This window comes from Salvelinus namaycush, chromosome 29, assembly GCF_016432855.1.
Source record: "Salvelinus namaycush isolate Seneca chromosome 29, SaNama_1.0, whole genome shotgun sequence".
NCBI classification, from domain to species: Eukaryota; Metazoa; Chordata; class Actinopteri; order Salmoniformes; family Salmonidae; genus Salvelinus; species Salvelinus namaycush.
Window position 1 is genome coordinate 22,168,030 of NC_052335.1, and position 72,089 is coordinate 22,240,118.

The following is a 72,089-nucleotide window of genomic DNA, read 5'->3' on the forward strand; positions in this document are numbered from 1 at the left end:
TGTCTATCAGGTTAAGTGTCCAATAGGTTAACTGTCTAATAGGTTAGTCCTCCATGTTGATCTGTAGACTCCAGACATTCTGTAGTTTAGTCAGGTCACTCTCACCCTCACTCTCCTCTGAGGATTGCCTCACTAACACACTGGGTAGGATCTCCAACTGCTCTGACTCCCTGTCCTTTCTCGCTACCTCCACTTCTGGAATAGGCTTGGAGAGCAAAGGCATCTGGAGGATCCCTGTTGTAGGGCTCCAGTCAACACAGTTACCACCACCTAATCCATCCTCTTCCTCAGACTCCTGTGGAAACAGAGCTTGCCTCTGGCTTCTGTACAGGTTGACCTGGGCTAGCAGCAGGGGCTGATTATCCCTTCTGTTAGACCGCGTCTGGTACTTTGTTGTCACCATCTGCTGCTTTGGGGCTGCTCCCACGAAGCCGTAGTCTGAGGGGTAACTTTTGGGCTCTTCAGTTTTGTCTCCCCACAGGTCCACCTCAGTGGTCTCTCTGACAGAGAAGTGCTGTAGTGCGTAGGGACCCACCTGATCAGGCTCTTTGTAACTTGTGCTCTCCACCCCCAGCTTTATATCAGACAGCAGTGGCATTCTAAAGAGCCCTGTCTTGGGGTCCATGTCTAAACAGATCCCAGTCAAAACATTCTCCACAGGCTCCTGTGAACCTGGTGCACATCTCTGTGCTATGTATGGGTTGACCTGGCTGAGACGCAGGGGCAGGGTTTTCTCACTGTCAGATGCCTCACTTTCCCTTACTTCCGGCATCTCTGGGGCCGCTCCAACGAAGCCGTAGTCTAGAGGCTCTGGTTGGGCCTCACCGAACTCATCTTTGCATGATCCCTCCTTTGGAGGCTCTATGCCAGGGGCTTGCTGGGCAGAGGAGGGTAGTACGAGCTCCTGCTCTGTTTGGTGGATCAGGGCAGGGATGTTGTTAGGCTTTATGGCCATCAACTCCATGGGCTTGGCAATGTTGACCAGTACCACATTCACTGTCACAGTATGCTCAGGACAGAAAGTCTGCGGTGGGTTCTGAATGTCCAATATTTCCTGAAAGAGCAAAAAGGGTGACATCTTAGTAAATTGCACTTCGTAGCCATTGTTGAAGGCTTCTATTAGTCACATATTATTCTTACCAGGAAAGGGGGACTTTTCTGTTTATTACCACAAACAGAGTGGTAGACAAGGCATCCGGCCAGGATCAGCATGAAAAGGCAGATAACTGATGGTACAACGGCTCCCATCAGCATCAGTAGCAGCTGGTCGTAGAAAGGATCTGTAAAGACAGAGTGGTAGGGTAGAGATCAAACAAGAGATCTATACAGTGTACAGCCATCATAGGAAGAGAAAGGTCTATAGGTTACAGCTGAGAACACACACACCTTCAAATTCAACATAACTCCTTCTCTACCAGGAAGAGAAAATACACTCTGGAAAAACACCTAAAGTCTCCTGTCACATTTACCGGTAGAGAGAACAATTCTTGGAATGCTTTTGCGATTTACCAAAACCTGTTGGGCAGGTTTATCCTGACAGACATCCATGCATGTAATAAAACCTTTCAAAAACACTGCACACTAGGTCATTGGATTAACTCAAGTCTTATTTTACCCTTTGGGGTTGTTAGGCACTGCCATTCAGATGCATGCCAAGGTATAGGAAGTGATAGGACCTGGGAATTAGCAGAGAAACAATACTGGGTTTCATAGGCAAGCAACCCATATTCAAAGGATCTGTTTCCCACAGTGAAGTGATGCTAAAAGACAAAATGAATACAGAAAGTTAAAATACACAAAATAGAACTAACACTCATAAAAATCTGCATTATAAAATAATTACGAGGATATAAAAATATAGAATTGTCTATTATAATATATTAATGCAGCAATTTGCACTGATTAAAGTCCCTATAGGTAGTCCTACATATTATGTAATTTAATTATTTACACAGTGTTACAGTAACCAACATAACACCAACCGTTTTGCTGCTTCTGTTGTCGTACACAGAGAGGTTGTATGTCATCTGAGGGTATATTTTCAACATGGAGTACTCTTTTGTCATGTTTCCAGTCTTCCATCTCATTGGACCCTTCAGCTTGACAGTAACACTATTCTCCTTCATCACAAGTTTTACAAGTGGAGGTCCAAAGGTTGCTGTTGGGGATGATAAACATTTCATATCCTTCTCTGATTTTATTTTGAAGTGGTTCGCTATCGCTCCTAATTCATAGATAAGGAAAATTATATTTGAAGAGGATCTCAACTTACTGTCAGCTTTGGGGTCAAACCTCTTTTCCGTGAATGCCCATTTGGAGGATAGGTTTGTGCCCACAGCCTTGACTCTGGCAAAGTAGCCTTCATCCAGGTCAGTGGTCTCATTGGATAGATCACACCAGGTCTGAGGGATGTCTCTGCATTGCTTCTTCACCCTCCAGCGCACATGTGTCGCCCCACTATCCATTCTGTCACCATAACTAGGAGACAACAAATAAACACATTATGAGATGTGTCCTTAAATCCATGGATCATGGGTATTTATTTACAATTATAAACTGGGTGGTTCGAGCCCTGAATGCTGATTGTCTGAAAGCTGTGGCATATCAGACCGTATACCACTTGTATGGCAAAACATTTATTTGTACTGCTCTAATTACATTGGTAACCAGTTTATAATAGCAATAAGGCACCTCCGTGTTTGTTGTTTATTGCCAATATACCACAGCTAAGGGTTGTATACAGGCACTCCGCGTTGTGTCATACATAAGAACAGCCCGTAGCCGTGGTATATTGGCTATATACCACACCCCCTCGGCCCTTATTGCTTAACTAGTTAATGGAAATAGTCTCTCGTGACAAAATTGAGGAGCTGATTTGGTTCTGGTTACCAAGATTATGGAAATGAATAAAAGTGTCCTTACATTGCATACTCCACTGTGTAATGTGTGTCATTTGGTGTGTCTTTCCCAGGATGCCACTTTGCAATGTTCCTCAGGTTCACAGAGTTAAAATGAACTCCTTCAGGACGTCCTATACTGGACCCATGTGAGACAACTAGGAAAGGAGAAACAGCAGAAAGTAGGTGATCAACTGCCAAGGGCATTACGAATTGTCAACTTGAGAGAGCATCACTCCCTGTAAACAATTCTAAAATTAAATAAGATTATTAAGAGAATGAAATTACATCCTTTTTCCTTAACATAATGTAGAATATCTTAAAGTTCTAGTTGAAGAGAAACATTGTATAGAACAACAACAGGATGTTGATGTGATTAAGGTTGAGAGATAAGATATTTCATAAGCCCTCACAAAGAAACACTTATTTTCCCGACAGCACGAGACCACATTTGTTTCCTGTGTGTTTCAGAATACCACATGTGCTCAGTTAAACAGGTCTTTCAAGGACCTCTCATGATTATATTAACCATATTAACCCTATTCATTGCATCATAAATGCTTGTTTGTTTTACTTTAAGCTTTGCCAACATACTTTTTGTTGTGATCAATGCCTCAACATAGCATTAAGTGTTACATATGTCACTACTCAACTCTGTAACTATATATTTTTTCGATATAGCACATACTATATAAGGTTGGTGGAAAATACAGTAGAGGGAGTGAAAACAAAAGTAAACCAAAGTAAATGCCACCCACATACGTGTTGCAGTTGGCTACAGCTGAAGGTGTGTTTGGGCGAGTTTTAAAATGACACAAAATGATTACATTGGTTAAGCATGCTTAAAATGCATTTTTATCCATCTACTGCACATCGTTGCCCTAAGGCAACAGAACACCTTTTTGCCCCTCACATTTGGGGCAGAGTGAAGTGAAAGCATTGTGTGAATAGAGACATGTACTTGTGTAGGAATTTCTAAAGAAGCATATTTGATTGGTTTTGAACATATTTTGTTTTTATATATATTCAAAAAAGTTTTATTTTGTTGCCTCAGGGCAACGTTGTGTAGTTAGGGTACTTTTCAGGGTAATGAAAGACATGTTACATGATGTTAAAAGATGGCCTTGGTCAATGTTTTTGCCAACATATCCACTGACATTGACAAGCAATTGAGCAGTTAGGATCATACCCTCTGATAGTGAGGACAGTGAGCTTAAGGACAGTGACAGCAAAGAAGAATAGACTCCAGAATCAGGTTTGAGAGGCAGTGAAAATTACTAGTTTATGTCCAACTTGTATTTTTTTATGAATATTTGTTTCTACTATATTTCACTTAATGAATGTTCTGAAAATATTTTAGTATCCTTATGGCACAGCATTATGCCATAAATGTCTGGGTGTGGGGGGTAAAAGTTTTTTCTTTTATTATTATTGATGGGAAAATGGGAATCTTAAATTATATACAACATGTTTCTTACAAATTGATCTACAACAGCTGAACAATGACAGCTGAACTATTCCTATAGCTTGACGGAAAATAATACTTTGTATTAGCAAAATATTGAGATTAACACATAATTAAACTTGCCAGTTCAATATGTGATAAGATGTAAACTGCACTACATACCACAATAGTAAACATTTTCCTTGTAATTACTGATTATGAGACGCAGCCAATGAAAACGAAGCCTACCTGCCGTCCATAGATAAATAATCAAGAGATATTTGACCATTCTTTCCCGTAGCATTGGTAAAACAAATATATAATATTAAGCTCATGGACATTTCAACCAATCGGCTACAGTAAATTATTCAGTTCGAGGATCTCCTTCAGTGTCTTTTATGTTGCTATTTGCTTTACTTTACCTTGGTCAGGTAGCCTAGTAGTCAATACTCACGTGAAATGGGCGGAGTTATTTACAGTAAGCATGGAGGAATTTAGTGAACACGCATCTGTTAATGTCGGAACAAATTTGGCCGGGTATGGTGAGATAGCGCTCCGTAAGCCACGCCCCAGTGGGCAGAGCTAAGCATGGTGGACTGGTTTGATTGTGGGGAAGGCACTAGTAATGTCTGCAGTTTTCGGTTTGGCTATTTGTTTCAAGTGTATTAGTTTACAAATAAATCTCTTTGCCAAAAGTCATCTCTCCCATGTCTTATTCGACTAGTAGTTGTTCTGAAATGTTTAATGCTTGCCTACATTTTACTCCCTCCTCTATAACACACATACATGAATTATTTATTTCGGTTGCCTATCCTGACATGAAGTTTGTTCTATAGAAAGTATGGGTCCGCCGTGGTTCTGTGTAGCCTAGTTATGATAATATAGGCTATTTGAGACCAATGCACTGCAGTTAATTTCGTCTTTGACCTAATAAGTCAAATATCTTTGAGTGTATTTGAGTAGTAAACAGGTAAACAACAACGAGTCCTAGACAGTTTGCAATAGAACATACCAGAGGAGGGCATTGTTTACTAGGCTACTTCAATTATTGGGAACATTTGGTTACCAGCAGTGTTCGGGAATACATTGAGTTTATGACAAAACAGATCAGAGGACACCTTTTCACACAGAGATGTATTTATAGCAGTGAATGTCATGTATTTCTAAGTAGCAGCCATATCAGGCAGGGAAACTAATTGTTCACACTTTGATAGAACATTCAGATTTTACAACTTGACGGTGGCGCTCTTTAGCCTACCTGAATTGTTAGGATGTTCATGTGATCACAACAAAACTACTTATTGGGCTCAAATAGAGATATAATTTTTCTTTGAAAAAATTGGCCTGGCTGAGAAAAGAAGATTCAGTTTTCTGCCTGAGTGTGGCGCCGTTTACAGCAATTTTCTGGATTATCTCGTGACCAGAACAAAACTACCTATTTTACTAGAATTGAAATAAACAGTGTTTCTTTGACAACATGGGCCTGGCTGACATTAACTGTTTTCTCACCTTATTCTCCTTGAGGTGATCCATGGTTGTTGGTTATTTACCAGGTAACAAGAAGTGAAAATGAAACAAGGACTGAAACAATAGACACCTTATTTTACATAACTAGAGATTTAAATAAATGTTGTTTCTTTGAAAAGATGGGCCTGGCTGACATGAAAAATGCATTAAAGGGAAAGGATCCACAGACACACAGGCTGATTATCTTCCTGCACATCTCTTTATTTACCATGCTGGCTGCCATGGTTAACATAAACGCAGGACATTGAATGCTACCTGAATTGACTCAGAAAAGTAACATAAGTAGGCCTACAGTATCACAGCGAGGTCGAACAGGTGTGTGCTAGTTAGATTATCCAGGGTCCACAGCAACACTATTGATTATTCTCTACCTCCAGTGCATGCTCTCTCTAACATTCATCTTTTCTCTGTCTCCCCTTCCGGAGGGCCTGAGGCTCTGGGACCGTGACTGAGGACTCCCTGGCCTGACACCTCGACATGCCTGGCCCAATCCAAGCTGGCCACACTCTACCTGCCTGTTACCATGACGACTTTAGGGTCTTGAATGTGTGCTTTTATACGGCCTATATCTTTGTATTACAGCAGTCAAATAAAGAGTATTGAAAACTGGAAGTGTTTCCCTAATGATTTCCTATGACTGAGGTATTTTGTTAGATATCAGGTATTCCATACCAAGGCTAGATGGGCCTGAATGGCAACAACACCAGACACAAATGCAATGCAACTAATTAATCTCATTGGTACATGACTGTTCAGTCTGTTGAATACTCCATCAATGAAAATATGGATTTGTTGGCTGAATAAAGGTTTTATTAAAACTTCAAAAAGGTTACACACACAATAGGGTACGTTTATAAAATAAAGTAATTGACAGGAAAAGTAATTTACAACATACATTATTGTCACCGCCTCTCCCTTTATTTTGCTTAACTGGGGGAATGGGATGGACAAATGGTTTACAGTAGGCAGGGTGGTGCTCAACAGGCAGAAAGCATCCCAAAGGACGCCCTGTTACTTTTTCCTGTATAATGCATTACTTTTGACCAGAGCCCTATGAGCCCTGGTCAAAATTAGTGCACTGTGTATTGGGAAAATGGTGCCATTTGGGAGACATTCCATCTGTTGATGAAGCCACCTAAAAATCAATGGCTGCATACCAATTATCCATCCCTCGCCTAATGGGTTTCCAAGCATTGGCTTGAGCTACTTTTCGCCATTGTTAAATGGATATGCAGCCAAAGTTAATGGTCACTCACCTTTGAATCATTAGTAAAAAAAAAAGTGTGTTATATAAACAAGCAAATAATTGACACAAGTTGTTACAGTAGTGGGTAAGACATTGGATCCAGAGCTCTATAAGTTAATTATGGACTTTAAAGTAACAAGCAGGAAGCATGTAGAGGGGAGCCAGGTGGGATTTGGCCAAGCACGTCCAGGTGTCAGGCCAGGGTGTCCTCAGTCACGGTCCAAGTGCCCCTCCGGAACGAGAGTCAGAGAAAAATAAAAGTTAAGAGTTAGTGAGAGAATGGCTAAGACTATAGTACACACCACATGCACTGGGGTAGAGAACAATCAAGTGTTGCTGTGGACACTGGATAATCTGACTAACACACACACACCCGTTTCACCTCTATGTGTCACTGTAGGCCTGTTTATGTTACCCTGTCTGATTCAATTCCGTTAGCATTCATTGTCCTGCGTTAACCATGGCAGCCAGCATTGTAAATAAAGAGACATGCAGACAGATAATCAGTCTCTGTCTCTGTGGGTCCCATCCCCTTAATGTATTTTTTATTTCAGCCAGGCCTATGTTTTCAAAGAAATACCATTTAATTCAATCTTGAGTTGAGTAAAATAAGTTGTTTTGTTCTGTTAACCAAATAATACAGAAAATTGCGGTAAACAGCCCCACACATAGACAGAAAGAGGAATGTACTTTTCTCAGCCAGGCCCATCTTTCCAAAGAAAACAATTGAATTCTATCTTTATTGAGCAAAATAAGTAGTTGTGATCACAAGAAAATCCTAACAGTTCAGGTAAAGAGTGCCACAGTCAAGCAGAAAATGTGCACATAAATATGTGTAAAATAATAACCAAGTTTTTGAAGTGTCTGTATATATATACATATATATTTGATGAGTTAAAAACACAGACACTTCAAAAACTTGTTTCTTGAGATTCATTTCTTTATTCGATTGTCCTTTTTGCCATTTATGAATGTATTATTCAATGCATACACTGGTCTCAAATATATTAGCATAACTAGGCTACACAGAACCAAGGCGGACGCATTGTAAAATTAGATACTTATCATATTGAAACGTGTCCCAGTCCAACATGCCTACCTCTGCCCACTGGGGCGTGACTTACAGAGCGCTCTTTGAAATAAGCGCTCTGTATCGTCGTATTCCACCGGATCGAGTTCTCATCACACCGGTTGTAAAGCACCCTACAATTATTGCCTAATTAAAGCACTGGTCTATTCTGACTGGGTAACACAGGTTATTTGATAACTTCTGTGAATTGTTATATGATAATTAAATGTTTTACAGAATAATCTACAAGATCTGTGTAAACGTTTGTAATAACTTTAGTTTTGTAGGGCACCATAACATTAACCGTTTGTCAGGCCCAGAACATTATTGAGACGGCAGTGCATTCATTAATGTACTTGATTGCCTGATTGAAGACTGGTTTGACTGATGTGAATAATTTATCAGATTGTCAAAAGAGCACCAATGGCACCACTCGATTTGAAGCTCTTGATGTTGAGGTTTTACATTATTATGAATAAGTACGTTTAATTCATTTTAACTGGACGAGACATATTACATGTAGCGGTCTCATTCATATTTCCATGTCAGATATGTCACTGATCTCATTGAACCGTAGATCGTATTTTTTATATTAGATGAAATTACTCTACAGATGTGGAACAATTTACTTTTGATTGTGCCACATCGGTTTGTTTTTAAGGCTGTACAAACGTCCGGTTAACTGTATAATTAACTACAGATGATGGCAGTTATAGAGTTGTTATACAAATCTTTGCCTTAGCAAAGACAGTGCAGTTTAGAAACTCCGTGGCCGTTGCATCCAAAGGCAATCCATGCTCAGTGAATGGAGCAAAGTGCTTTTGCGATTTCTGAATTGATTTCGTAATGTTACTTTTCATCGTTGAAACATGGCGATTTCATGGAAACCCAGCTCCAGAGCATATTTAAGCAATAAAGCACGCGGGGATGTGGTATATGGCCAATATACCACGGTTAAGGGCTGTTCTTAGGCACGACGCATCGTAGAGTATATTTTTGCCATTACATTTACTTTTGATAATTAAGTATTAAAACCAAATGATTTAAACTTTTACTAAAGTAGTATTTTTCTGAGTGACTCACTTTTACTTGAGTCATTTTCTATGAAGGTATCTTAACTTTTACCCAAGGATGACAATTGGGTAGTTTTTCCACCACTGTTCCATAGTCTGAGTTACTCCTTGGCTAATGAAAAACACGCCATAGATTTGTCAACTAATCTGGGGTGTATTGATTACGCCGATTCGTTTTGCAACAAACCGTTAACTCCAAATGCTCTTCAAGGTGATGTAGGGCGGCAGGTAGCCTAGCCGTTAGACCAGTAACCGAAACATCTCTGGTTCGAATACCCGAGCCGACACCGTGAAAAATCTGTTGATTTGCCCTTGAGCAAGGCACTTAACCCTAATTTGCTCCACGGATACAGCACAGTAATACTATGACTGACCCAGTAAAACATCACATTTCACTGCACCCATCTGGTATATGTGACAATACAACGTTTGTATTTAGTTTTTATTTGATCAAACTTGTGTTCTTAAACGGAAGTTGTAGTTCATTTCATTCACAAATTGTATGGTTTCAACAGTTGCCATTCTAATCTGAATAGTCTGCAAATTGCCTACACATCAGACAGGTTTAGACATTTTTGCAAATGTATTAAAAATATAAGTACATGCATATTAATTACTTTGGCAATTATTTGATCGCAAAAGTGACCAATCTGATGATATAGTCCAGCTTCTTTCGGATCAGGGCTTTCTTTGGCAGTGGTGTAGTTTTCATGTCATGCTCTGTTTTTTGTGTGTGTGTTCTGTTGTAACCAACTTTTCTGAGACTCCCATTTGGGCCAAGTGACTTTAGTGATGTTGGTGTGAGACAGTGTTTGGGGTGAGAGGGAAGGGAACTAGAATGAAGCAGTCAATGAGGCCAGTCAAGTGCCACCTTTTTTTAAATGAACTATATTTCTGAATCCACTATTGGCTGATCTCACTTGTTTTGGTGAAGTGCAGGTCAGTGTTGGAACCCCCCCATCCAAAGTCAAGCCAATTCCCTGTATTGACATTTACTGAATTTTACACCCCCCTCTGACATCGCTCTATCTTAGCCCTCCCCCCTCACATCCGGTAATCGAGGACCAGCTGGTGTACCTGGTGGTGTACGCCATGGAGCGCTCTGAGACGTAGGAGCAGTTCTACGACGGCAGCACCAGCCAGCTCCTGTGGCAGCACCTCTCCAGCCAGCTCCTGTGGCAGCACCTCTCCAGCCAGCTTATTTTCTTTGTGCTCTTCCAGTTCGCAGCTTCCCACACATGGTGCTCTCGTTTCACCAGAAGGTGGGATGGTGTTGATTGGAACAGAAACACACTTATAGATGTGGACACAGTCAATTGTCCTATTATCTTTAACACTTGTTCTTACTTCATTTTTACCATTAGCGGATGAATAAGCACTTCTGTTCCACACAGTTAGTGTGTGAGACAGAGACCGTAAGACAGACCGTGTCTAAAATGTCTGTCTTGTGTGTGTTGCTCCTCAGCTGGCCGGCCGAGGCCTGATCAAAGGCAGAGACCACCTGATATGATTCCTCCTCCAGTTAATCTCTGGCAGCACCCAGAAGAACGCCCAGGCAGACTTCCTCCCTGTCATGAAGCTGTTCGACCTGCTCTACCCAGAGAAAGAGGTGTGTGTGTGTCAATGACTGTATATATGAATGGACAAAGCCATGGGTCACGTGACTACATCCATTCCTATGTGACTCAATAGCGCACTGAAGCCAAATAAAGTTGGTTAAGATTTAGATGGCAGCCTCCTGAGTGGTGCAGCGGTCTAAGGCATCACTACAGACCCTGGTTCGATCCCAGGCTGTGTCACAGCCGGCCGTGACCGGGAGACCCATGAGGCGGCGCACAATTGTCCCAGCGTCGTCTGGGTTAGGGGAGGGTTTGGCCGGCCGGGATGTCCTTGTCCTCTAGCAACTCCTTGTGGCGGGCCGGGCACCTGCAAGCTGACTTCTGTCGCCAGCTGGATGGTGTTTCCTCCAACACATTGGTGCGACTGACTTCTGCGTTAAGCATGCAGTATGTCAAGAAGCAGTGTGACATGGCAGGGTTGTGTTTTGGGGGACGCAAGGCTCTCGACCTTCGCCTCTCCGAGTCCGTAGGGGAGTTGCAGCGATGGCAACTACCAATTGGGGAGAAAAAGTACCAAAAAAATAAGCAAAATATTATTAAGATGGTGTGTCATGGAGACATAACATAGCAGTTTGAGCTACTCCAGGAAGTGACGTTGCAGGCTAGCTCGGTGCTGCCCCCTCTCATTGAGTAACTCAAGCTGAAGGCCGACCGGGGTACTGCAGGCTGCCATGAACAACTAAATTGTCCTGCCATGAACAACTATACAGTTCTGTGTGCGATTTATACAATTATCGGTTCAAGGTCATACATCTAGAATCAATAATTTTCTTGAAAAAAATATTTTTGTGACACAAAGATTGCAATTTTTCCATTCCTAATAATGGGGGATCCTGTTTTCTGCAAACCAGGCCTGCAGTACCACGGTCGGCCTTGAACTTCCGTGGCTTCAATGAGAAGGGCCAGTCATTCTCCCCTGGTATGTGTATGTCTACCGGTGTAAAGGTTAGCATGCTCACTGTATCTAGAGGGGAGATCATGGAGTAGGTCTATACAGTAGCATTGCCCCCTGTGTATCTGTGTGGTAGCTCAAGTAAGAAGTGACTGTGCTGCCATCAGAGCTCAGAGGGCCTGTTATTTCAGTTTCCTCCATCTGTCTGAGCAGCCCTGCAGGAACCAGGATCCTCCACTTTGAGCCTAACTACATCTGGAGCTGCCGTATCCAAGGGGACGCAATTAAGGCATCTGCAGCCCCATCTCCATCAATTAACTCCCAGCCAAATCTTGCATTAGCATGCAAATACTGAATCTGTGTACTAACGCTGCACTAACACACACACTCATGGTTGACTCGTACAGCTTATCCCGGAGCTAAGTGGTTATTTATTAGCTTTTGACCAATGATGATACAGCAAATTGTGAATGAATGAGTAACGTGTTTCAATGAGATAATAATGCATTATACTAGTCCGGTTCTAAAGCTATTTACTTGGTGTCTACTTTGTTTACAAGACATTGTTATGAATTTAGGATTTATTGAAGACGATTTATTTAAGGTTTTATTGGGATTGCTAAAGACATTGTGATGTGTGTATTTCTACAGTGCATCCCGGTGCCGGACATCAGCAAGCCCCAGTCGACCCATGCCAGATCCGCATTTCCCACTCCCTCAAGCTGCACCATGAGTAAGAGGCTGTCTCCTCCACCTTATAGAACAATAGGCCCTTAATACCAGCTCTTATCTGTCATGCTGTCTACTAGGAAGCTCAGATGAATACACTTACATATAAGGTGTCCACATGCTTCCCATCCGAAACAGTTCGGAATAGTTCATGCATAGATTATGATGACATTTTGTGACATTTTGGTCTTCGGCAAGGGTTTTTCCGGGTGTTAGTGCACACCAAAAAAATTCTCAAGACAACCCGAAGTCGGTAGTCTGTAGCCGAAGTCTACGCCCCTTCGCTGGTGATTGGTCAACAGAATGGATTCTTCAATTAAGTGTTTGTTGTCATTCAGCGAGAGATGAATCGTTTTCATGCACAATTTTTCACTTGAGAATACTGCAACAAACATCTTAATGTAAAATTGTGCGATTAAGATCGACAAAACGTCAAAATGAATGACAGATTTCTTGATTAATTCTGACTATTTTGAGGAAGTATGCTGGCTATGGCGTCTCACGATGGACAAACAGTACTATTGCCACATTTTGTTATTGTTTTTCAAGCTAAAGTTTTTTAAAGGGAGTATGCGAGCACAGTCGTTTGGTAGGCGCCAGCTGAACCGAAGCATGCAGAAGGCTTTAGGCAGTCAGTCTAAAAGTATTACAGTGGTCAGTGGTCACCAACGTGCAGTGTAACTCACAGATGCATGATTTTTGATCCCTTGAGTTTGAGATAAAAGCAACATCTCAAATCTGTGATTCAATTGCATTTAAACGACTTGCCTCATATTGAACTCTACCTGTCCTTGTGGGTTTAGGTTTCTCCAGCAGAGCCTGAGGAACAAGTCCCTGGGGATGACGGTTTATAAGATCGCCTTGCTGTGTGATGCCTACTCCACTAACTCAGAGTGCTTCACTCTGCCCATGGACATGCTGGTGGAGACTATCTATGGCAACGGCAGCATGCGCATAACCTTACCTGGCACCAACTGTACCGCATCAGGCTCCGTCACACCACTACCCATGAATCCCCTGGACTCTCTCACTGTCCACGCCAGGATGAGGTGAGCTATACCTACCATAGAGATAGATACAGATACCATATATGTCCATTATCCCTACAACCACTACTACTGTTCTGCTCACAGGATAATACAGCAACATAAACAGTAATGATTAATTTACACTGAACAAAAATAAACGTGTAACGGATGTGAAATGGCTAGTTAGTTAGCGGTGCTGCGCGCTAATAGCATTTCAATCGGTGACGCCACTCGCTTTGAGGCCCTGAAGTAGTGGTTCCCCTTGCTCTGCAAGGGCCGCGGCTTTTGTGGAGCGATGGGTAACGATGCTTCGTGGGTGACTGTTGTTGATGTGTGCAGAGGGTCCTTGGTTCGCGCCCGTGTCGGGGTGAGGGGACGGACTAAAGTTAAACTGTTACAAACGCAACATGTAAAGTGTTGGTCCCATGTTTCATGAGCTGAAATATAAGATCCCACAGATATTCCATATGCACAAAAAGGATATTTCTCAAAAATGTTGTGCACACATTTGTTTACATCTTTGTTAGTGAGATTTTCTCCTTTGCTAAGATAATCCATCCACCTGACAGGTGTGGCATATCAAGAACCTGATTAAACAGCATGATCATTACACAGGTGCGCCTTGTGCTGGGGACAATAAAAGGACACTAAAATGTGCAGTTTTGTCACACAATACAATGCCACAGATGTCTCAAGTTTTGAGGGAGTGTGCAATTGGCATGCTGACTGCAGGAATGTCCACTAGAGCTGTTTCCATAAGCCGCCTCCGACGTTGTTTTAGAGAATTTGACAGTAGGTTCAACTGCAGACCATGTGTAACCAGGCCAGTCCAGTACCTCCACATCGGGCTTCTTCACCTGCGGGATTGTCTGAGACAAGCCACCCGGACAGCTGAGGAAACTGTTTGCACAACCAAAGAATTTCTGCATAAACTGTCAGAAACCGTCTCAGGGAAGCGCATCTGCGTGACCATTGTCCTCACCAGGGTATTGACCTGACTGCAGTTTGGCGTCGTAACATCATACTTCATTTACAAAAATATAAATGCAACATGTAAAGTGTCGGTCCCATGTTTCTTGAGCTGAAATAAAATATCCCAGAAATGTTCCATACGCACAAAAAGCGTGTTCCTCTCAAATTTTGTGCACAAATTTGTTTACATCCCCGTTAGTGAGCATTTCTCCTTTGAGATGAATATCTGTATTCCCAGTCATGTGAAATCCATAGATTAGGGCCTAATGAATTTATTTCAATTCACTGATTTCCTTACATGAACTGTAACTCAGTGAAATTGTTGAAATTGTTGCGTTTATTTGTGGTCAGTGTAGTTAGAGCTCTTAATAGGGGTTATTGAAGTAAAAATGGAATATCCTCAGCCTACGAGAGGCTTACAGGAAGACTTGAGGATGCATCCTATGATGTTTTAAATTAAGTAAAAAAATACCCTGCTTGAAATGCTGTGGTAAAAAATAATCTCCTTAAAAATAGTCATTTGGATCCTTGTCGTGTTTTTTTTAATGACATGCCATGTCAATTTATTCACATTAATACTGCCCTATTTAAAACGGAATGAGGTTTAAATAATGAGTTTATATTTAAACATAACATTTACACGTTGTCGTCATTTCACCTCAATCAGTTCAGTGTAGCCCAGTGTGTATGAAATGACATTTCTCTGTGCTACATCACAAAAAACAGATGAGCATGTTGAAGCATGACGTCTTCCTCCCTCTCTTGTTGATCACGGTTGTATTTTCCCTGCTGTTAGTTGCCATTTAGAACTGAGGATAGAAGGTGGTTGTGGTGATGAGTTTAAACAACATATATCCATTTCAACCTAAAAGCTATTTTTACAGAGATGAGTGGGCTCTTCTTTAAGTCATGAAAAATATGCTCTGTCGGCTTTGCAGAGGATTCAGTGCTTATTGATTTTACAATAAAAAGCCATCTGCAATTTCTAAGCTAATAATGCCTCGAACATTCAGCTGTTTTCTGCAAATACCAACACTTGCATATGCAGTATTCTGACAGTTTAGTGATCAAAGCCTATTAAAAAAGGTAAGTAAATACTCAATAAATAAATAAAACCGGACTAAATGTCCCGTCTAATTTCACTCCAGCCTCATCAACAGCATCGCCACGCGGGTGATCAAGTTTGCCCACGCCAAGTCCAGCATTGCCCTGGCCCCAGTCCTGGTGGAGAACTACAGCAGACTGCTGGTCTACATGGAGATAGAGTCCCTGGGCATCAAGGCATTCATCAGTAAGTCCTGGGCTGTGTTCAGCAGGGCACAACGTTGTGGAACGTTCAAATAAAACATTATGTAGAACAAACATGCCTTTCACTGTAGAAAAATAAGTCGCGTCAGATCTAGCGCGGACATTTGGGTCTGCTATGTTGCAAATCAAATTAAGCTTCATTTATACAGCACATTTCAGACATGGAATGCAATGCAATTTGCTTTACAGGAAAAAAATAACAAAACAATGAAAATAAAAGCTGAAATATTTACCTCACCACAAACCTAAGATACAAAACAAAAGAATGACAAACTGAATAACTCATCTTTGACTCATCTGTCCATAGAACATTCTTCGAAGAGTCTTCCAGGTGCTTTTTGGCAAACTTGCGTCAACTATTTATTTTTTATTTATTTTTTAATCTTTTTTTTTCTTTTAGGGGTGGATGAGCTTAATATTGCGGAAAGAATGTTGCTTCCAATGTAATTGTCTGCATCATTTCCAATCCCCCATATTTTTTGGGGTAAATATATATATCCATACACGTATGCATACATATACACATATATACATACACATACCTATATAGACATACATACTTTTTTAAAGAATATACCTTTATTATTATTCCCCGCAAACCCTACCACCGATCCCCCAATTGGAGTAAACTGATAAACATTTCTGTTTTTACCTTCAATTTATACATCTTATACACATTTTACAGACACAGTCTACTTTATAATAGTTCTCTCTTGTTTGTTCTTAGTCCTTCCTCTATTTCTGTTGTCCATCCAGTTTGATTTCCACTTGTAACTGTGCTATTTCACAAAAGCTCCACACCTATACACATTTCACAGATCCCGTATGCCCTACATTGTTTATCTTGTTATTAGTCCCACCCTTCAGCTCCACTCAACCCTTCCCATCTATCTTCCAACATCATCCATTTCGGATTTTTATTTGCCATATATTTTTCAACTGTGCTGTGATGCTTCACAAAAGATTTGAATCTTCCTATTCTCATAGCTTCCACGGATTGTAAATTAAAAATAAACATTTTTGCTAAAATAATTATTATATTATTGATTGATTGACTATGGCTTTTCAAATCCCCCAGTATTGCTATCTGTAGCGTTAGTTCTACGCAAATGTTGCAATTCTTCAGCCATTCCTGGACCTGTGACCAAAAACGAGCTAAATACGGCCAATACCAAAATAAATGATCTAATGACTCTGCCTCCTCACAGCAGAATCTGCAGAGCTGGGAAGAGTCAACTTTTTAGACAAGATTGGTTTTCACCAGACATAAAGGGACCTAACACTGCATTCCACAGTAAGAACCTCATACCAACGGTCAAGCGTGGTGGTGGTAGTATGATGGTTTGGGGACGCTTTGGTGCCTCAGGACCTGGAATACTTGTCTTAATAGAAGGAACCATGAATTTTGCTCTGAATCAGAGAATTCTACAGAAGAATGGCAGGCCATCCATTTATGAGCTGAAGCTGAAGCACAGCTAGGTCATGCAGCAAGACAATGATCCAAAACACACAATCAAATCTACATGAAAATTGTTAAAAAGCAACAGATTTGAGGTTTTGGAATGGCCTAGTCAAAGTCCAGACCTAACCCCAATTGAGATGTTGTGGCAAGACTTGAAAGAGCAGTTCATGCTTGAAAACCCACAAATGTTGCTGAGCTAAAGCAGTTCTGCATGCAAGAGTAGGCCAAAATTCCTCCACAGTGATGTGAGAGACTGATCAACAACTACAGTAAGCATTTGGTTGCAGTCATTGCAGCTGAATGTGGCACAACTAGTTATTGAGTGTAAGGGGGCAATTACTTTTTCACACAGGGGCATTGGGTGTTGCATAACTTTGTTATTTTATTTATTTATTTAAGTATACATTTATTTTCGTTATCTCAGGTTCCCTTTATCTAATATTAGGTTTTGGTTGAGGATCTGATAACATAGAGCAAATCAGTAAGGGGGCAAATACTTTCTCACAGCACTGCATTTGGAAAGTATTCAGACCCCTTGACTTTTTCTACATTTTGTTACATTACAGGCTTATTGTTTTTCCTCCTCAATCCACACACAATACCCCATAATGACAAGCAAAAACAGGTTTTAAAAAAACTGATGTCTTGGCTGTGTGCTTAGGGTCATTGTCTTTTTGGAAGGTGAACCTTCGCCCAAGTACGAGGTCCTGAGCGCTCTGGAGAAGGTTTTCATCAAGGTTTTCATCAACTTTACCACGTTCATCTTTTCCTCGATCCTGACTAGTTTCACAGTCCCTGCCGCTGAAAAACATCCCCACAGCATGGTGCTGCCACCACAATGCTTCACCATAGGGATGGTGCCATGATTCCAACAGACGTGACGCTTGGCATTCAGGCCAAATAGTTCAATCTTGGTTTCATCAGACCAGAGAATCTTGTTTCTCATAGTCTGACAGTCCTTTAGGTGCGTTTTGGCAAACTCCAAGCGGGCTGTCATGTGCCTTTTACTGAGGAGTGGCTTCTGTCTGACCACTCTACCATAAAGGCCTGATTGGTGGAGTGCTGCAGAGATGGTTGTCCTTCTGGAAGGTTCTACCATCTCTACAGAGGAACTCTACAGCTCTGTCAGAGTGACCATCATGTTCTTGGTCACCTCCCTGACCAAGGCCCTTCTTCCTTGTTTGCTCAGTTTGGCCTGGGGGCCAGCTCTAGGAAGAGTCTTTGTGGTTCCAAACTTTTTTCCATTTAAGAATGATGGAAGCCACTGTGTTCTTGGGGATCGTCAATGCTGCAGAAAGTTTTTGCTACCCTTCCCCAGATCTGTGCCTCGACTCAATCCTGTCTCAGAGCTCTACGGACAATTCCTTTGATCTCATGGCTTAGTTTTTGTTCTGACATACACTGTCAACTGTGGGACCTTATATAGACAGGTGTGTGCCTTTCCAAATTATGTTCAAAGAATTGAATTTAACAAAAGGTGGACTCTAATCAAGTTGTAGAAACATCAAGGATGATCAATGGAAACAGGATGCACCTGAGTGCAATTTCGAGTCTCACAGCAAAGGATCGGAATACTTATGTAAAGAAGGTATCTGTATAAAAAAAAATATATACATCTGCAAAAAATGTGAAAAACCTGTTTTCACTTTGTAATTATGGGGTACTGTATGTAGATTGAGGATTTGTTTAATATTTCATCCATTTTAGAGTAAGGCTGTAACATAACAAAATATGGAAAAAGTTTCCGAAGGCACTGTATGTATGTATGTATGTGTGTGTACAGTTGAAGTCGGAAGTTTACATACACTTAGGTTGGAGTCATTAAAACTTGTTTTTCAACCACTCCACACATTTCTTGTTAACAAACTATAGTTTTGGCAAGTCGGTTAGGACATCTACTTTGTGCATGACACAAGTCATTTTTCCAACAATTGTTTACAGACAAATTATTTCACTTAATCACAATTCCAGTGGGTCAGAAGTTTACATACACTAAGTTGACTGTGTCTTTAAACAGCTTGGAAAATTCCAGAAAAGGATGTCATGGCTTTAGAAGCTTATGATAGGCTAATTGACATCATTTGAGTCAATTGGAGGTGTACCTGTGGATGTATTTCAAGGCCTACCTTCAAACTCAGTGTCTCTTTGCTTGACATCATGGGAAAATCAAAAGAAATCAGCCAAGACCTCAGAAAAACATTGTAGACCTCCACAAGTCTGGTTCATCCTTGGGAGAAATTTCCAAATGTCTGAAGGTACCACGTTCATCTGTACAAACAATAGTACGCAAGTATAAACACCATGGGACCACGCAGCCGTCATACCGCTCAGGAAGGAGACGCGTTCTGTCTCCTAGAGATTAACATACTTTGGTGCGAAAAGTGCAAATCAATCCTAGAACAACAGCAAAGGACCTTGTGAAGATGCTGGAGGAAACAGGTACAAAAGTGTCTATATCCACAGTAAAACGAGTCCTAAATTGACATAACCTGAAAGGCCGCTCAGCAAGGAAGAAGCCACTGCTCCAGAACCGCCATAAAAAAGCCAGACCACGGTTTGCAACTGCACATGGGGACAAAGATCCTACTTTTTGGAGAAATGTCCTCTTGTCTGATGAAACAAAAATAGAACTGTTTGGCCATAATGACCATCGTTATGTTTGGAGGAAAAAGGGGGCCGCTTGCAAGCCGAAGAACACCATCCCAACCGTGAAGCACGGGGGTGGCAGCATCATGTTGTGGGGGTACATTGCTGCAGGAGGGACAGGTGCACTTCACAAAATAGATGGCATCATGAGGCAGGAAAATTATGTGGATATATTGAAGCAACATCTCAAGACATCAGTCAGGAAGTTAAAGCTTGGTCGCAAAGGGATCTTCCAAATGGACAATGACCCCAAGCATACTTCCAAAGTTGTGGCAAAATGGCTTCAGGACAACAAAGTCAAGGTATTGGAGTGGCCATCACAAAGTCCTGACCTCAATCCTATAGAAAATTTGTGGGCAGAACTGAAAAAGTGTGTGCAAGTAAGGAGGCCTACAAACCTGACTCAGTTACACCAGCTGTGTCAGGAGGAATGGGCCAAAATTCACCCAACTTATTGTGGGAAGCTTGTGGAATGTTACCCGAAACGTTTGACCCAAGTTAAACAATTGAAAGGCAATGCTGCCAAATACTAATTGAGAGTATGTAAACTTCTGACCCACTGCGAATGTGATGAAAGAAGTAAAAGCTGAAATAAATCATTCTCTCTACTATTATTCTGACATTCACATTCTTAAAATAAAGTGGTGATCCTAACTGACCTATGACATGGAATTTTTACTCGGATTAAATGTCAAGAATTGTGAAAAACTGAGTTTAAATGTATTTGGCTAAGGTGTATGTAAACTTCCGACTTCAACTGTATATACAGTACCAATCAAAGGTTTGGACACACCTACTCGTTCAAGTTTTTTGTTTTTTTTTGACTATTTTCTACATTGTAGAATAATATTGAAGACATCAAAACTATGAAATAACACATAGAATCATGTAGTAACCAAAAAAGTGTTAAACAAATATCTGTTATATTTGAGATTCTTCAAAGTCTCCACCCTTTGCCTTGATGACAGCTTTGCACACTTTTGTTATTCTCTCAACCAGCTTCACCTAGAATGCTTTTCCAACAGTCTTGAAGGAGTTCGCACATATGCTGAACACTTGTTGGCTGCTTTTCCTTAACTCTTCGGTCCAACTAATCCCAAACCATCTCAATTGGGTTGAGATCGGGTGATTGTGGAGGCCAGGTCATCTGATGCAGCACTCCATCACTCCCCTTATTGGTCAAATAGCCCTTACACAGCTTGGAGGTGTTGGGTCATTGTCCTGTTGAAAAACAAATGATAGTCCCACTAAGTGCAAACCAGATGGGATGGCGTATCACTGCAGAAAGCTGTGGTAAGTGAGTCTTGAATTCTAAATAAATCCCCGTGTCACCAGCTAAGCATTCTAACACCATCACACCTCCTTCTCCATGCTTCACGGTGGGAACCACACATGCGGAAATCATCCATTCACCTACTCTGCATCTCACAAAGAAATGGCGGTTGGAACTAAAAATCTCAAATTTGGACTCATCAGATCAAAGGACAGATTTCCACCGGTCTAATATCCATTGCTCGTGTTTCTTGGCCCAAGCAAGTCTCTTCTTCTTATTGGTGTCCGTTAGTAGTGGTTTCTTTGCAGCAATTCAACCATGAAAGCCGGATTCACGCAATCTCCTTTGAATAGTTGATGTTGAGATATGTGTGTTACTTGAACTCTGAAGCATTTATTTGGGCTACAGTTTCTGAGGCTGTTAACTCTAATGAACTTATCCTTTGCAGCAGAGGTAACTCTGGGTCTTCCTTTCCTGTGGCGGTCCTCATGAGATCCAGTTTCATCATAGTGTTTGATGGTTTTAGCGACTGCACGTGAAGAAACTTTCAACGTTCTTAATTTTCCATATTGACTGACCTTCATGTCTTAAAGTAATGATTGGCTGTCGTTTCTCTTTGCTTTTTTGAGCTGTTCTTGCCATAATATGGACTTGGTCTTTTACCAAATAAGGCTATCACCCCTACCTTGTCACAACACAAGTGATTGGCTCAAACGCAGTAAGAAGGAAAGAAATGCCACAAATTAACTTTTAACAAGGCACACATGTTAATTGAAATGCATTCCAGGTGATTTCCTCATGAAGCTGGTTGAGAGAATGCCAAGAGTGTGCAGAGCTTTCATCAAGGCAAAGGGTGGCTACACTTTTTTGGTGACTACATGATTCCATATGTGTTATTTCATAGCTTTGATGTATTCACTATTATTCTACAATGTAGAAAATAGTAAAATAAAGAAAACCCCTTGAATGAGTAGGTGTCCAAACTTTTGACTGGTACTGTATGTATATTTACAAAACATATATGATGGATTGGAGATGATACAGACAATTACATTAATGGAAGCTATAATATATCTGCCAGATTAAAGTTGATCTACCTCCTAAAAATAAATCAATAATAATTGTATTCAACCACTTTATGGCAAGCCTAAATAAGTTCAGGAGTAAAAATGTGCTTAACAAGTCGCATCACTCTGTGTGCAATTAGTGTTTAACATGATTTTTGAATGACTACTTCATCTCTCTACCCCACACATACAATTATCTGTAAGGTCCCTTGGTCGAGCAGTGAATTTCAAACACAGATTCAACCACGAAGACCAGGGAGGTCTTCCAATGTCTCGCAAAGAATGATTCCTATTGGTAGACATAAAAGCAGACATCGATTATCCCTTTGAGCATGGTGAAGTTATTAATTACACTTTGGATAGAGTATCAATACACCCAGTCACTAGAAAGATACAGGCGTCCTTCATAACTAATTTGCCGGAGAGGAAGGAAACCGCTCAGGGATTTCACCATGAGGCCAATGGTGACTTTAAAACAGTTACAGAGTTTAATGGCTGTGATAGGAGATACCTGAGGGTGGAGCAACAACATTGTAGTTACTCCACAATCCTAACTTAAATGACAGAGTGTAAAGAAATAAGCATGTACAGAATATAAATATTCCAAAACATGCATCCTGTTACAAGGCACGAAAGTAAAACTTTAAAAAATGTGGCAAAGAAATTAAAGTTATGGCCTGAATAAAAAATGTTTTGTTTGGGGCAAATCCAAGAACACACATCACTGAGTACCACTCTTCAAATTTTCAAGCATGGCTGTGGCTGCATCATGTTATGGGTATGCTTGTCATCGGCAAGGAATAGGGAGTTTTTTAAATAAAAATAAACAGAATAGAGCTAAGCACAGGCAAAATCCTAGAGGAAACCTGGGAGTCTATTTTCCAACAGGCACTTGGAGACAAAATCACCTTTCAGCAGGACAATCTAAAACACAAGACCAAATATACACTGGAGTTGCTTGCCAAAACAACATTGAATGTTCCTGAGTGGCCTAATTACTTGAAAATGGCTGTCTAGCAAAGATCAACAACCAACTTGACAAAGCTTGAAGAATTAGAAAAATAATAAATGTACAATATGTGTGCAAAGCTCTTAGACTCAAATCAAATGTTATTTGTCAAATGCACTGAATACAACAGGTGTAGATCTTACCGTGAAATACTTACGAGCCCATAACCAACAATCTAGTTCAAGACTTACCCATCAAGACTCACAGCTGTAATCACTGCCAAAGGTGATTCTGACATGTATTGACTCAGGGGTGTGAATGCTTATGTAAATTAGACATTTCTGTATTTAATTTTCAATAAATTAGCAAAAATGTCTAAAAACAAGTTTTCACTTTGTTATTATGGGGTATTTTGTGTAGATGTGTACGAATTTTTTATTTTTTTAATCCATTTAGAATTCAGGCTGTAACACATTTTTGGGGGGAATAAGTCAAGGGGTATGAATACTTTCTGAAGGCACTGTATGAATAACAGATGGCTCAATATAATGTTCTAACTATAACAACATGATGTCCTGTTTTACAAGGCCAGCCCCTGCCCAACGTGTTCCGGTCCCACGCCTGGGGCATCCTTCACACTCTGCTGGAGAAGTTCAGCTACCATATGCACTACATCTAGCCCCACGACCGCGTCCAGCTGCTCAGCCACCTGCACTCGCTGGCCGCTGTGCCCCAGACCAACCAGAGCCAGCTTCACCTTTGGTCAGTAACCACAGGATCAGGCACAGTCAGCCCCTATTTGTAGGGCCAGGAGTTTTTTGACCAGCTTTGTAAGGGCCAGTAGTTTTTCCCTGACTCATTACAATAATGCTGACAGATACTTCAGACTGGGAAGGATTTGGTACTAGTCTATACTCTGAGGTCAAGTCAGTGCAAGCCAAGGTGTTATACAGCAGTGTCTTAAAATGAGAAGGTGAATGATGTGCTATTGAAGTAATTAGGTAAGAACATTCCTTAGAAACACCGGAATGGGTCAGCGCTTTGCAAATACGCTTTTATATAACTACTAGCTTTTATAATCACATAAAAGTAACCTTTTTGTCTGTTTCTGTGTCCTCAGTGTTGAGAGCACAGCCCTGAGGTTGATCACAGCGTTGGGGAGTTCAGAGGTTCAGCCTCAGTTCACCTGCTTCCTTAGTGACCCCAAAACAGTGCTGTCAGCTGAATATGAGGAGCTCAACCGTGCCCTCATCCTCACTCTGGTCAAAGCCACCCACATGACATGTATGCCTTTATCTAATGTTAGTTCAACATTTAACACGTTTCTGATAAAGGCTGTGAAACTCATTATAGGTCAGTGTTTAACGCTAACTAGTAGGTTAGCGTTTAGAAAATGTTCTCCAAACCCAGTGTTACTCACATTTTTTTGTAAGGGGGCCACTTTGGGTTGAGACAGTCATTCAGTCATTTAATTTGTTGTACTTTTTCTTCCAATATTATCAATTGTCAATTCAGAGCAAATTCAGAGCAATAGAGCACATGCAATTGATTTGTTGTACAGTACATCACAAATATATACATACACACATCAAATAGGCTACATCACATGTATAAGACCCATATTAAGGGTTACCTCAGTAGTTGGATGAGTGAAAATGTCCATTCTGCTCCTTGACTGAATTCATTCTAAATGTATAGTCTGTTGTTGCTGTCCTTGTGAGGCAATCCAGGTGTGCATTGGTAAGTCTGTTTCTCTGCTTTTGTTTCAATGTTCATTGTTGAGTCCCTTCTCCTTTTCTCACATGTTTGGGGCGCAGTCAGTGCACACAGATGCCACATTTGACCAGTCAATATTATTATCAGCAGAAAATGTAACAAGGGTTTTCAGAATATCCTCTCCTTGTGTTTGTCCCTGAAGGGGCAGTAAACATAAAAGTCCCTCTATGAACGACTTGTTTTGAGGAAAGCAGAACCAAACATAATTGGGCAATGTCACTTACATCAGTGCTTTCGTCAAGCGCCATACTAAAACACGGCGCCACGGATATGTCAGTAGTCGGTTGCTTACCGATGTCTTCTATGCGTCTTGTTATGGTCGAGTCTGAGAGTTGCAGTCCCTTAATTTGCTTTAAAATAGCTTTCTTGTTTGTGAAATCAGCATACAATATTTCGGCTGAGGCCAAAAAACATTATTTTACAATCTCCACGTCTGTGAAGGCCTTCTTGTTTCTTGCGAGTATCCAAGCAATCTCATATGTTGCCTCTTGTCGTTTTCTCTGCCACGGTGCAAGATCTGTCCATCATTTGTTGTTGTTTTTTGAGCTGCGCTATTTTGTTGTTTCTGAGATTGCTTCGTGGCGGATATGTTTTGTCAAAGTAGGCATGGTGTGACTAGAAATGTCGCTCTAAATGTGCTTGTTTAAAACAATTGACTGCCTTGTATAATAAGACAAAGTGAGCTAGTCCCATCATGCAGTACAAAAAAATACTTGTCTTTCCATTTCTCTTGGAACTTTGTGTTCTTCTTGAATCGACTGTATCCTTCTCTTAGCCACTGGAGCCACGTTAGCTAGCTGCATTTCCCCGCGTCCATCTTCCTGGTTATCTGGTGATTGTTCGTTCATAGCTGTCACGTTGTTCTCCAGCTCTTCCCCCTCATTTTCATTGTCAATAGATTTACGTTTATTTTTTTACAATAAATCAATCCATGTCGACCAGACTGCAAAATGAGCTAGTAGCATATAGATATGTGTCGGTCGCTGTAGGTGAGTGGTTGCATTCTATTTCGGCCTTTCTGTTCAACTGCCATCTATCTGCCGTCCAGGGAACAATTCAATGAAGTGATTCAGGCCTGCATTAAACACATTGAATTGAAATGGTGTCATTTATTTTTTATTTAAAAAATGTAAAAAACTTTTTTCGTGGTATCCAATTGGTAGTAGTTACAGTCTTGTCTCTTCGCTGTAACTCCCGTACGGACTCGGGAGAGGCGACGGTCGAGAGCCATGCGTCCCCCGAAACACAACACAACCCAACCAAGCCGCACAGCTTCTTGACACGATGCCCATCCAACCCAGAAGCACCAATGTGTCGGAGGAAACACCGTACACCTGGCTACCGTGTCAGCGTGCACTGCCCCCGGCCCGCCACAGGTGTCGCTAGTGCGCAATGAGACAAGGATATCCCTGCCGGCCAAACCCTCCCCTAACCAGAGTGAACAGAGTGTCCCATGGTGGCGGTGGGGTTATGGTATTGGCAGGCATAAGGTACAGACTATTAACACAATTGCATTTTATCAATGGCAATTTGAATGCACAGAGATACAGTGGAAATGATATCCTGAGGCCCAACAGCGGCCATCACCTCATGTTTCAGCATGATAATACACAGCCCCATGTCGCAAGGATCTGTACACGATTCCTGGAATCTGAAAATGTCCCAGTTCTTCCATGGCCTGCATACTCACCAGACATGTCAGCCATTGCGCATGTTTGGGATGCTCTGGATCGACGTGTACGACAGCGTGTTTCAGTTCCTGCCAATTTCCAGCAACCACTGGAGGAGTGGACAACATTCCACAGGCCACAATCAACAGCCTGATCAACTCTATGCGAAGGAGCTGTGTTGCGCTGCACTAGGCAAATGGTGTTCACACCAGATACTGACTGGTTTTCTGACCCACGCCCCTACTTTTTTTGTTAAGGTATCTGTGACTAATAGATGCATATCTGTATTCCCAGTCATGTGAAATCCATAGATTAGGACTAAATGAATGTATTTTAATCTATATATATTATTAATAAATAATATGAGTTAACCTGGGAACATTGTAATATGGTAAAAAAAATTGATAAGATGATTAGGTGAGCTCTGTGAATGTTAAGTGAATGGGGAATAGAGGGCATGGTCTCCCTGTGGGGCAGCTGCTCCCTCTCCAGACAAAGGACAGTGCCCTTTCAGTCTGTCACTCGGTATAACATACTATGAGGAGTCAACTACCAATCCTATTCACCCGAAGCAAACTGAAATCACGCCCAACGGGCCAATGGATGCCGAGCTCGCCCTCGGAAGCCCCACCTTCCTGGCTATAATACCAGGGCCTGCATCCATTTCCTAAATTCTTTGCTCTTCAGCGAGCCTGAAGGAATAACGTGTCACGCAATTTACAAACTTTTCAAGCACTTGAAGGCTACGAGATTCGGCTCCAACTTAGGTGTCTGTTAGTGGTGAGAAAGTACTTGTCCCCCTAGATGTTGCGAGTTTTGAGTCTTGGTATCTGTTTTTGTGTTTGCTAAAAGCGAACTACTTTCTGCTCTGCTTGTGCTGATGAAAATGGCGCCGGAAGAAAAGGCAGCAGTTTTACGGGTGCCCAACCAATTGTGCTATTATGTTTTTTTTTCACGATGTTCACGATGTTCATAATGTTTCTGCAACCGTATCTTACCGCAGAAAAGAGCTTCTGGATATCAGGACAGTGATCACTCACCTCGGATTAGACAAAGATTTTTTCAAAAACAAGCAAGACTCGCATGATATTCTCCAAACACCCGGCAGAGCCGACATCCCAGTTATTCACAAGAGGAAGCGACGCAGGTACAGAGGATTAAAGAGCCGGATGCCTCGTCAGGACCCGCAGAAGGCGAGTAGGAAAGCTGCCGTTACCGTCAATTCTACTCGCCAACGTGCAATCATTGGACAATAAATTAGACGAGGTACGATCACGAATATCCTACCAACGGGACATCAAAAACTGTAATATACTATGTTTCACGGAATCGTGGCTGAATGACGACATGGATATTCAGCTAGCGGGATATACGCTGCACCGGCAGGATAGAACTGCACACTCCGGTTAGACGGGGGGGGGGGGGGTCTGTGCATATTTGTAAACAACAGCTGGTGCACGAAATCTAAGGAAGTCTCTAGATTTTGCTCGCCTGAAGTAGAGTATATTGTGATAAATTGCAGGCCACACTACTTGCCTAGAGAGTTCTCAGCTATACCTTTCGTGGCTGTTTATTTACCACCACAAACAGATGCTAGCACTAAGACCGCACTCAGTCAGCTGTATAAGGAAATAAGCAAACAGTAAACCACTCACCCAGAGGCGGCGCTCCTAGTGGCCGGAGACTTTAATGCAGGGAAACTTAAATCAGTTCTACCAAATCTCTATCAACATGTTAGATGTGAAACCAGAGGGGAAAAAATTCTAGATCACCTGTACTCCACACACAGAGACGCGTACAAAGCTCTCCCTCGCCCTCCATTTGGTAAATCCGACCACAACTCTATCCTCCTGATTCCTGCTTACAAGCAAAAATTAAAGCAGGAAGCACCAGTGACTCGGTCTATAAAAAAGTGGTCAGATGAAGCAGATGCTAAACTACAGGACTGTTTTGCTATCACAGACTGGAACATGTTCCGGGATTCTTCCGATGACATTGAGGAATATACCACATCAGTCACTGGCTTTAGCAATAAGTACATTGAGGACGTCGTCCCCACAGTGACTGTACGTACATACCCCAACCAGAAGCCATGGATTACAGGCAACATTCGCACTGAACTAAAGGGTAGAGCTGCCGCTTTCAAGGTGCGGGACTCTAACCCGGAAGCTTACAAGAAATCCCGCTATGCACTGCGACGAACCATCAAACAGGCAAAGTGTCAATACAGGGCTAAAATTTAATCATACTATATCGGCTCCGACGCTCGTCGGATATGGCAGGGCTTGCAAACTATTACAGACTACAAAGGGAAGCACAGCCACGAGCTGCCCAGTGACACGAGCCTACCAGACGAGCTAAGTCACTTCTATGCTCGCTTCGAGGCGAGCAACACTGAGGCATGCATGAGAGCATCAGCTGTTCCGGACGACTTTGTGATCACGCTCTCCGTAGCCGACGTGAGTAAGACCTTTAAACAGGTCAACATACACAAGGCTGCGGGGCCAGACGGATTACCAGGACGTGTGCTCCGGGCATGTGCTGACCAACTGGCAGGTGTCTTCACTGACATTTTCAACATGTCCCTGATTGAGTCTGTAATACCAACATGTTTCAAGCAGACCACCATAGTCCCTGTGCCCAAGAACACAAAGGCAACCTGCCGAAATGACTACAGACCCGTAGCACTCATGTCTGTAGCCATGAAGTGCTTTGAAAGGCTGGTAATGGCTCACATCAACACCATTATCCCAGAAACCCTAGACCCACTCCAATTTGCATACTGCCCAAACAGAGCCACAGATGATGCAATCTCCATTGCACTCCACACTGCCCTTTCCCACCTGGACAAAAGGAACACCTATGTGAGAATGCTATTCATTGACTACAGCTCAGCATTCAACACCATAGTACCCTCAAAGCTCATCACTAAGCTAAGGAACCTGGGACTAAACACCTCCCTCTGCAACTGGATCCTGGACTTCCTGACGGGCCACCCCCAGGTGGTGAGGGTAGGTAGCAACACATCTGCCACGCTGATCCTCAACACTGGAGCTCCCCAGGGGTGCGTGCTCAGTCCCCTCCTGTACTTCCTGTTCACCCAAGATTGCATGGCCAGGCACGACTCCAACACCATCATTAAGTTTGCAGACGACACAACAGTGGTAGGCCTGATCACCGACAACAACACCGACAACAAGACAGCCTATAAGGAGGAGGTCAGAGACCTGGCCAGGTGGTGCCAGAATAACAACCTACCCTCAACGTAACCAAGACTAAGGAGATGATTGTGGACTACAGGAAAAGGAGCACCGAGCACGCCCCCATTCTCATCGATGGGGCTGTAGTGGAGCAGGTTGAGAGCTTAAAGTTCCTTGGTGTCCACATCAACAACAACCTAGAATGGTCCAAACACACCAAGACAGTTGTGAAGAGGGCACGACAAAACCTATTCCCCCTCAGGAAAGATTTGGCATGGGTCCTGAGATCCTCAAAAGGTTCTACAGCTGCAACATCGAGAGCATCCTGGCCGGTTGCATCACTGCCTGGTACGGCAATTGCTCGGCCTCCGACCGCAAGGCACTTCAGAGGGTAGTGCGAAGCTGCCTGCCATCCAGGACCTTTACACCAGGCGGTGTCAGAGGAAGGACCTAAAAATTGTCAAAGACCCCAGCCACCCCAGTCATAGACTGTTCTCTCTACTACCACATGCCAAGCGGTACCGGACTGCCAAGTCCAGGACAAAAAGGCTTCTCAACAGTTTTTAACCCCAAGTCATAAGACTCCTGAACAGGTAACCAAATGGTTACCCGGACTATTTGCATTGTGTGCCCGCCCCAACCCCTCTTTTACGCTGCTGCTACTCTCTGTTTATCTTATATGCATAGTCACTTTAACTATACATTCATGTACATACTACCTCAATTTGCCCGAGCAACCAGTGCTCCCGCACATTGGCTAACCGGGCTATCTGCATTGTGTCCCACCACCCGCCAACCCCTCTTTTTACGCTACTGCTACACTCTGTTCATCATATATGCATAGTCACTTTAACCATACCTACATGTACATACTACCTCAATAAGCCTGACTAACTGGTGTCTGTATATAGCCTTGCTACTGTTATTTTCAAATGTCTTTTTACTGTTGTTTTATTTCTTTACTTAACTACACACACACACACACACACATACCTTTTTTTCGCACTATTGGTTAGAGCCTGTAAGTAAGCATTTCACTGTAAGGTCTACACCTGTTGTATTCGGCGCACGTGACAAATAAACTTTGATTTGATTTGATTTCGTAGCCAGTGCTTCCTTGTTTGAGTAAGATGGCCAGTGGTAAGAGTCAGTTCAAAAAGACTAACCAGCCGAGTTAGGCTCATGCTGGTTTCGCTGGCAGAGATTATGCACTATTCCTGATATGCTCTGGGGTGTTTTCAAAGTGAGAATCTGTTGACATCAGTCATCTTTGGATTCAGCAGAGGAGAGTGAACAATTGGTGGTAAACGTGCCTTTAATGGCGTTTTCTCTCCCAAAGCAGAGTTCCTCCACGTTTGGATGAAGGTATTTATCTCCTGTCCCTGCAGCGGTGAAGTGTCGCTTACCCCTGTTTAAGTTTTTACAGATGAGTGGCGAGTTACTTCACTCCAGAGACTAACAAGGGCTAATCCTAGCACAGTGCTTCCAAATAAATGTGCCGGTTCTCTGGATTCCTGAGAGGGACAGGCGGATGTATTTGGATGAGCCTTTTTCGTCAAAAAGGTTGTTTGGCTCGGGGCCCTCCTCCCCAAGCATTTACTGTGGCAACAGTACCCCCAAGTGGCTTGGTCAATGGGGGCAAGTTACTGGTTGCCGAGGTCCCTGAAACCGGTCTGGGCCAGGTATCAGAACGCACAATTATTTCCGCACGTTCAGAAACACAGTTGTCAAGAGTGGTGGATATGAATAACATAAAATGACGGGAATTCACAATTCAGATATGGTCCTGTGTATGACCGGTAGGGGGCAATGCAGTTTAATCCACATGATCCTGGCTGGCTACCTACCTTACTGCTGTCCCCCACCCACTGGGCAACGATGGTATTCATACCATCATAGGTTCTCTGTTGTGTGCCTCCCCTTGTTCTCAGTGGTAATAACATGGAACTTCATGTCCCACTTCTCATTAATGTGATGGCTCGTTGCGTTGATATATGACAGCGTGTTCATAGACGTCCAACAATCTGTTGTATGGCGTTTGAGAGATCGCGCTTTGTACTTGCAGAACAATCATTGTAAAACTGATCCATCAGGACTGTCACGACATCCTCTACCATTGACAATGGCTGCATATCAACTGCAATCATTTCTGTAATCAGCACTGGGATTTTCTCACTCTGTCCCTTATCACACTGCTGCCAGCAATGGGTTGGGTCTCACGGTGCCTCCCTTTCAGCATTACATCTGTACTGCCACTGTAGCCCAATTCCACCTCGCAAAGTTTGAATTTCATCACCTTCTCATTTAACTTCTCGAAGTATTGCTATTCAAGATTTCGCTGCTTTCGCTTCCTTGTTTCACTCTGCCATTTTTCCAACTATGGCAGCCGATAACGACTTTATATCCTTGGCAAATAATTTGAAAGATGCATATCTCCTCCTAGTTACAGCATTGTTGCATTAGGTATTTGTTTAATTTAAATGTTTGCCTTTATGATTATTATGATCCGGACCTGTTAGTGGTAGTTTTGTGATAACTGCATTGTGGTTAGGAATTTTTTCTAAACGTTCACAATTCCAAATTAGTTTAAACGTCACACCTCTAGTGTCCAGTGTGCGCTTTACGCACATACAGTGCATTCGGAAAGTATTCAGACCCCTTCACGTTTTCCACATTTTGTTACGTTACTGCCTTATTCTAAAATGGATTAAAATTATATATAATAATAATAATAATAATAAAGAAATCGCAGCAATCTGTACACAATACCCCATAATAACAAAGCAAAAAAAGGTTTTTTGAAATTTTTACAAAGAAAAAAAGGGAAATTACGTATTTACGTAAGTATTCAGACCCTTTGCTATGAGACTTGAAATTAAGCTCAGGTGCATCCTGTTTCCATTGAACATCCTTGAGATGTTTCTACAACTTGATTGGAGTCTACCTGTGGTAAATTAAATTGGTTGGGCATGATTTGGAAAGGCACACATGTCTATATAAAAGGTCCCACAGTTGACAGATCATGGCAGAGCAAAAACCAAGCCATGAGGTCGAAGGAATTGTCTGTAGAGCTCCGAGACAGTATTGTGTCAACGCACAGATATGGGGAAGTGTACCAAAACATTTCTGCAGTATTGAAGGTCCACAAGAACACAGTGGCCTACATCATTCTTAAATGGAAGAAGTTTGGAACCACCAAGACTCTTTCTTGAGCTCTCCGCCTGGGCAAACTAAGCAAAAGGGGGAGAAGGGCCTTGATCAGGGAGGTGACCAAGAACCCGATGGTCACTCTGGCAGAGCTCCAGAGTTCCTCTGTGGAGATGGGAGAACCTTCCAGAAGGACAACCATCTCTGCAGCACTCCACCAATCAGGCCTTTATGGTAGAGTGGCCAGTAATAGGCACATGACAGCCCACTTGGAGTTTGCCAAAAGGCACATAAAGGACTCAGACCATGAGAAACAAGATTCGCTGGTCTGATGAAACCAAGATTGAACTCTTTGGCCTGAATGCCAAGCGTCACGTCTGGAGGAAGCCTGGCATCATCCCTACGGTGAAGCATGGTGGTGGCAGCTTCATGCTGTGGGGATGTTTTTCAGCTGCAGGGACTGTGAGACTAGTCAGGATCGAGGGAAAGATGAATGGAGCAAAGTACAGAGAGATCTTTGATGAAAACCTGCTCCAGGGAACTCAGGACCTCAGACTGGGGCGAAGGTTCACCTTCCAACAAGACAATGACCCTAAGCACACAGCCAAGACAACACAGGAGACACTCCCCATCCAACCTGACAGAGCTTGAAAGGATCTGCAGAGAAGAATGGGAGAAACTCCCCAAATACAGGTGTGCCTGTCACACCCTGATCTGTTTCACCTGTCCTTATGATTGTCTCCACCCCCTCCAGGTGTCGCTTATTTTCCCTTGTGTATTTATCCCTGTGTTTCCTGTCTCTCTGTGCCAGTTCGTCTTGTATGTCTTTCAAGTCAACCAGTGTTTTTTCCCATACTCCTGCTTCTATTCTCTATTACTAGTCCTCCCGGTTTTGACCTTTGCCTGTTTTCTGGACTCCGTACCCGCCTGCCTGGCCATTCTGCCTGCCTTGACCACAAGCCTGTCTGCCACTCTGTACCTCCTGGACTCTGAACTGGTTTTGACCTTTTGTCTGTCCACGACCATTTTCTTGCCTATCCCTTTTGGATTGAATAATACATATCAAAGACTCAAACCATCTGCCTCCTGTGTCTGAATCTGGGTCTCGCCTTGTGTCCTTATAGTACCAAGCTTGTCGTGTCATACGCAAGAAGACTCAAGGTTGTAATCGCTGCCAAAGGTGCTTTAACAAAATACTGAGTAAAGGGTCTGAATACTATTTATTTTTAATAAATATGCAAAAATGTCTTAAAAAGCTGTTTTTGCTTTGTGATTATGGGGTATTGTTTGTAGATTGATGAGTGGGACTTTAAAAAAAATCAATTTTAGAATAAGGCTGTAATGTCATTTTTGGGGTGAAAAGTCAGAGTTTATTTTGATTGTACAAATGCTATGGCATAGACTAAATCTGTGTCTGGAATAAAAGCAGGCAGCAATAGCCAGACATGCATTAGGGTATTTATTAGCCTATTTCATTGATATTTGAACAGAACTAAGTAAGTGAATCATGCGCATTTTCATATGTCGTTCTTGTTCTTTGTACTCTGAGATGGTATTCACTATTTACCACAGCCACAAAGTCATAAACCCTGCCTATTTCTACAATGTATCTTCTTAAAATCTGATTTTATACCTAACCCTAAACCTAACCACACTGCTAACCTTATGCTTAACCCTAACCTTAAATTAATATTTTTTTTTCATACATTTTTTCTATATAGCCCATTTTTACTCGGTGGCTGTGGTAAATAGTGGAAACGCTCTGAGATGCGCTCTGAGTGATAGTGCAGTAATGTGCACTTGAGATATAGGCTTTACAGGCATTTAAAGCACACTTCTAGGTTTTCCGATCATGAGTGAATCCTATTATGAGTATCAAGTGTGACGGAGACGAATAGTAGTTTGACGAGATCGGCACACCCCTGTTTATAACTGTACGTTGTGTGGATGGAAACAGCCTGACCATACACACACACACTCCTCAACAGCCCACTTGTCATTCTAATCGCAAACGCTGAATGAGAACTACACTTGGCTAAATGTGAATCTCTACTCTCCACTATCTCTGACAGCACCGATACAGCTTTCTTGCCGCTACCATCTTTAAAAAAAAAAATCACAGGCCCAGTCTATACTAGCAAGGCAGTTTTAAAGTGCTTTCTGAAGCAGAAGTTGTGGAGTCTGACTGACAACCTGTAGCCAGCGCCGTGCTGCTAAAGTGCTGTTGTGGATCCCCTCTCACAGTGTAAAAATCAGCACAGCCTCACAACCAATCCCTGGAGCCACATGGCAAGCCATGTGCTGAGAACTACTGTTCAACAGAGGCTATGTTCTATCTGATGTCTGCTCTCTCTGCAGGCCAGGGGTTTGGAGAGCAGAGCCTTTCTGCTTATCACCAGGCAGGAGGAGTGATAATGAGTCTGTGAAGGGCTGTTGTTTGCGTAACCCTCTGGAGAGAGTTTCTGCGAAATGTTATTTAACGCTTCAACTCCCTCCCTAGCACTTTCTATCCATCCCTCTCTTTTTTTATATATCCCTCTCTCTCTCTCTTTCTCGCTCCCTCCCTCCCTTTTCTTTCTCTCTCCCCCCCTGGCACTTTCTCTCCAATTCTCCCTCCATCTCTCATCTGTAGGAAAGAATCTGCACCCTCTTTCCCCCACAGAGTTTGAGTGTCAGGAATGAATAAAGCCTTTTCTATTGTAAACCTGCCTGTGCTCTTTACGTCACTACCCAGCAGAGAGTGATGGCTTTCCTCGAGAAGGCAGTCATGGGGGCTTTTTGGAGCATTGTGTCAAGCGCAGCACACCGCCATTTGTAAAATGATTTACCGCCAGTGAAAGCCTCAGGTATTTTCCAAAAGGGCTTTTAATTAAGAAGTGGCTAAAGGCTTTGGAGGGAAAAGTGTGCTCGCTCTTCCAGTGACTGGAAGTCTGGTAATGACTGTCTTGTAATGCAGCAGAGCTGCTACAGTAAAACTGTTCTCCTGTTCTCTAAATAGGGCCTGTCTACCAGGAAGCTGGAGCCTGGGGGATTGGGAGATGCCAGTGGTGGTGGTTGTGGTGTGGCCAGGTGTGGTGGTAGGAAGGGGTCTGCAGGGGGAACTACCACTGGGAAGAGGAAGGGGCTGCTGTGGGCCCCAGGCGCTCTGTCTCTGGATGCTGTTGAGGAACACACACACACACACACACACAAACACACTAGAGGCAGATGGTGTCAGAAAGCTGTTTGGTGGTTGTTGGTGTTGATGATTGTTTTAAGGGTGCTGATAGTGTTTGAGATAACATGCGTTGAATCATGAAATCATCTTGTTATTGACAGATGGCCTTTTGAATTCAGAGGAAGACTAGTAATGATGACTCATAGTAAACAATGAGCCATGTTACAGTACATTATGCCAATTTGACGTGTCTGTGCATTCGTTGTGAGGTGAGGCCATCATCCTGACCAGGCAGTGTGTCCTGTCTTGCCCCAGCGTTCTGGAGAGGATAGGAGCGCGGGCTCTGGTGGCCCATGTCAGGACGTTTGCAGACTTCCTGGTTGATGAGTTCTCCACGTCGGCCGGTGGCCAGCAGCTCAACAAGTGTATCGAGATCCTCAACAACATGGTGTGGAAGTACAACATTGTCACGCTGGACAGACTCATCCTGTGTCTGGTAAGGGCGTGAACATTATTTATAATAAGGGTTAAATGGAGAAAACCGGACCTCTCTGAAATTAAAATGGATGGCCCTCCCTTTAGCTAAATATATTTGAACTAAACCCAGTCTTAACGCTTGGAAATGTGACCCTCCCCTATACCCAAAATAATGAATTTAAACTAAGTGGATAGCAGAGAACATGTCTACTGTTAACCCTCACGTGTTGGACAGCCCAGAGCCTTAGATATGCAGTTTTAGAAACTGTTCTTCGTCCTGTGAGCATTACATGGTAACGCAGTAGGTTTCATAGCGCACCGTGGACAAGAGTAGGGATGGAAATATCTCCTTTATAGTAAAAGCCTTGCATAAATCTATCATCGTATTTGCAGGTCCGAGAAAAATAGCATTTTATAAACATTTCATGCAATTCTACGTCATTTTACATATTAGCAGAATCTTTTTTAATACCACAGAGCAGCCTGGTGACCTAAAGGCCGGCGAGAGGGAGCACACGTGACAGTATTTTACAGCTTGTTTGCACTGTTATAGATCACTTTATATAATCGGATTTGCATTATTTTCTTAAACGTCTTAAGTGGTAGGCCTGTCCTTTTTGACATTTTCTTTAAGAAGAGGTAGGCCTATGGCATACCCTCTGAAACCACCTCAATTCGAGTCCTGGTTTTAACTTAACAGCTTTTCACTGACTCGGAGGTAGGCTCTTTAAAGAGTGCATGGTGGGTGGAGGAATTGACCGACAAATCTATGGATATAGCAGCCTATAGCCTAATTCCGTCTAACAGGTAGGCCTACCTGTTATTTATTAAATAGGAAGAAATAGGCTACAATACAAATCCCTCTTTGTTGTTAAAGTCTAATTAAAATGAAGACTGTTTAAATGAATTATGACTACTCGAATTTACCTACTTACAGCACCATGAGCTGTCCATTTCTGATTAATTTTTTTATTTAACCTTTATTTAACTAGGCAAGTCAGTTAAGAACAAATTCTTATTTACAATGATGGCCTAGGAACAGACAGAGATACACTGACCTGACAGAGACAGGTTAACTGCCTTGTTCAGGGGCAGAAGACAGATGTTTACCTTGTCAGCTCTGGGACTCGATCTAGAAACCTTTCGGTTACTGGCCCAACGCTAGGCTACCTGCCGCCCCTATTATGCCACGGCTGCTGCTTCAAGTTTCAGGACCACAGTGTAAGTTACTCGAATTTGGCTTATTGTGAAGTCAATAACTCTGATAAATACATCATGGGCAAGTGTAACGTTCGTTCTCCTCCTCGTCTGAGGAGGAGCAAGGATCGGACCAATATGCAGCGAGGTATGAAGACATAATGATTTATTTAAATAATAATAACGAAGACGAAAAACACTTAATAAACTACAAAACAACAAACGATGTAAACAGACCTGAACATGAGAACTTACAGACAACGAAGAACGCACGAACAGGAACAAACACACAAACGAAACAGTCCCGTATGGCATAAACACTAACACAGGAACAATCACCCACAAACAAACAGTGAGAACAGCCTACCTTAATATGGTTCTCAATCAGAGGAAACGTAAAACACCTGCCCCTAATTGAGAACCATATCAGGCTAATACATTGAACCCAACATAGAAACACATAACATAGAATGCCCACCCCAACTCACGCCCTGACCATACTAAACAAATACAAAAACAAGGGAAAACAGGTCAGGAACGTGACAGCAAGAAACATATTGTTCGTTATATAAAATAAATTTTAGTAGTAGCAAGCTATCAAAGTTGACCTCCGGTTCTCCTTCTCAAACTGAACAAAACATAGGCTATAGGCACGCAAGAGAGTGGAAGAAGCCTGGCATTCGTCCTGAACTGCCACCCTAGGCCAACACAGCACAGCATTCGTTAGGCAGCACACAAAACGTTTTGATCAGCAAGAGCAGAACAGGCCGGAGCTCTAGATTGGAATATCCATTGCAGTTTGTAATGCAGCCTAGTTGGATTTACACCATCCCAGCAGCGATCTTAGACATATAACTTGGCTCTGTGCTTCCCCCGATCATGCATTTTGTAGCCTATAGGCCATGGGTCATTTGATTGAGACCACACTATAGGCGCACTTGATATTGCGAGCCCAGCGGAGAATCAGAGATGAAAAGCTGCATCGGGCACACGTCTATATACACTGAGTATACCAAACATTAGGAACACCCTCCTAATATTGAGTTGCTCTCAGAACAGCCTCAATTTGTTGGGGGCATGGACTCTCCTTCTTTAAGGCCAGGCACCACAGGCAAATATTTTGATTTTGCTTCCATCGGTCAATTTTCAGATTTTGGGATATTTTACTATAACTTATATAACTACTACTATGACTTCCCTACTTTCATAAAATGTAAAAAAAAAAAAAAAAAATCGGCAATAATGTATATAAATACTTGATTTGTATAATTTTATCCCAACTCTGTCAACTACACCTAGCATACATTGTGTTCTTGTTAGCATGTTTCATGTAGATATTCAACCACTATTTTTAAAACTCTCCATGTTGAATCATATATCATTCAAAAGCTTGTTTTCCGGAGCATATCGTTAGCTAGTCCATACATGGCGATATGCTTTGTAGACGTAGGGCTTTGTGCTGAAATATTAGTAATTTCCTGACATCCGATTGGTTACTGGCATTTAAAGGCCCTTTCCGGCAACCTGATTTGTTAAAATGCCTCACGTGCGCGCAGCACGTCCTTGTTTGAAAATATCTCTGGCGAAGGATCTACGTAAAGAGAGACCAAATGAGCAAATCTCGAAGAATATACTAACAGTATGTGAATAAAAATAGTCGAGCTCAGTTAGCCAATGCGAGAAAAGCATTGAATGAAAGAAAAAATGAGCCTGATCAGCCGATCGAGGCAGTGGCAGTACAGGTAGATGAGCAAAAGGAGGTAGCCGGCAGCAGCGCGTCGAGACGCAAATGAGTTGAGACGAAGATGACAGCTAGCAGCGCTCAACCAGTCAACAGCCAGCCGACAGTGGCTTTTATTCTACGTCACAAATAAACCAACTTGTACATGATTTAATTTGCCCTAAGTGTCTACACACTGGACTGAAAATCACTATTGACCCCACCAACCAGGGATTCTGTAATTCTGTCATGATACAATGTGCACACTGTGAAGGTGATCGTGATGCATTTAGAAGGAGTGTTTACACTTCCTCCAGGCTGCAGGAGTGGTCCAGGGGAGATGTGGCATTTGACATAAATATGAGGATTTTTCTTCTAGCCCACGAACTTGGACTTGGTTATGCAGCACTTAAGAAAATAAGTCCTAGGGATTCCTTCCTTGTGTCTCAGCTCATATCAGAGACATGACAAGAGAGTGCCAGGTAAATAAAAGGGGAGTGTAGCCCATTACTGTCAGGTGACTTGCTGCGTATAGATTTCCTTGCTCCAGCAAATGTATTCAAAGTGAATAAACAGAGTGATAGGAAAACATAACTATACAATGAGACTGTCACATTGGCCTGGAAAACATAACTATACAATGAGACTGTCACATTGGCCTGGAAAACATAACTATACAATGAGACTGTCACATTGGCCTGGAAAACATAACTATACAATGAGACTGTCACATTGGCCTGGAAAACATAACTATACAATGAGACTGTCACATTGGCCTGGAAAACATAACTATACAATGAGACTGTCACATTGGCCTACATTGTCATATGGCTGTAGCCTACTGTGATTACTGAGAAATGATCTTTACATAAAGTAAATACATGCTGATATGCTAATATTTACATAGGGTAACATGCTGATATTTAGTCATGCGGTTATGACTGTAATGTCGACAGACATCATATTAAGTACCACCCCCCCCCCCCCCCCCCCCCCCCCCCCCCCACACACACACTTTAGTTGCAGAGATTCAGAGAGGGCTACAGTCAATGCCATCATAGACATAGACAATCATGTATCCTTTGATGGCACTTTGCACAAGAGAGGATTCACTTCCAACTACGGGATAGGTGTGTGCATAGACATAGCAACAGGTCTAGTGATAGACTATGAGGTGTTGTGTTCATACTGCCATGCATGTGTGATGAAAAGGAAAAGTGGAATTAGTGAGGGGGAGTTCAGGGAATGGAAGGATTCACATGCAGATGACTGTGCTCAAAACGTATCTGGTTCGAGCAAAGCAATGGAGCAGGAATCAGCTAAATGCTTGTGGGCCAGATCAGTCAGTCGCTACCACTTTCGTTACACCAAGATGCTCTCAGATGGTGACAGTACTGCATACAATGCAGTTATTAAATTAGATCCCTACCCAGGCATTGAGAAAGGGGAACTAGAATGCATCAATCATGCCCACAAGAGGATGGGTACAGCGCTTCGTAAACTTAGTTCAGAGAAACACCTTGGGGGGAGAGGTGTAGGGAAACTCACTACACAAAAATGTAAGAGTCTGCAAAACTATTACAGGGTTGAGATTCTTGATAACCAGGGTGATGTAGAGGGCATGAAGAATGCTATCTGAGCTGGTCTTGTCCATTCCATGTCAACAGATGAAATCCCTAATCACGGTAGATGTTCGTCATCTTGGTGCTGGTACCAGCGAGCCCTAGAAAATTGTGAAAATCCACCCAGTCACAAAAACCATGGAGGCCATACATTTTTGAATAGAAAGGTTGCACAGAAAATGGTACCTCTATATCATAGGATGTCAAATGACAACCTCCTCAAAAGAATACAGCACGGAGGAACCCAGAATGCAAATGAATGTCTGACCTCTAATATGGTCGCGATGCCCCAAAACTGTCTTAGTGTGCAAAAGCCACATTGGACGAAATCCCAGCCAGTATGGCAGTAGCCACCTTCAATGAGGGAGCCACTGCTATATCAAATGTGATGGACAAATTGTGGCTTGACAGCACCTTGGTGACACTGGAAGCAATCAGAGAGGAGGATGCGAGGCGTGTTGTGAGAGCTGATGCTGCTTCAACGGAGTGTGCCAAGCGTAGGCGCAGGTCCCATGACACGGTCAAGAAAGTAAAGCGGCACCAGCAACAACTCAAAGACGGCCTTACATATGGGGCAGGCATAGTTGATTAATGTTCTGCACATTTCAACAGCCATACAAAATACTTGTATGTGACAAATTGAGCAAAGCGATATGAGAATTTGCCCAAAACTGCATATTTGCCCAGCAGACCAGTATTCAAAGCATATGCTCTATTGCTAGAAAGAAATGTATTAAACATGCTAATGTATTTATTTGTAAAAGGTATATTTGATGTTTATTTGTCAGTTTTGAAGTGATATATGAATAAGAGTTTAATTAATGTGACAAATGGTCATATTTATGGAAAGTACATTTTAATTGCATTAGTCTATCTTTATCGGCCATTTTCTGAAAATGACATATTTCCCGTGCGCCAATTCATTCTGCTCAGTCTTCCAAGGACGTACATTCACATTATTCCACATACAGGTTCTTAGGTCTTATAGTCAGACTTTTACAGAGGCTTTTTTTATATCTTGTGTCGTTTTGATTTTAAGTGGCATTTTATATGTAAATATATGAACAATATGCATCAGTCATACATGTGAAGTGTTTATCAATATTTTGATAAACTGATCTGTAAAAGTCTGACCATTGAGTATCTTATCACAATAATAAAATGTAAAAATTCTGCCTTGAAGCAATGTGTTGAAAAAAATGGATTCTCGTAATATGCAAATTAACGCATATTAACGGAGGTTGTCTCATTTGCATATTTTAATGTTAAAATATATCAAACTTGTAATACAATAATGTTGTATTTATGTATACTTTCAACTGGTAAAGATTCAGTCTGACTAGACTAAATAAGAAAAATAATCCCTATTAGCCTGTGGTGCTTGGCCTTAACCTGTCTCCTCCCCTTCATCTGCACTGATTGAAATGGATTTAACAAGTGACATCAATAAGCGAGCATAGACTGACCAGATAAAAGCTGTCATGGAAAGAGCAGGTGTTCTTAATGTTTAGTATTCTCAGTGTATACTGTAGCCTAATAAGCAACTAATTCTAAATTCAGAAATTTCATCAATTACGAATTACATGACCCTCTGCTGGACTAGATTTAAAAAGACTAAACCCTCCCCGGGACTGAGATTTTCCTCCAGGTAACCATTCTGTAAATTTCGATCCATCCCTAAGGATGAGACAAACAGATTTAGAACTATGGTCCAGTCATATGTTTGACCTCTATTTAAGTCTTTGGAAGCTTCAATTACATTGTGATAACATACATTCATATTTCTTTGTTCAATATTAATCTGTGTCGGTTCAGCAGCTATCAAACAATTGTTTAATTCCCTATTAACCTCTCCCTCTTTCCCATTACTTCCCTCACTCATCTCTCCCCTCTTCCCATCTCTCCCTCTCCTGTCCAGGCCATGAGGAGTCACGAGGGTGACGAGGCCCAGGTCTGCTACTTTATCATCCAGCTCCTCCTCCTCAAGCCCAAAGACAACCGCAACCGTGGCTGCAGAGCGACTGGCACACCAAGCACATGACCTACCACAAGGTACCATACTGGCTCCAACTGTGCTGTCTGCTAGCATGAAAAGAGCAGCGTTGCCTGAAAGACAGTTTGAAAGAACCACTAGGCACAGAGTGGCTCAAGGCGATAAGAACGTGAATGTCAACGGGAGGCCACTATTGTTCAGCCTGCTCCATTCCCTGTTGACGATTGGTCCTGTTTCAATTTGATATTTACATTGGCTCAACTGTGTTCTTTAACTGAGCAGTGGAAATGGGTTGTCTCTCGTTCTGTTCTGCTGTGGTGACTATTGCTTTGACCACTTACTGTTTTGCTGTTATCAAACATACTCTTTTAATAAAGCTTAAAGATGATACAGTTACAGCGTTTGACATTTCATGTGCTTTGAGGGTCAGGCGGAGCATGTAAATCCGCCCATTCAGCATCAGTCCCACTACCTGCCCATCTACTTCGGTAACGTGTGCCTCCTTATCCTGCTCGTCTTCAACATTGTCATCCACCGCTTCCTGGAGCTGCGGCCCGGAGACGCTACTGGACCACCTGGGAGGACTCTAGAAGTTTCACGTGAGGGAAGGGGAGGGGGAATGGTTGTGGTCTGTAGCTTTGATTGTGTACACAGCCTGGTATAGCATGTATTTTCCACAATTCTACAAATTTTTCCATGGAGCCGAGAGAAATTTCCTGCAATTCTATGCATTTTGCCAAGACTAATACTGTTATTTTGCTCAAACATAACAAAATATATACTGCTAAAGTCATTGTTTTTGGAGTTTTAAATTCTCCCTGACTGTCGGGCCATTCCCGAACTGTGACTGGAGGTTCAACGAGTTCCCCAACCCGGCATGTCACCTGTGTAGAGCTGATGGTCCTGGCAGTGCCCGGCAAGGACATTGGCAACGCTCTGCTCAGCGTCGTCCTCAAGAGGTCAGCATGGGGTCAATGCTCGTAGGTCGAACAGGGGCTGCTAACCAGTCATTGAGAGGGGGAAAAGTCTAAGAACGGGCTCTAGACTATATACATTTCTTAAAAACATATATATATATATTCTGTGTCAAGTTTTGACCTCCTTCTTGTGCAATTCCCCACTTGAAAAGGACAGTCCCTCCACATGAAGATTTTAACTGGATTTCACTCAATAAACAGCCATGGAATCAGTTGTTTGTCTTTTATTTACCATTCTTTGGTTGGCAGTAAACAGGTGAAAAACCTCAAAAAAGAGATGACAAATACAAGTTATTATTTGAGTTGACAGCCTAATTAAATACACAAAATTATCCACATTCACCTCAGATAAACACATTTCTGCCATTATAAAATACAAGGTTTCCACTTTTAAGCAAATGTTTCCCAAAATAGAAACCCACCATTTTAATCAAAAGAGCAGAATCAGTATATTTTTATCTAAATTTGCATTTTAGCCAAATACATTCAAAATATTTTTAGTAGTAAAACATTACATTTATTTTCTAATCAGTAGTTAAGCAGACAAATCTTACATCTTTTAGCCAAAGATTTTTTAGACTATACATTTGTTACTGAATTAAGAACTTGGTTTACTAAGATTTCTACAAAGTTTAATTTACTTTTAACCATTTCAAACAAGTTCTATCAACAATGAATTTGGCTCTTCTTACTTTTCCTTTATACCCCACAAACATTTGAAGTTATAAATACCACTGCAAAAAGTCCTATCAAAGTTAAGAGTTAAGCGTCTGTGTTTTCCAGAGTATCATTAGCAGTGCACTGCTTAAGTCAGTCTAGTCAAGCATGGCCAATATGGCGCTTACCGGCTGTCTTTCACAGTTTTGTGGAGGGCTTGGACTTGCACAGTCACCTTGATCACATAGATGAAGTTTCCTTGGTCTTGTGGTGCTATAAATGCTCCTTTCACTGCGTTCTAAAGACAACAGCAGAGCCAGGTGCTGGCACGCCCAGATTGCCTGGAAGATTTGTTCCACCTGGTTCACCACTGATTGAAGGAGGAGGAGTTTCACCACTGAGGAGCTCCCAGGCAGTTTGACAGCACACCTCCCACTCAATCTTCCCACGGGAACCGATGGAAAGATTGTAAATCAGCACCTACATACTGCCGGTCAGCTCCGAGTTTGATCCTCAACTGGTAGCAAGACAACCAAGCGTCGAACATCTCTGTGCAGGACTGTTGTTTGCGTAGCTTCTTTCAGGACTTTGGCGGATGGTCGGTTTAGTGCGGGTTTTGTGACAGGAAGGCAGGAGCTTTGGACCACTTTGACGTACACGTCTCGAACAATGCCCTTAGCATCTGGATTAACGCTCATCACCCGTCCTAGTTTGAATTGGCCCCTCATTGCATTTTGGTCACACAACCAGACAATATCTCCGACAGCAACGTTGCGATATGAAGTGTGCCATTTACTTCTCAGAAATAAGTTTGGGCCGGCAAGCTGGCTCCAAGACCTCCAGAATTTGTTGACCTGGTTCTGCATCTCTCGGAGTCTCTTGTAAGGGTAGTTCGCAAAGTCAAATGTTCTGATCTCACCGCTTGGAGAGGCCCGGCCCAGGAGAAGTGTGTTGGGTGACACATACTGCACGCTTTCTTCTTGACTCTGCACCCTGGCATCTATTGGGCATTCGTTGGCAAGGTTTGCAGCAAGTTGTAGTGTTGTCTGAAGCTCACTGTAGCTAAGGCCAGTGTTGTTGCCCAGGCTCTGCAGTGCCTTCTTGAGAATGCGAACAGCGGCTTCAGCAGCCCCATTTCGGTGAGGTGAGTCAGCAGGGTGAATTGTCCACTCCCATTTGGTACCTTTTTGAGCCGACATCTCTTCTATTGAAGTCCTATTCTGAGCATCCAGGAACTGGTAAAGCTCTCTTAGGATAGGTTTGGCGCCAATGAAGTTTGTCCCCGGGTCGGACCAGATCTTTCTTGGGTGCCCTCTAATTGCAGTAAGCGTTGGTAAGCCATCAAGAAGCTCTCTGTCGACATTGTGTTGACCAGGTCTGCATGAATTGCCCTGCTGGCCATACAGCTGAAGACGACACCCCACACTTTCATTGAGACCCGTTTCTTGATGTCATCTTTGACAAGGTACGGTCCGAAGAGGTCGACTGTAGTGAACTCGAACGGAGCTGCAGGTGTGGCTCTTTCAGCAGGTAAGTCAGCCATTACCTGTTCGCACCTTCTTGCTCTTGACTTTTTGCAGAAAAGGCAGTTATCCACTACTTTTTGGGAAATTTTTCTTCCTTGGATGACCCAGGCTTTCCTCCTCATTTTCAGCAGGGTTGCAGCCACACCTTCATGACCCTCATCGTGCGCCTCCCGTGCCAATAAAGTAGAGACCCATGCATTGAAAGGCAGAAGGGGAACTGCAGCGCCATCCTCCCTGAAGCCATGGATTCTCCCACCGCAGACTAGTAACCCAGATTCTGGCTCTCTGTACACAACCAAGCGGTCCGTAGTGGTAGTTGGGAACGTCACCCCCTCTTGAGCAGCAAGATAGATGTCTCTTATTGCCTCTTGACGTTCTGTGGCGGTGATAACTCCTTTTGTGGGAATCGCCTCCCACTTTGGGGTCTCAATGGATTTTGTTGCAGATCTAAACTTTTTGGCGGCTCTCCAGATCAAAGTAACAGTCTTGACTAGACACTTTAGGCTACTAAAGCGCCTCTCATCCACCAAGTTTAGGACAGCTGCACCAGCAGGAAATCGTCCCACCAGACTTGGAAGACTTCTTCTCGCTTGGGCTCTGGTGAGTGCTGCCACAAATGACTTCTTTTGCATATTGTTAATGCTCTCTCGAGCTGTCACAGACACATCTTTTGACGACATAATTGGCCACTCGCTCTCTGGAAGATATAGAAACTCTGGCCCTTGCTGCCACTCTGAATGGGCATCAAGTTCCTTTGGCCCAGCTCCTCGAGTGATAATGTCGGCTATGTTGAGTGGTCCAGGGATCCACCACCAGTCCTGTAGCCGTGTGCTCTCTTGGATCTCTCCAATTCTATTAGCGAAGAAAGTCTGAAATCCATAGCTTTCTCGCTGGATAGCTCCAAGAACAGTCTGACTGTCTAACAAATGGTACCACCTTTTTATCTGGATCTGGGTATGCTGTTCAAAGTACTTTTTCAGGCGGCTTGCAAAGACTGCACCGCAAAGTTCTGCTTTTACTGCATCCCCCTTCTGGTCTAGTGGTGTCAGCTTTGCTTTTGACTCCACTAGTCGAATTGTTAATTGTTTGTTGCAGTTCCACCGCAGGTAGAGGACAGCACCATAGGAGCTTTCACTGCCATCTGAAAAAGTGACAGCGACTGGTTCAGTTGTTGCCTTTGGTGGAGTAAGAGCTCTTGGGAACATTACTTTGCTTAGCTGGACGTACTCCTCAAAAATTCCAATTGCATCTTTGCGGAGCTCATCCGACAGCGGAAGGTCCCATGTGTCCTTGCCCATGCTGTACTTTGATTTTGCCTCTTGGAATGCCCTTCGGACCAAGATAGCCCCTCTTTGCTTTGATGGCGTTGTCAGGCCAACTGGGTCGTACAAACCAGCAACTTGACTCAGCAGTTCACGTCTTGTCAGCGGGTCTGGTGTCTGTGCTCGTACTTCTTCTAGCAGTAAGTCTTGCCCAAGTCTCATCTTTTTCTTCCGCCTGGAGAAGTTGACCCTCACCATGACATGCAACATGTCTTCATCCACAATGTAGCCGAGACCGAGCGCCTTGTTGTCTTCCTCCTTAAGCTGATTTGGCAGGACAACAATATTTGGTGATGCCTTTTCTCTTTCTCCTTTATTTTGGCCTGAGAAGACCCAAGGCTTCAGTGCAAACCCTCCTGCTTTTAGAATCAGCTCCACATTCTTTGTGATGACTTCGAGTTTTTCACGGCAGTTGTGGGATGTCAAGATGTCATCGACGTAGCTGTGCTCATGTAATACTTGGCATTCATCTGTGAGGTGGCTGAATTGAGGCAGGTTAGCCGTCTCCCTCATGGCCAGTTGTGCTATGCACCCTGCTGGCTTGTCCCCGATATTCACTCTGGTTATGGCGTATTGTTCCACCTCATCGCTCTCTGAATCCCGCCACAAGAACCGGTGTAGATGGACTTCCCTCTCCTCGAGCCACACAGAATTGTACATTTTTCTGACGTCTCCTAGAGCGGCATAGGAGCCTTGGCAGAACTTGAGGAGGACAGCTCGAATCGGATTGAGAACGTCAGGGCCTTTCATCAGAAGGTCATTGAGACTTTGGCCTTTGTACTTCTGACTGCTGTTCCAGACAAGTCTTACCGGAGTTGTAACAGAGTGGGGGTTGGGTGCGATAAGATGACTAATATACCAGACAGGTCCATTCCAGTTGGTTAGATCCTCTTTGGTCAGCTTTCTTGCAGCCCGGCGGTCAACCATTTCGTGGACTTGAGCACCATAGGCTTTTTTCCACTGCGGTTCTTTGGCGAGCTGTCTCTCTGTTCTGAGAAAGGTTGCCTCCACTGCTTTTATGTTGTTTGGCAATGTAGATGGGTCAATGAGCCATGGATACCTTGCATGCCAGTGTGGACTATCACTGTGGTCATCAGCACCAACATAAGTCAGGCCACCCTTAACAACTTCCAGCTCCTTTTCTTCAGCCAGAGTCATTTCTTTGCCACCAAGTTGACAACTGCCGCAGCGACATCCTCCACATTTTGGGGTGCAGGGGGCGCCAATGCTATCCCATCTCCACCACTCAATAAAATCCCGAGTGGAAATAGCAGAATAAGAAGACTTGATGGTAGGTTTGGCGCAGATATGTTCTTCATACATCAATGCTGCTGTTCTCATGGATCTGGCGAAGTGCGCTCTGGACTGGTGTGCTGTAACTGTAGCCTCTTCAAACAGACCAGGGTGTGTCCCTGCAATTGTCTTTCCCAATGGCCCATCCCATAGTACAAGGTCCCCAACGGTGCGTATTTTCTGTGGGACCAGTCGCCCTTCCTTATGGCTTATCAAAAGCTGTATCTGTCTTGGTCTAACAAGTTCATTTTGGGGGACATCTGGAAAGAATTTTTGGAGTCTTTTGGCTGTCACGTGTTTGTGAATCTCTGCAATGCTGTCCAAACCATAGCAGAGGAGTTGGTGGGATCTGACATTGCCTTGCTCTGTGCGGACCCGGATCTTTAGGTGGTACCGTTTTGTGGTGACTTGAACTTTCATTCCTCCCACACCATGGACAACAAGGGTTATGGCTTCACTTCTAAGGTTCAAACGATCAGCTGCATCATGAGTTATATAGTTTGTATCCGATGCCAGGTCGATCAAAGTCCCAACTTTTTGTCCTGCATTGGCCGTGACCTCTAAGAGCATCATGATGACTGGCCACTCCACTATTCCATTCTCTGCTAGAAGACTGGGTTGGTTGGACACAAGAGAGGTTCTGGCTATAGTGTTGCAAAAGGCATTGCAACACTTCTCTGCAAGTTCAGGTGAGAGACTTTTAATGAACTCTTCTTGGGCTTGGGTATAACGCTCTCTTGTGTCACCTCCCACTTTGCTGTTATTGGACCTCTGGACGACATTCCCTTTGGATGTACCAGCTCTCGGGCAGAGGTAATAGTGGTGTTCTGCAGCACGCTGTTCTATGCAGTCTGGCCTCCTGCACAGAAACTCTGATTTACAATAGTCACCTTCCTTGTGAATCTCCAGGCATCTTTTGCAGGCTCCCAGCTTCCTGACAGCATCTCTTTTCTCTGACAGCTTAAGCGTGCGAAACTTTTGGCAGAAATATAGCCTTTTCTTATGCTTGCAGTCTCCGCAGACCACACATCCTTGAGCCTGGTCGCTTAGTTGGGTGGAGGTTCTGGTTCGAGCTTGCCGAGGTTCAGATTTCGGTTTTGGTTCCTCCTCTCTCAGTTGGTCCAGCTTCTCATAGATGGCTTCTTGACCTTGAAGAAACTTGTGGAGGTAGTCAAATCGCTTGTCTTCTTCAGCTTCATCACCTTTGCCAGCTACATGAAGAAGCCATTCCTTCTTCAGGCCATCAGGAAGTTTACTCTCTATTGTCTTTGTTACAAGAGGGTTCTTTATAGCACCGGTCTTGCCAAGCTCGTTCAGATCAACCAGGGCTTTTTCTACTGATTGGATGAGCTCAACCATCCTCCTGGGCTGGTTACCTTTAACTGCTTGGAGTCTTTGGAGCTCTTCTACTATCTCAAGGGCTATAGTTGTCTTATTTCCAAAGCGGTTCTCCAAGACCCGGAAAACCTCCTCAGCAGTTGTGTAAGTTGTCAGGTGAAGGTCTCGTATGGTCTTCTCATCCACACTGTCGAGAAGTTGGAACTTTTTAACCTCTCTGGATCCAGTAGGTTCTCCCTGCATCTGGAGCGCTTCCCAGTCTTTTTTCCACCGGTGAAACTCTCGGCGGATGCCAGAAAACTTTGGGAGGGCAGCAGGCTTTAATTTAATTGCTGGTGTGGCCACAGAACTGTTTGAAGTAGTACTCAATCTGCTGGTTTCTCCTCTAACGTGTGCCCCTGTAAAGTCTGCTTGTCTTATTGTGAGATTTGGCAGGATAGTTTCAAGGTCTTTGATACGACTCTGGAAATGTTGTTGCTCTGCTGGGGGGGCCCAGCACTTCCAATGTTTATGCACCTCCTTCGCAGCCTTCACAAGTTTCTCTAGTTGTCCAATCATGAAAAGATATGCATCTGGGTTTTTACTTGGGTCCACAGCGCCCACGTTTTCTGCTTGCGACTCTGCTGTTGTAATTGCTTGTGTCAGTTCATATTCCCCGAAATTGGCCCACAATGTCTTTTGTATGAGGTCCTTTAGCTCTTGCAGTTTTTTCTCACACTCATTGGCTGTTTTGACCAAGTCAGACTTCTGCTGCTCGCTCAACTCCTCTGCATCAGAGTTTTCTTCAATACATTGCCCCTCTACATCATCGTTGGCTTCCAGGACTTTGCCAGCTTCTGCAGTGAGCTTCCTAAAATTGTCTCTGAGCTCCTCTTCTGACATCATTGTATGCATTCGTAGCACATTATTGGCCAGACGGGAAAACTGACGCTTCGCTGATGTCCTTGCGGTCTTTAGCTGCTCCACCAGTAATGAATCAGCCATTTCAATCACAGCAGCAGGCGGGAACAGTCTTTACTTGTCTCTCTGGACACGTGTGGTCACTTTTCTGGTCCTTTTCCAGTCTTGAGCCACGGTTTTTCACTGTCAAGTTTTGACCCTCCACATGAAGATTTTAACTGGATTTCACTCAATAAACAGCCATGGAATCAGTTGTTTGTCTTTTATTTACCATTCTTTGGTTGGCAGTAAACAGGTGAAAAACCTCAAAAAAGAGATGACAAATACAAGTTATTATTTGAGTTGACAGCCTAATTAAATACACAAAATTATCCACATTCACCTCAGATAAACACATTTCTGCCATTATAAAATACAAGGTTTCCACTTTTAAGCAAATGTTTCCCAAAATAGAAACCCACCATTTTAATCAAAAGAGCAGAATCAGTATATTTTTATCTAAATTTGCATTTTAGCCAAATACATTCAAAATATTTTTAGTAGTAAAACATTACATTTATTTTCTAATCAGTAGTTAAGCAGACAAATCTTACATCTTTTAGCCAAAGATTTTTTAGACTATACATTTGTTACTGAATTAAGAACTTGGTTTACTAAGATTTCTACAAAGTTTAATTTACTTTTAACCATTTCAAACAAGTTCTATCAACAATGAATTTGGCTCTTCTTACTTTTCCTTTATACCCCACAAACATTTGAAGTTATAAATACCACTGCAAAAAGTCCTATCAAAGTTAAGAGTTAAGCGTCTGTGTTTTCCAGAGTATCATTAGCAGTGCACTGCTTAAGTCAGTCTAGTCAAGCATGGCCAATATGGCGCTTACCGGCTGTCTTTCACAGTTTTGTGGAGGGCTTGGACTTGCACAGTCACCTTGATCACATAGATGAAGTTTCCTTGGTCTTGTGGTGCTATAAATGCTCCTTTCACTGCGTTCTAAAGACAACAGCAGAGCCAGGTGCTGGCACGCCCAGATTGCCTGGAAGATTTGTTCCACCTGGTTCACCACTGATTGAAGGAGGAGGAGTTTCACCACTGAGGAGCTCCCAGGCAGTTTGACAGCACATTCTGACTGCACTGTCCTCTTGATGCATGTGTAAAATGCTCCCGAGTGGCGCAGTGGTCTAAGACACTGCATCTCAGTGCAAGAGACTGCAGTACCTGGTTCAAATCCAGGATGCATCACATCCGGCTGTGATTGGGAGTCCCATAGGGTTGCGCACAATTGGCCCAGCGTTGTCTGGGTTTGTCATTGTAAATAAGAATTTGTTCTTAACTGACTTGCCGGGTAAAATAAATAAATAAAAGTCCCTGTTATTATGCAGAAGCCTTGTGTGAGGAATGGATGATGAGTCATCTTGAAGTGGTGCTGAATCACTGCAGTGTTAGTTTTCTACAGAGCTCAGTTAGACCTGTGTGCCCCTCTAGATGACAGTGTCTGTATGTATCTGTGTTGTGTTTTGTTATGTTGTGTGTGGATACGCCTCCTGATGTCATGTGCCTTTTAACAGCCAACTGCTGTTGCCTCGGGGGAACATAAGTGCCTGGATGAATGCTAGTGATCACTGCCTTGCCTGTAAGATTCCTCTCTACGCACGCACGCACACACACACACAGGCTTTGTTATAGATCAGGAATGTAGTTCATGGCATACAGCAAACTTGTTTTTCCCCATTCGCATGATCAAGTTTCAACTATCCATGAAAGACAAGGTCCATAAATTGTGGTATTTTACTGCTCACTGTGAGATTCTGGGCAGTTAGACAAGTGTGATGGCTTTACCCAAATAAACATTACTTCATCTGTCCTCCAGACTCCTGTCTGGAAGCTTCACTAAAGTCTGCAAATAAGTGAGCTTAACGCTGTATGTTTTCCTCTCTAGGAGCCTTACTGGGTGGTCCTGCAGGACCGTATTATGAGTGTGCTGGGCAGCCCGTGCCTCACATCAGAGACTGAGTGGGTGGGATACCCCTTCGCACTTCTGGACCGCCTGCCACCAGTCCTACTCTTAGATGTACTGCAGCTGCGTGCTGGCCCTGGCTCACACCATCTGGCACCACTCCAGCATCGGACAGCTCTCCCTGATACCCAATGAAGACCCACCAGTAGCCCCTGATAGGCTGTTTTCCACCCCTCTAGTCCTGATACCAGTAGCCCCCTGATTAGCTGTTCTCCACTCCTCTAGTCCTGGTGCCAGTAGCCCCCTGATTAGCTGTTCTCCACCCCTCTAGTCCTGGTGCCAGTAACCCCCTGATTAGCTGTTCTCCACTCCTCTAGTCCTGGTGCCAGTAGCCCCCTGATTAGCTGTTCTCCACCCCTCTAGTCCTGGTGCCAGTAGCCCCCTGATTAGCTGTTCTCCACTCCTCTAGTCCTGATACCAGTAGCCCCCTGATTAGCTGTTCTCCACCCCTCTAGTCCTGGTGCCATTAGCCCCCTGATTAGCTGTTCTCCACCCCTCTAGTCCTGGTGCCATTAGCCCCCTGATTAGCTGTTCTCCACCCCTCTAGTCCTGGTGCCATTAGCCCCCTGATTAGCTATTCTCCACCCCTCTAGTCCTGGTGCCATTAGCCCCCTGATTAGCTGTTCTCCACCCCTCTAGTCCTGGTGCCAGTAGCCCCCTGATTAGCTGTTCTCCACCCCTCTAGTCCTGGTACCAGCTGCCCCCTGATTAGCTGTTCTCCACCCCTCTAGTCCTGGTGCCAGTAGCCCCCTGATTAGCTGTTCTCCACCCCTCTAGTCCTGGTGCCAGTAGCCCCCTGATTAGCTGTTCTCCACCCCTCTAGTCCTGGTGCCAGTAGCCCCCTGATTAGCTGTTCTCCACCCCTCTAGTCCTGATACCAGTAGCCCCCTGATTAGCTGTTCTCCACCCCTCTAGTCCTGGTGCCAGTAGCCCCCTGATTAGCTGTTCTCCACCCCTCTAGTCCTGGTGCCAGTAGCCCCCTGATTAGCTGTTCTCCACCCCTCTAGTCCTGGTGCCAGTAGCCCCCTGATTAGCTGTTCTCCACCCCTCTAGTCCTGGTGCCAGTAGCCCCCTGATTAGCTGTTCTCCACCCCTCTAGTCCTGGTGCCATTAGCCCCCTGATTAGCTGTTCTCCACCCCTCTAGTCCTGATACCAGTAGCCCCTTAGATTAGCTGTTCTCCACCCCTCTAGTCCTGGTGCCAGTAGCCCCCTGATTAGCTGTTCTCCACCCCTCTAGTCCTGGTGCCAGTAGCCCCCTGATTAGCTGTTCTCCACCCCTCTAGTCCTGGTGCCAGTAGCCCCCTGATTAGCTGTTCTCCACCCCTCTAGTCCTGGTGCCAGTAGCCCCCTGATTAGCTGTTCTCCACCCCTCTAGTCCTGGTGCCAGTAGCCCCCTGATTAGCTGTTCTCCACCCCTCTAGTCCTGGTGCCAGTAGCCCCCTGATTAGCTGTTCTCCACCCCTCTAGTCCTGGTGCCAGTAGCCCCCTGATTAGCTTTTTTCCACCTCTTTAGTCCTGATACCAGTAGCCCCCTGATTAGCTGTTCTCCACCCCTCTAGTCCTGGTACCAGTAGCCCCCTGATTAGCTGTTCTCCACCCCTCTAGTCCTGGTGCCAGTAGCCCCCTGATTAGCTTTTTTCCACCTCTTTAGTCCTGATACCAGTAGCCCCCTGATTAGCTGTTCTCCACCCCTCTAGTCCTGGTGCCAGTAGCCCCCTGATTAGCTGTTCTCCACCCTCTAGTCCTGGTACCAGTAGCCCCCTGATTAGCTGTTCTCCACCCCTCTAGTCCTGATACCAGTAGCCCCCTGATTAGCTGTTCTCCACCCCTCTAGTCCTGATACCAGTAGCCCCCTGATTAGCTGTTCTCCACCCCTCTAGTCCTGGTGCCAGTAGCCCCCTGATTAGCTGTTCTCCACCCCTCTAGTCCTGATACCAGTAGCCCCCTGATTAGCTTTTTTCCGCCTCTTTAGTCCTGGTACCAACAGCTCTCTGGATTCTCAGCCCAGGCTGGATCAACTGTCCTCTGCCTCTCCAGCCTGGTCCTGTCTCTCCCCAATAGCTCTGCTTCTAACTCTCCTCACCAAGTAAGGCCTGGATTAACTGTCCTCCAGTCATGAGGTACGTCCAAATTAAATCTCTGTTCTCCTAAATTGTACACTCATTACTTCCCACAAATCTAAAAGCATTGGATTGGTGGAGGCATGGGCAAGTGGCAGTTTCCACCATACCAGTCATTTCCTTTCAAATGAGTGAAGGGAAGTGAACACGTGTACACTTTGGGAGGAAAGAGAGATAATTGGGACACCTCTACCCTCCTCTCTCTCACTCCTCCTCCCTCCACCCCCACAGTCCTGCCTCCTCCCTCAGCCCAGGCCTCTGCCAGCCCAAGCTGCTGACTCCTATCAGCTGGAGTTTAGTTAAGCCTCTGTTTGTTCCACTCCTACCTTGTTTTATCTGGACATAGAGGTTAAAGTCCTGCTGCCTCCCAGGCCCAGTTTAGGCTTAGCTCAGCAGGGCCTCTCATCTAGCCTGGGAATATCTCCCCCATAACTGTGTGTTCAGGCCTTGTTCAGGCCTCGCTGGACTCCCTAAAGTGTCAGCAAGTGCCTTTCCTGCTCCGACGGACTGTCATGTGAAATGACAGCAGAGCTATGGCCTGCTGAGATTACATTACTGTGAAGCAGATGGAAATGCTATCAGTGTGGGCCGTGATGTGTGGGAGGGCGGAACATGAGACATGGGAGATCTCAGCGGGCACCGCAGCATTCTGACGGCAGAGCCCGGTGACGAGACACCCCTAGTGGCACAGGCAGCCGAGTGTGTACGCCTCACACTGACGCTTCTGAAACACAGAACACACATGGCTCTCGCTCTGAAAAAACTCTGTGTGCAAACACACACAGACAGACACACACACACACACACACACCTGGGATCTATCTTGTCATCTGCAAACACACTCTGAAGCTTTTGTTCTGCTGTACATCTGGTGTATTATCCGCTGTCTGTTCATTCAAAAAAGCCTTTAGTTTATCATTCAAATTCAGTGCCTCCATTGTCTTCTTCCATTTGCACACAGCTCTCACAGTGAGAGCCTTAGTCACTTAGCATCAGGTCCTTGGCTTTACAAAGCCTTTCATGAATTTATGTAGAGATGTTTTTGTCCTTTTCTCCTCTTTCCCAGTATGTCTTTGAGAGAGCAGTCCATTCTCTCCTCTTCAGTCTCTATCTTTCTCGAGGAGACATCTAACATCTCCTCTCTCCTCCCTCCCCAGGTTCCTGTCTGAGGTGCTGAAGCCCATAGAAAAGACAGAGTTCCAACTCCTCTATGTGGACCACCTGGTGGGGCCCTTCCTCCAGCGCTTCCAACAGGAGAGGACCCACTGCATGCTGGAGGTACTGACCTATGGCCACTTCTGTCCATATATCCCCCTTTCCTCCCCCATATCCCAGTATAAGCCGAATACACCATACAATTCCACACAAAAGGCCTGTAAATGAAATTCCCTTTCACACTCCCTCGACCATTAGAGAGAATAGAGCTGATGGTGGGTGTGTGGGTGGGTATGTGTATGTGTGTGTGCACGTGCCGTGTGTGCGCACGTTTGTATGTGTAACATGTGCGTGTGGCCCTGAGGTAAGTCCCAGGGCTGGTCCCCCATCTCTCCAGGTTTAACCTCAAGAAAATGAACAATAGCTTGGTAGATTAAAGGGGGATTAGCTGGCTCAGGGAGAAATCCTGTTATTTGCTGAGAGGAGAGAGGGAGAGTTACGGTCCTTGGTATTGGCTCCTCTCCCCAGAGGCGGTGTCTCTTCCCTGGGCTGCACTGTGGCTTCCCATTAATCTGCAGTTCTGCTGTTGACCAGCCTGCCACTCCCTGGACAGCTCATTGATAAAAATTGCCATTCTTAGAAATTTTTCGCTTTTTCACTCTAGCGTTGTGTTAATGAGACGTGCGACACACCATCGCCATTCAATCAGTGACTGATTTGCCTGTACCTTTTTTAAAGATCTGTGTTGTGAATCGCAGATTGGAGTGGCGTTCCATGAGATGCTGCAGACTGTGGACCAACACAGTCAACACCTGTCCTTCATGGATCCCATCTGTGACTTCCTCTACCACATCAAGTACATGTTCACCAGGGACAGCCTCAAAGGCCAGGTACAGTAAGAGCGATACTGTGTACTGTACCTTGTCCTGTAAATGTATGCTCACTTGTTTCTGTCCAGTCCTGCATTTGTCCAGCCTCTCCTCGCCTCCTCTAACTATATTATCAACACCCCAAATAAAAAAATATATAATTTGTTTGTCCTCCAAACATTTCGTCTTGCATTTAGCTTTGATGTCACTCTCTGCAGCGTCCCACTTCATTTCAGCGTCTGAGGCTGGAGTTGGCGTCTCTCCTCAGTAGAAGTAGAGCTGAGATTAGTTTAATTCTCCTCCCTCCTCAGTCCTCTGACTGAGAGCCCAGCTTATCTCTCGTATTTCCTAGTGTTGAGTGTCTAATGTTAAGAGCCTGCTAATGTGTGTGTGTGTGTGTGTGTGTGTGTGTGTCTGCGTGCGTGCGTGCGTGCGTGTTCCCAGATGGAGGTCATCATGACCCTGCGTCCGGCCACGAGACGCACCTATCACCCACAGCAGCAAGATGGAGCCTACAGCCGCCAGCGTTCCCCAGCCCTCCTCCTCTGTCCTCACTCGCCCCCCAGAGCAACCCCAGCCCCTCCAACCTCCCTCTGTCTGTAGCCCAGTAACACACCCACACCAAGGGAGGAGTCTACAAGCACCATGGCCGTGGTCCCACTGACACCAGCTGAAGTATTGAGATGGACACACTCCATGAATGTGTAGGTCAGGGTTGCAAACAGACAATATGATCCCGAGAGTCTGGTCTCCTGAGAGTGACCATGCAATGACCCAGTGCTGTGGTGTGTTTTGCTAGCACAGACTGGAATATGTTCTGGGATTCATCCAATGGCATTGAGGAGTATACCACCTCAGTCAGTCATCGGCTTCATCAATAAGTGCATCGACGACGTCGTCCCAACAGTGACCGTATGTACATATCCCAACCAGAAGCCATGGGTTACAGGCAACATCCGCATCGAGCTAAAGGCTAGAGCTGCCGCTTTCAAGGAGCGGGACACTAATCCGGATGCTTATAAGAAATCCCATTATGCCCTCAGATGAACCATCAAACATGCAAAGCGTCAATACAGGATTAAGATTGAATCCTACTACACCCGTTCTGATGCTCGTCGGATGTGGCAGGGCTTGAAAACTATTACAGACTACAAAGGGAAACCCAGATGCGAGCTGCCCAGTGATGCAAGCCTACCAGACAAGCTATATGCCTTTTATGCTCGCTTCGAGGCAAGCAACACTGAAGTATGCACTAGAGCACCAGCTGTTCTGGATGACTGTGTTATAACGTTCTCGGTAGCCGATGTGAGCAAGACCTTTAAACAGGTCAACATTCACAAAGCCGCAGGGCCAGACGGATTATCAGGACGTGTACTCAAAGCATGCGCGGACCAACTGGCAAGTGTCTTCACTGACATTTTCAACCTCTCCCTGACGGAGTCTGTAATACCTACATGTTTCAAGCAGACCACCATAGTCCCTGTGCCCAAGGAAGCGAAGGTAACCTGCCTAAATGAATACTGCCCAGTAGCACTCACGTCGGCAGCCATGAAGTGCTTTGAAAGGCTGGTCATGGCTCACATCAACAGCATCCTCCCGGATACCCTAGACCCACTCCAATTCCAATACCGCCCCAACAGATCCACAGATGACGCAATCTCAATCGCACTCCACACTGCACTTTCCCACCTGGACAAAAGGAACACCTTTGTGAGAATGCTGTTAATTGACTATAGCTCAGCGTTCAACACCATAGTGCCCTCAAAGCGCATTACTAAGTTAAGGACCCTGGGACTAAACACCTCCCTCTGCAACTGGATCCTGGACTTCCTGACAGGCCGTCCCCAGATGGTAACACGTCTGCCACGCTGATCCTCAACACTGGGGCCCCTCAGGGGTGTGTACGTAGACCCCTCCGGTACTCCCTGTTCATGGCTGGCTGACGGATCTGGCTGCTCATGGCTGGCTGACGGATCTGGCTGCTCATGGCTGGCTGACGGATCTGGCTGCTCATGGCTGACTGGCGGATCTGGCGGATCCTGGCTGACTGGCGGATCTGGCGGATCCTGGCTGACTGGCGGCTCTGGCGGATCCTGGCTGACTGGCGGCTCTGGCGGATCCTGGCTGACTGGCGGCTCTGGCGGATCCTGGCTGACTGGCGGCTCTGGCGGATCCTGGCTGACTGGCGGCTCTGGCGGATCCTGGCTGACTGGCGGCTCTGGCGGATCCTGGCTGACTGGCGGCTCTGGCGGATCCTGGCTGACTGGCGGCTCTGGCGGCTCCTGGCTGACGGACGGCTCTGACGGCTCGGGACAGACGGACGGCTCAGACGGCGCTGGGCAGACGGACGGCTCAGACGGCGCTGGGCAGACGGACGGCTCAGACGGCGCTGGGCAGACGGACGGCTCAGACGGCGCTGGGCAGACGGACGGCTCAGACGGCGCTGGGCAGACGGACGGCTCAGACGGCGCTGGGCAGACGGACGGCTCAGACGGCGCTGGGCAGACGGACGGCTCAGACGGCGCTGGGCAGACGGACGGCTCAGACGGCGCTGGGCAGACGGACGGCTCAGATGGCGCTGGGCAGACGGATAGCTCAGATGGCGCTGGGCAGACGGATAGTTCAGGCGCCGCTGGGCAGACGGCAGACTCTGGCCGGCTGAGGCGCACTGTAGGCCTGGTGCGTGGTGCCGGAACTGGTGGTACCGGGCTGGGGACACGCACCTGAAGGCTAGTGCGGGGAGAAGGAACAGGGCATACTGGACCCTGGAGACGCACATTTGGCCTAGTGCGTGGTGCCGGCACTGGTGGTACCGGGCTGGGGACACGCATCTCAGGGCTAGTGCGGGGAGCAGCAACAGGACGCACAGGACTCTGGGGACACACAGGAGGCTTGGTGCGTGGTGTAGGCACTGGTGGTAAAGGGCTGGAGACACGCACCATAGGGCTAGTGCGTGGAGGAGGCACTGGTGGTACTGGGCTGGGGCGGGGAGGTGGCGCCGGAAATACCGGACCGTGCAGGCGTACTGGCTCCCTTGAGCACTGAGCCTGTCCAACCTTACCTGGTTGTATGCTCCCCGTCGCCCGACCAGTGCGGGGAGGTGGAATAACCCGCACCGGGCTATGTAGGCGAACCGGGGACACCATGCGTAAGGCTGGTGCCATGTAAGCCGGCCCGAGGAGACCAGACGCGTTGAGCCGGCTTCATGGCACCTGGCTCAATGCTCAATCTAGCCCGGCCGATACGTGGAGCTGGAATGTACCGAACCGGGCTAGCGTACAGGAGACACCATGCGCTCTACTGCGCAACACGGTGTCTGCCCGTACTCTCGCTCTCCACGGTAAGTACAGGGAGTAGGCGCAGGTCTCCTACCTGACTTCGCCACATTCCCTTTAAGCCCCCCCCCCAAGAAATTTTTGGGTTGTACTCACGGGCTTCCAGCCTTGCCTCCGTGCTGCCTCCTCATATCGCCTCCTCTCGGCTTTAGCTGCCTCCAGCTCTTCACGAGGGAGGCGATATTCTCCCGGTTGTGCCCAAGGACCCTTTCCATCCAGTATCTCCTCCCATGTCCATGAATCCTGTGTAGGTGGGTCCTGTTGCCGCTTGACACGCCGCTTGGTCCGATTCAGGTGGGTAATTCTGTCACGATCGTCTTGATAAGAGAGAGAGGACCAAGGCGCAGCGCGTGAAAAATACATCTTCTTTTAATGAAGGAAAAAACAAACACTTACAAAATGAACAAAACAAACGATCGTGAAGCTAAACCTGAACTAAGTGCACACATGCAACATAGAACATAGACAATTACCCACAAACACATGATGCCCATGGCTGCCTTAAATATGGCTCCCAATCAGAGACAAATGAAAGACATCTGTCTCTGATTGAGAACCCCTCAGGCAACCATAGACATACCTAGAAACATTCACTGAACACAAACCCATACACTAAACCCAACACCCCCTTTACCATATAACCACCCAAGACGAGACAAAACACAAACATTCCCCATGTCACACCCTGACCTAACTAAAATAAATAATGAAAACAAAGATAACTAAGGCCAGGGTGTGACAGATTGTTGTTTGTCTGATCGTCTGTGTTATTCTGTACTGAGCTCTGAGGAAAGGATCTGTAGTCTGTCAGCTCAGGACCTCTGCCAGATGTCTGTACAGATGTATGATCTTAATTTGATTGCCCTGTTGCAGGATAACTTGTAGTGTGCTTGAGTTTTAAAAAGGCTTCTGAAGTTTGTAATTTCACTTCGAAATTTCAGACTTTATATTTCCTTACGAAAACATGTATCAACCCCTACAAAAATGTCCATTAAATATAATCCACATACTTCACATTTCCTTTTGTTGCAGGATTATTTTCCTGCTGTAGCAAACTGTCTCAAATTAAGATCCTACATCTGTATGTTGATACACAAACACTAAGGTCAGAACAGGGTCAACAACTCACTGTTCTTTAAACACAAACTGACTGGAGAGGCTTAGTGTGTTAACAACACTATCTCCACATGATTGGAGTGAGTCAATCCACTCATAGTGAGATGTGTGAACACATGTGAATGGATTTGAATGAGTATTGATTGACTGGTTCTGAGGATGCTCTAGAACTCCTCAAGCAGAATAAGAAGCTGTCTATTGGATTTGACTGAATTATCAGAATTAACCTTGTCACGTGTGCTCCCTCTCCGGCATCTAGGTCACCAGGCTGCTCGTTAGGGCGCACACCTGTCACCAGAGTTACGTGCATAATGACACTCACCTGGACTCCATCTTGATTACCTGCCCTTTATGTCACTCCCTTTGGTTTCTTCCCCAGACGTCATTGTTTCTGTTTTATGTTGGTGTGCTGTTTGTTTCTTGCTTTGTTCATTTATTAATTAAATGTATTCACTCCCTTAACTTGCTTCCCAACTCTCAGCGTACATCGTTACAAACCTCTTGTGGATTCCCTTGTCTAGTCCTTTGATTGTGTTTCATATAGTATTCTCTTATACATAGAAAAAATTGCAATGTTGCTAGGGTTTTCTTTAGGCGCTGACTGTGCCTGTGTTTATTTGATTTACCAGTTGTGATAGGTCAGAAAAGTCCTTTAGACGTGTTATGCTAAGCACACACCTTCATATCTACCATAAATGAATGTATAATTTGGGTCAATCATACCTTATCACTGCCTGCCTGCTGCCTTCAGTGCCGGTAGCTTTTTTTCAATCATTTTTCAGACATCGACAGTAAATTAGGTGTTTCTGCTAAAGCAGGCTCTTAAGACATTACCAAGTTGGAGATGGGGCTCTGACAAACAAAATGAGAGCACTAGCAGTCAGTGGGGGGAAGTGTGATTTCATGTCAGCACTATTGCAAGGCCTGTGCTAACTAGAATGGAAGTCATTTTAGGTGGGTACTATGTACAGTACGAGTGGTAGTTCTTTTAGAAAGAGTATAAGATAGCAACTTGTTGGGAATGAGTCCAGTGTTCCTTAAGACGCACAACGCTACTCTCTCCTAAAGGAGCCTTTCACCTTCCGAGGACACTAATGTCACATTGGAATAGGAAATTAACTCATAGACGAGGGGAATAGGGTAATCATCTTTTATGTATTTACTTAACCTTAGTAATTCATTTCCATGCTCTAGGATTCTTATAGACACGCATACTGAGTGACAGGCGTTTTGCTGAGTGATGACATCTAACTGGTGCTGTAGGGGTGGGCCAAGGGATGTGAGCGTTACACTGCATTGTGAAATCTCGACCAATCACAGCAGACACCGCATCACTCCTTTTGTTGTTTTATACTGCATAGTGCAAGTGATGCGTGCTTATGGAAACTCACAAGACTTGATTTGCCAATCAAAAGGTTTGGCTTGACCAAAAACATCTGGGGTTGAAGCCCCAGAAGCCCAGGCCTAGTGCGATGTTCTATGGATTATGCGATTCGCATAATCTATAGAAAGAAATAAAATCTTTGCCTGCTGTGCCTGCTGTGATATAAACCTTTGCCTGCTGTGATTTTATAAAGAGGTTTCAGAAAGCTGTCAACTGCTGCACTGAATGATGTATACAGTATAAGATGGTTGTAATTCTGGTACTGTATGCAATGACACTAATTTAAAGACGCTCTTGATAAAAAACTGGGGCAGTGTATTTGCTATCATGTCTCTAGCACTTGTTGATATAAATTTAGCTGAGTATATGGTTTTACATTTTTTCTCTCCCATCTTTCCAGTTGGAAACTGGAGAAATATAGTAGCTTAGACCAGCATCCCCCAACTGATTTGGCCCTCAGGTGGTTTTATTCCCCCCTCCCCCCCAAAGTTTTCTAAGCCAAAAAAACATACATTTTAGAATTTTCATTGTTGGACATAGCAGACTGTAAAAACACCAGGAAATCAGCTCCAAGTGATTTACATTTTGTAAGGGAAGTCCCCCCCCAATTGTACAAAATAACATGGCAACTTATTGGCACCGAGCGCAGCATATACACGATGGACAAGTACACTACTTCTGGCGGTGTTTCATCCAAAGTTGATGGCAAATGCCATATTGCAAATGAGCTGTGTAACACTCCAAAATTCCTATAGTGGGCGAGTTTGTTCTATCTAAATTTTTCATAGGCTTTATGTAACGCAAGTCAAGACCCAAGAGTAAAATTTTGAGATTTTGAAAGTTTTGGCAAAAACTTATCACCCCCTTAAAAAAGTGCTTTCTGGACCGTTTTTCGAAATTCTTTCGAGTTTTATGTCAATTACACATGTGTAAGAACTATATGAAAATACTTTTTTCAAATTTTATTAACATAATTTTTTTTGAAATTTTATTTGAACTTAAGGTATATGTTTTGTGCATTTGGAATGTGATTTCATAGGAAGTCAAAAGTCAAAAGTCAAAAATGTCAAAAATTTGGAAAAAACGTATCACCCCCTTTAAAAAAGTGCTTTCTGGACCGTTTTTCGAAATTCTTTCGATTTTTAGGTCAATTACACATGTATAAGAACTGTATGAAGATACTTTAGTCACATTTTTTTATCATAATTTTTTTTGAAATGTTTACTTGTACTTAAGGAATATGTTTTGTGCATTTGCAATCTGATTTAATATGAAGTCAAAAATGTGAATAAATTAGGAAAAACTTATCAACCCCTTTAAAAAAGTGCTTTTTGGATTTCATAGTCGAAAATAACATTTTGTTTTTAAAAGGCCAAAATGAAGCATTTAAAACCGTTTTGAAAAATGACGCCTGGTAACCCAAAACATAGAATATTTTTTGACTTTTTTTGGAAACCTCCTTAAATCACTCAGGCCGGACCCCCATTGACTCGAGAAGAAAAAACAAAACAAAAATTCCAGAAGAAAAAACATAGAATATTTTCTGACTTTTTTTGAAAACCTCCATAAATCACTCAGGCCAGCACACATTGATTTTTGTCCGTAGAATAGTGCTCCCAGAGCGGGTATGGAATTCTGGATGCCCCCTAAAAGCAATTTCAACCATGGCACCTGGTAACCCAAAAAAAATACCAGGTGCACGAAAAGTTTGGACTTAGAATATTTTTTGAGTTTTTTGGAAAAACTCCATAAATCACTCAGGTCATTGACTCGAGAAGAAAAAACATAAAATATTTTCAAGAAAAAAAAACAATATTTTTTGACTTTTTTTGAAAACCTCCATAAATCACTCAGGCCAGCACCCATTGATTTTTGCCCGTAGTATAGTGTTCCCAGAGCGGGTATGGAAGTCTGGATCCCCCCTAAAAGCATTTAAGGCTCTGTGTGTCTTTAAGCACCATACTTTTTCATTCCATCCTTGCTGTGTGTGTCTGTGTGTGTGTATGTGAGCTTTTCTTTGACATCTGTTTAGAGAAATTACTGATTTACAGTGCATGAAGGTTGCCTAATCACACACATAAAGTTTTGGAGAGATCTGACTTTTTTAACCCTTTGAAACAGCACCTATGACCCCATTTTAAGGCACTTCCGGTTGGCACAGGAAGCTATAAGTAAAGACCTATCCTGATCGGGGTATGCTTTTACAGAATCCTGAGTTTTAAGTCTATACGTTAAGAACTGACTGATTTACACAGGGTTGAATGCACTATATATCACAAACTGCTGGTTGGGTAAAACACTTTTAGGGTGATTTTATCACTTCCGGTTGCTCCAGGAAGCTTAGAATCAACACAGGTAGACCTCATAGTGGCTTGATGGATTGTCATTGAAGACAGGTTCATAAGACATTCATAACCCACATAGGGTTTATTTAAAGAATGCACGTTACATTTGCATATGATTCAACAGTGAAAAACATCACATCATATTGCAAACATAACACACTGTTGAATCATATTGCAAACACACACTGTTACATTTGCAATATGATGTGTTGAATCATATTGCAAACATAACACACAGTGTTACATTTGTAATATGATGTGTTGAATCATATTGCAAACATAACACACAGTGTTACATTTGCAATATGATGTGTTGAATCATATTGCAAACATAACACACAGTGTTACATTTGCAATATGATGTGTTGAATCATATTGCAAACATAACACACAGTGTTACATTTGCAATATGATGTGTTGAATCATATTGCAAACATAACACACAGTGTTACATTTGTAATATGATGTGTTGAATCATATTGCAAACATAACACACAGTGTTACATTTGCAATATGATGTGTTGAATCATATTGCAAATGTAACGTGCATTCTTTAAATAATTTAGAAATACAAAATTGAACGTCCTGATGACCTCAGGATGGCCGGGCAGTGTTAGTGGTTCCTCTCCATCGCTCGTTGCGTGGTAATTTCATCATGTCGATTTTGGTGATGGTACCCCCCCGTTGAAACATATTGCAAATGCACAAAAGTCAACTAGCAAGTCAGTGTCCATCAGTCAATTGGATATTGTCAGACACCAAACTGATACCATCTGACACTAAACTCACTTTTTCCAACTCCTTTAGAAGCCAACTATAACATATTTCAGAGCAGGCCCAAAATTCACAGCGCCTTCCATTTAAACCATAATAAAACAAATAATACGTAGTTATGTTCTAGCTGCGGGTCCAGTTCTCACATTATGTTTAGCCCTATGTGAGGCGACCTCGAATCCCAAGTTTCGGCTCGATAGGTCATTCGGTGTCCGAGCAAAACGCTAATTGGTGCTGAAAATCCACTTTTTTCATTGCCTTGCTACGAGGTCCTTGAATGAGCAATCAAACAGGCTCGTTGGGGTCTGTCTCTATGGGCCGAGCCGGTTTCAATGCACCTAGTCTTGAGACTCTGGGACTTTTCTAAATGTCGTCAGTTTCGTTGAGCTGAAAATGAATTGAAAACACTGCAAATACACGAGGCTGTTTATCGGTCTGAGAACCTTCTAGAGCAACATAACTCACCGTGCACAATCAACCTGAGGTCTAGAACAGGTTTCCAAAGTTTCAGAACTCTAGGTCTGACGGTTCTTTAAAAGTGGGAACAAAAGTAACTACCACAGGCACTGTCTGCCTCTTAGCCCCACAGTGTGTCCCTCCATCATTTCTGTGTGGGTGTGTATTTTTTTTAAAAAATCTGATGGGATGAATGACTGATTTACAGTTCAGGAGGGTTGTCTATTCACATATATGAAGTTTTGGAAAGATTTGACATTTTTAACCCTTCAAAACAGCCCATTTGACACCAATTATGGCACTTCCGGTTGGCACAGGAAGTTGAAAATAAACACATATACTCACTGGAGTATACTGTTTGAGAATCCTGAGTTTTAAGTCTATATGTTAAAAATTGACTGATTTACATAGGGCTGAATGCACTATTTCTCTCAAATTGCAGGGTGCTTATTGCAAACACTTTTAGGGTGATTTTAACCACTTCCGGTTGCTCCAGGAAGCTTAGAATCGACACAGGTAGACCTCATGGTGGCCTAATGGACTGTCATCAAAGACAGGTTCATAAGACATTCATAACCCACATAGGCTTCAGGTTGAATTTAGGGGAGCAGTCAATGTATTCCTATGGGGCGAAATGTCATTGTAAACTGTTTGATGTAAACACCTTCTTTTAACTGTGAAGGGTTAATGCCACAAGCTCAAGGATAGGCTTGCACAGATCGGGAGGACCTTAAGAACATTCCTGAGGTGAAATTGTGTTTCTAACCTTAACGGTTCTCTCTCTGTCTCCCAAAAGCAAATGAAATTGACATTGAGGTCAAAAGGTCATTCGTGTCCGTTCTCTTGTAACGGTCGCTGCGCTCAGACCGAGCGAGCTATGGTCAAGCGGGGCATCCCGTTGAACTCGGCACGGCCTGGAGAATATGGCAATGTCATTTTAGTGGTGATTTCAGAATGCTATTTTGGTGCATTCATGGAAGGCGCTGTGAATTTTGGGCCTGCTCTGAAATATGTGATAGTTGGCTTCTAAAGGAGTTGTAAAAAGTGAGTTTGGAGTCAGATGGTATCAGTTTGGTGTCTGAAAATATCCAATTGACTGATGGACACTTGCTAGTTGACTTTTGTTGACACTTGCTAGTTGACTTGCTAGTCGACTTTTGTACATTTGCAATATGTTTCAACGCGGGGGTACCATCACCAAAATCGACATGATGAAATTTCACGCAACGAGCGATGGAGAGGAACCACTATCACTGCCCGGCCATCCTGAGGTCATCAGGACGTTGACTTTTGTATTTCTAAAGTATTTAAAGAATGCACGTTACATTTGCAATATGATTCAACATCACATCATATTGCAAATCTAACGTGCATTTGCAATATGATGTGATGTTGAATCATATTGCAAATGTAACGTACATTCTCTTAAATACTTTAGAAATGCAAAAGTCAACGGTCTGATGACCTCAGGATGGCCGGGCAGTGATAGTGGTTCCTCTCCATCGCTCGTTTCGTGAAATTTCATCATGTCGCTTTTTCCTCATGGTACCTCCCCGTTGAAACATATTGCAAATGTACAAAAGTCAACGAGCAAGTCAGTGTCCATCAGTCAAATAGATATTTTCAGACACCAAACTGATACCATCTGACTCCAAACTCACTTTTTCCAACTCCTTTAGATGCCAACTATAACATATTTCAGAGCAGGCCCAAAATTCACAGCGCCTTCTATTTAAACCATAATAAAACAAATAATACGTAGTTATGTTCTAGCTGCGGGTCCAGTTCACACATTATGTTTAGCCCTATGTGAAGCGACCTCGAATCCCAAGTTTCGCCTCGATAGGTCATTCGGTGCCCGAGCAAAACCCTAATTGGTGCTGAAATTCCACTTTTTTCATTGCCTTGCTACGGGGTCCTTGAATGAGCAATCAAACAGGCTCGTTGGGGTCTGTCTCTATGGGCCGAGCCGGTTTCAACGCACCTAGTCTTGAGACTCTGGGACTTTTCTAAAGGTCGTCCGTTTCGTTGAGGTCAAAATGAATTGAAAACATGGCAAATACACGAGGCTTTTTATCGATCCGAGAACCTTCTAGAGTCATATAATTCACCGTGCACAATCGACCTGAGGTCTAGAACAGGTTTGTAAATTTTCAGAACTCTAGGTCTGACGGTTCTTTAAAAGTTGGAACAAAAGTAACTACTGCAGGCACTGTCTGCCTCTTAGCCCCTCAGAGTGTCCCTCCATCATTTCTGTGTGGGTGTGTATTTTTATTTTTTTGAAATCTGTTTAGAGAAATTACTGATTTACAGTGCATGAAGGTTGCCTAATCACACACATAAAGTTTTGGAGAGATCTGACTTTTTTAACCCTTTGAAACAGCACCTATGACCCCATTTTAAGGCACTTCCGGTTGGCACAGGAAGCTATAAGTAAAGACCTATCCTGATCGGGGTATGCTTTTACAGAATCCTGAGTTTTAAGTCTATACGTTAAGAACTGACTGATTTACACAGGGTTGAATGCACTATATATCACAAACTGCTGGTTGGGTAAAACACTTTTAGGGTGATTTTATCACTTCCGGTTGCTCCAGGAAGCTTAGAATCAACACAGGTAGACCTCATAGTGGCTTGATGGATTGTCATTGAAGACAGGTTCATAAGACATTCATAACCCACATAGGGTTTATTTAAAGAATGCACGTTACATTTGCATATGATTCAACAGTGAAAAACATCACATCATATTGCAAACATAACACACTGTTGAATCATATTGCAAACACACACTGTTACATTTGCAATATGATGTGTTGAATCATATTGCAAACATAACACACAGTGTTACATTTGTAATATGATGTGTTGAATCATATTGCAAACATAACACACAGTGTTACATTTGCAATATGATGTGTTGAATCATATTGCAAACATAACACACAGTGTTACATTTGCAATATGATGTGTTGAATCATATTGCAAACATAACACACAGTGTTACATTTGCAATATGATGTGTTGAATCATATTGCAAACATAACACACAGTGTTACATTTGTAATATGATGTGTTGAATCATATTGCAAACATAACACACAGTGTTACATTTGCAATATGATGTGTTGAATCATATTGCAAATGTAACGTGCATTCTTTAAATAATTTAGAAATACAAAATTGAACGTCCTGATGACCTCAGGATGGCCGGGCAGTGTTAGTGGTTCCTCTCCATCGCTCGTTGCGTGGTAATTTCATCATGTCGATTTTGGTGATGGTACCCCCCCGTTGAAACATATTGCAAATGCACAAAAGTCAACTAGCAAGTCAGTGTCCATCAGTCAATTGGATATTGTCAGACACCAAACTGATACCATCTGACACTAAACTCACTTTTTCCAACTCCTTTAGAAGCCAACTATAACATATTTCAGAGCAGGCCCAAAATTCACAGCGCCTTCCATTTAAACCATAATAAAACAAATAATACGTAGTTATGTTCTAGCTGCGGGTCCAGTTCTCACATTATGTTTAGCCCTATGTGAGGCGACCTCGAATCCCAAGTTTCGGCTCGATAGGTCATTCGGTGTCCGAGCAAAACGCTAATTGGTGCTGAAAATCCACTTTTTTCATTGCCTTGCTACGAGGTCCTTGAATGAGCAATCAAACAGGCTCGTTGGGGTCTGTCTCTATGGGCCGAGCCGGTTTCAATGCACCTAGTCTTGAGACTCTGGGACTTTTCTAAATGTCGTCAGTTTCGTTGAGCTGAAAATGAATTGAAAACACTGCAAATACACGAGGCTGTTTATCGGTCTGAGAACCTTCTAGAGCAACATAACTCACCGTGCACAATCAACCTGAGGTCTAGAACAGGTTTCCAAAGTTTCAGAACTCTAGGTCTGACGGTTCTTTAAAAGTGGGAACAAAAGTAACTACCACAGGCACTGTCTGCCTCTTAGCCCCACAGTGTGTCCCTCCATCATTTCTGTGTGGGTGTGTATTTTTTTTAAAAAATCTGATGGGATGAATGACTGATTTACAGTTCAGGAGGGTTGTCTATTCACATATATGAAGTTTTGGAAAGATTTGACATTTTTAACCCTTCAAAACAGCCCATTTGACACCAATTATGGCACTTCCGGTTGGCACAGGAAGTTGAAAATAAACACATATACTCACTGGAGTATACTGTTTGAGAATCCTGAGTTTTAAGTCTATATGTTAAAAATTGACTGATTTACATAGGGCTGAATGCACTATTTCTCTCAAATTGCAGGGTGCTTATTGCAAACACTTTTAGGGTGATTTTAACCACTTCCGGTTGCTCCAGGAAGCTTAGAATCGACACAGGTAGACCTCATGGTGGCCTAATGGACTGTCATCAAAGACAGGTTCATAAGACATTCATAACCCACATAGGCTTCAGGTTGAATTTAGGGGAGCAGTCAATGTATTCCTATGGGGCGAAATGTCATTGTAAACTGTTTGATGTAAACACCTTCTTTTAACTGTGAAGGGTTAATGCCACAAGCTCAAGGATAGGCTTGCACAGATCGGGAGGACCTTAAGAACATTCCTGAGGTGAAATTGTGTTTCTAACCTTAACGGTTCTCTCTCTGTCTCCCAAAAGCAAATGAAATTGACATTGAGGTCAAAAGGTCATTCGTGTCCGTTCTCTTGTAACGGTCGCTGCGCTCAGACCGAGCGAGCTATGGTCAAGCGGGGCATCCCGTTGAACTCGGCACGGCCTGGAGAATATGGCAATGTCATTTTAGTGGTGATTTCAGAATGCTATTTTGGTGCATTCATGGAAGGCGCTGTGAATTTTGGGCCTGCTCTGAAATATGTGATAGTTGGCTTCTAAAGGAGTTGTAAAAAGTGAGTTTGGAGTCAGATGGTATCAGTTTGGTGTCTGAAAATATCCAATTGACTGATGGACACTTGCTAGTTGACTTTTGTTGACACTTGCTAGTTGACTTGCTAGTCGACTTTTGTACATTTGCAATATGTTTCAACGCGGGGGTACCATCACCAAAATCGACATGATGAAATTTCACGCAACGAGCGATGGAGAGGAACCACTATCACTGCCCGGCCATCCTGAGGTCATCAGGACGTTGACTTTTGTATTTCTAAAGTATTTAAAGAATGCACGTTACATTTGCAATATGATTCAACATCACATCATATTGCAAATCTAACGTGCATTTGCAATATGATGTGATGTTGAATCATATTGCAAATGTAACGTACATTCTCTTAAATACTTTAGAAATGCAAAAGTCAACGGTCTGATGACCTCAGGATGGCCGGGCAGTGATAGTGGTTCCTCTCCATCGC

General features: G+C 43.6%; 1 protein-coding gene and 1 pseudogene across 1 annotated transcript in view; one reads left to right on the forward strand and one right to left on the reverse strand.

The window, feature by feature from the left end:
• Positions 1 to 4,630, reverse strand: part of LOC120024565 (interferon lambda receptor 1-like) — a 5,050-nt gene extending 420 nt beyond the window's left edge. Inside the window, exons 1-7 of the mRNA XM_038968848.1 lie at positions 4,591 to 4,630; positions 2,923 to 3,055; positions 2,273 to 2,478; positions 1,983 to 2,158; positions 1,616 to 1,760; positions 1,141 to 1,280; positions 1 to 1,054 (exon numbers count right to left, since the gene is read on the reverse strand). The exon at positions 1 to 1,054 is cut by the window's left edge and continues 420 nt beyond it. Of these exons, the coding sequence (XP_038824776.1) occupies positions 44 to 1,054; positions 1,141 to 1,280; positions 1,616 to 1,760; positions 1,983 to 2,158; positions 2,273 to 2,478; positions 2,923 to 3,055; positions 4,591 to 4,630 (1,851 nt within the window). The 3' untranslated portion in view covers positions 1 to 43. The remainder of the gene's footprint in view (positions 1,055 to 1,140; positions 1,281 to 1,615; positions 1,761 to 1,982; positions 2,159 to 2,272; positions 2,479 to 2,922; positions 3,056 to 4,590) is intronic.
• Positions 4,631 to 10,261: 5,631 nt separating this feature from the next.
• Positions 10,262 to 57,366, forward strand: LOC120024006 (annotated as a pseudogene).
• Positions 57,367 to 72,089: the final 14,723 nt, after the last annotated feature.